We start from the raw sequence: 55,095 nt of genomic DNA on the forward strand, positions 1-55,095 counted from the left end.
ATTCAGGGTTGATTTCCTTGAGGATTGACTGGTTTGATCTCCTTGCAGTCCAAGGGACTCTCAAGAGTCTTCTCCAGCACCACACTTCGAAAGCATCAATTCCTTGTTGCTTAGCCTTCTTTATAGTCCAACTCACATCCATACATGACTACTGGAAGAACCATAGCTTTGACTATATGGACCTTTGTCAGCAGAGTGATGTCTCTGCCTTTTAACATGCCGTCTAGGTTTGTCATAGCTTTCCTTCCAAGGAGCAAGTGTCTTTTAATTTCATGGCTGTAGTCACTGTCCACAGTGATTTTGCAGCCCAAGAAAATAAAATCTGTCTCTGCTTCTACATTTTCCCCATCCATTTGCCATGAAGTGATGGGACCAGATACCATGATCTTAGTTCTCTGAGTGCTGAGTTTCAAGCCAGGTTTTTTACTCTCCTCTTTCACCCTTATCACAAGGGTGTTCATCTTTAGTTCCTCTTCCCTCCCTGCCATTAGCGTAGTATCACTTGCATATCTGAGGTTCTAGATATTTCTCCTGGCAATCTTGGTTCTAGCTTGTGATATTAATACTTACAGTTTAGAAAAGAGATTTCCAACTGACAATCCTTGGGCCAAATCCAGCCTTCAGGTTTTATTTGGCACTCACAGTTTTGTTTACTTGTTTTTGATTAGTTCCTGACCGTTTAAAAGGGCGAGGTTTCTCAGGAAAATCCAGATTTATAGTTTCTCTTGAAAAATGGGAAATGTTTGACAAAATAAGGTGACATCTGGCAGTCACCGTGTAAGCAGGACAGCTCAGTCCATGTAACACTTGTGCCTCTGAGGCCGAGCCTGTTAAATTTAAGGGGACCTCTGAGGCCCTGTGTGCACTGGTCTCTGCTTACCTCTATAGCTCACCTGCTCCTGCCCTCCCCTCTCAACCTCGTAGTTCTCAAAGGCACCATATTTAGGCTGACCAAATAGGACCCTTTTAAAAGTGAAGTGTGTTAGTTGCTCAGTCATGTCTGACTCTTTGCAACCCCATGGATTGTAGTCCAACAGGCTCCTCTGACCATGGAATTTTCCAAGCAAGAATACTGGAGTGGGTTGCCTTTCTCTTCTCCAGGGGATCTTCCCAAACCAGGGATCAAACCCAGGTCTCCTGCATTGCAGGCAGATTCTTTGCCATCTGAGTCACCAGGGAAGATTGAAAATGTAAGGGATTGTGATTAGTAATTACGTTGGGATTGAGGCCTCAACATGATCCACTGGGACAGATCAGCATATACCTGTGTTCCCCCATACTCTCTCTCACATTCCAGTCTTAGCCCACATGGCTCGCTCTGACCAGACTCACTTCCTCTCCTCCTTCACCTGACTCTTGTCTTAGCTTGAGCGCCACTTCCTCCAGGTCCTTCCAACTCCCTGGCTGAGAAAATCTGCACTTCTCACATGCTGTCACAGTAACCTGTGTTTCTTCCTCTGGACACCGTACCTTCCTGGAGGGCAGGAGTCCTTAGGACAAGATCTGGAACCTGGAACAAACAATTGCTTAATATATGTGTTAAGTAAATGAATGAATAGGCTTGGATCACCCAGCTTCCTGTTCTCAAGCTCTCTACCAGAAGACAGAGCTCTCAAAAAATCTGTTCCCCAGACTTGGCTGGTGGTCCAGTGGTTAAGTGGCCTGTCAATGCATGGGACATGGGTTCCACCCCTGCTGCAGGAAGATTCCACATGCTGCAGGGCAACTAAGCCTGTGTGCTACAACTGCTGAAGCCTGTGTGCCCCAGAGGTTGTGCTCTGCAACAAGAGAAGCCACAGAAATGAGAAGAGCACCACAGCTAGAGAGTAGCTCCGGCTCACCGCAACTAGAGGAAGTCTGTGTGCAGCAGGACACAAAGCAGCCAAAAATAAATAAAACCTGTTTTCCTGCATTCTAATACATTTCTTCAGGCTCATATAGTATCTGACTATATGCCCGTGCATGCATGCTTAGTCGCTCAGTCATGTCCGACTCTTTGCAACCCCATGGACTATAGCCCACCAGGCTCCCCTGTCCATGGGAATCTCCAGGCAAGAAAATTGGAGTGGGTTGCCATTCCCTTCTCCAGGGGATCTTCCCCAGCAAGGATCAAACTCGGGTGTCCTGCATTGCAGGCGGATTCTTGACCATCTGAGCCACCAGGGAAACCCTACTATATGTGACTTCTTCACATTTCCTAAACACTGAGAGCTGAATTCACAAATAGACAGTGGATAGACACAGAACTCTGACCCCCCAGTCTGTAGCAACCAGCTCGAAAAACTCATCCATCATCTAGAGGAACCAGTTCAGGAAGCCAGCCTGCTACCTGTACGTCAGACTAGACAGTCATGCCGTCTCACCTCTGTAGGCTGCAGCCATGGCTGGGAACTGAGGGCTGACCGTGGAGCCTCTAGATAAGAATTGAAATGGTCTCTTGAGAAATCCAGGAGATAAGGCTTATCACCAACACTTCAGACCCAACCCCTCTTACTCAGACCACCTCATTTCTGCTCTTTCTTGTTTCCCAATGACAGGTTTTCATTTCCCTTTTTCTTTTCACAGAATTCAGCTATAAATGAAATATGAAGATTTTGTTTTTATTCCAGCGAAATCTCTTGTCAGCTGTGAAAGTTTGAGCAAAGACAATCCTTTTGCTCTTTCTGTTTTTTTTTTTTTTTTTTTGCCAATGCATAAGTGCCCAGCTTCTTCCTCTTTCTTCACTCATCCTTATCTTCCTGGCACTTTCCTCCTCCACCAGGTGCATGTTTGCTGTGTCCCCTAACATCCTTCTATTCCTCCACTTAATTGCTGCAGCCTTAACTCAGCCTAAACATATCCCTGTTTCACCCCAAGTTTGCCCCCAAATTCAAGTCAGTCTGCTTCCTGGAAAGGCTGCTTCTGGCTTGTTCAGAGGCAGCTTTCTGATTTTTTCAATTACCGGACAGGCCTCAGGGGGATCTGGGCTGAGCACTCGGCCCATGAACTTCAAATCTGTGCAGATGCCCCTGGCATGCGCATACCCACCCACCCACCCACCCATCCATCCATGGGCAAATTACCTGCCCTTCCATTACCCATCCATCCACACACCCAACAGTAGGACCTCCTCCAGTTCTGATGCCCATCCTTGGCGAGACATGGAGAAAGAGCATCTTCTCTCAATTCCCAGCCAGAGGGCATCACCTTTGAGTCTCCACAAAGGAAGACAGACTGGGAACCCTCCCTTCCCCATCAGCTAATAGCAACTGCAGGGTCAGAGGGAGGCAGTGCTATTTTCCTCTGATATAACTGAGCTGCAGCAGTGACCAGGATGAGAGTGAGTGAGTGAGTGAAAGTTGCTCAGTCGTGTCTGACTCTTTGCGACCCCATGAAGTCTACAGTCCATGGAATTCTCCAGGCCAGAATACTGGAGTGGGTAGCCTTTTCCTTCTCCAGGGGATCTTCCCAACTCAGGGATTGAACTCAGGTCTCCTGCATTGCAGGCGGATTCTTTACCAGCTAAGCCACAAGGGAAGCCCAGAATGGAAACTACTACAAATTCTTTTCAAGGGAACTCATTCTCTTTTCCCTTGCCCAGAATCAGTGCTGCTGTTTCTTCTTTTTAATGATTTTTTGATGTGGACCATTTTTTTTTTTAAAAGTCTTTATTGAATTTGTTACAATATTGCTTCTGTTTTGGTTTTTTGGCTACCAAGTATGTGGGATCTTGGCTCCCTGGCCAGTGATTGGACCTGCACCCTCTGCACTGGAAGGTGAGGGCTTAACCACTGGAACGCTGGGCAAGGCCCAGCACTGCCTTTCTTTAACTTCGTGCATGCATCAGATATTGATGGGGTACTTCCTGGAAGAGCACAATCCCTACATTGAAAAGGTCTAAAGTTCCCATTTCAGTCCCTGGCCCATCAAATTATTCCTTTTTTTTTTTTTCTTTTTGGTCTAAGCTTCGCCTTCTGAGACTCACCAAAGCAGAACTAACCACTTTCTCTAGGTCACTCTGCTGTCTAGCAAAATTTCTATTTGAATGCATCAGACTATTGTCTCCCCTGTAGGGTATGATCTCCTTGAAGGCTGGCTCCCTTTCCTGTGTGTTTTGCTTCCCCAGCAGCAGGCCTGCAGCCTGAAGCACATGAGAAGCTCCGATGTATGGGATGAATAGTTCAGTGAAACAATGCTACCCAGGCTGGAGGTGGGGATGAGAGAGGGGAAGTGAGATTATAGCAACGTGGGAAAACCTTCAGCATCTTGAAACCTGTCTTCACCTTGTGCTAGCTGGGCAAATAGACGCAAATGACTCAGCTTCTCTCTGCCTCACTTCTGCATCTGTGAAATGGAATAAAGCAGCCCCGTTCCCCTAGGACTGCTATGAGGATTCAATGAACTAATAGATGGAAAGTGCTCAGTGGTATAAATAACCCAGTTGAAAACTTCACAGAAGACCTAAATAGACATGTTCCCAAAGAAGATATATAAATGGAATACTGGCATGTGGAAAGGTAGTCAACATCATTAATAATCAGAAAACACAAATCAAACGCACAGTGAGATTTCACTTTCCACTTGTCAGAATGGCTATTATTAAAAAGACAACAATTAAGTGGTGAGGAGGATGTGGAGAAAAAGGAAGCTTCATGCACTGTTTTTGCTATTATTGTGGGTGGTGGGAATGTATACTGATATATAGAAAACAGTATGGAGGTTCCTCAGAAAATTAAAAACCAAACTACTAGGTGATCCAGAAATTTCACTTTTGGGTATTTATCTCAAGAAAACAAAAACACTAATTCAAAAAAATATATGCATCCCTATGTTCATTGAAGAATTATCCATAATAGCCAAGATACGGAAACGATCTGTGGCCACCAACAGATATATGGATAAAGAAGTGGCATATATATATAATGCTAATGGAATATTTAGCCATAAAAATAATGAAATACTGTCATTTGTGAGAACACCAATGGACCTAGAAGGTATTATGTTAAGTGAAGTAAGTAAAAGACAAATACTTTGTGATTTCACTTGTATGTGGAATCTAAAAAACAAATGAACAAATGTAGCTAAACAGAAACAGAGTCCTAAATACAGAGGACAAACAGGTGGTTGGCAGAGGGGAAGGAAATGGGAGAGAGAGAAAAAAAGGTGAGAAAGATTAAGAGGTATGAGCTTCCAGTTGCAAACTAAATGAGTCTTGGGTATAAAATGTACAGTGTGGGCAATATAATCAATAACCTTGTAATACCTTCTTATGGTGACAGATGACAACTAGACTTATCATGGTGATTATTTTGATGTATAGAAATATCAAATCATTATGTTGTGTACCAGGCAGGATAGTATTATAGGTCAATTACACTTCCAAAAACAAACAGATAAACTCAGAAAAAGAGATCATATTTTTGGCTACTATAGGCAGGGAGTAGGGGCTGGGGAATCAGATGAAGGTAGTCAAAAGGTACAAACTTTCACATAAGTATTATGGGATTTTGCTTTTTGATCCTGCAGCAGGGCATGTGAGATCTTAGTTCCCCAACCAGGGATTGAACCCGTGACCCCTGCATTGGAACTGTGGAGTCTTAACCACTGGACCCAGTCTTAGGGATGTAATGTACAATGTGATGAATATAATTAACACTGCTGTATGTTATAAATGAAAATTGTTGACAGTAAATCCTAAGAGTTCTTATCACAAGGAAAAATTTTTTTTCTACATCTTTAATGATGTATGTACATGAGATGATAGATGTTCACTAAGCCTCTTATGGTCATCATTTCATGATGTACATTAGTCAAATCATTACACTGTATGTCTTAAACTCACACAGTACTATAGGTCAATTATATCTCAATAAAACTGAAAAAAACAAAGTTCACACTGATAAAATGTTAGGATTATCACAGTTCCTTTGCTCTGCCATCAAGACGTTATTACCCAGGACTTCCCTGGTGGTCCAGTGGTTAAGAATCCACCTGCCAATGCAGGGGACACTCTTTCTATCCCTGGTCCAGGAAGATTCTACTTGCCATGGAGCAACTAAGCTTATGTACCGCAACTACTGAGTCCACACTCTAGAGCCTGAGCTCTGCAACAAGAGAAGCCACACAATGAGAAGCCTGTGCACCACAAGGATGAGTAGACCCCATTCACCGCAACTAAAGAAAGCCTAAGCACAGCAACGAAGACCCAGTGCAACCAAACAAGCAAAAAAAAAAAAAAAGTTACTACCCCATGTCTGCTTCTCTCTTCCATGTCCCATGCTTTTCAGGCATTGGCTAATATCCTCCATTGATCCCAAATCATCCATCACACCAGAACTCCATGCCCAGGGATCCAGGAGTAGGGAGAACCAGAGGCTTTTGAAGAGAAGCATCTTCCTGAGGGGGCTTCCCAGTTGGCGCTAGTGGTGAATCTGCCTGCCAATGCAGGAGACGTGGGTTCTATCCCTGGGTTGGGAAGTCCCCTGGAGTAGGAAGTAGCAACCCACTCCAGTATTCTTGCCTGGAAAATTCCATGGACAGAGGAGCCTGGTGGGCTTATAGTCTATGGGGTCACAAAGAGTTGGACACGGCTGAGCAACGGAGCACATGCACACACAAACACACCTTCCTGAGTACCTACGTGCCCGTGTGTGTTTCTACACTACAAAATTCAAATAAGTTCTGTTTTTAAGAAAACCCGGGGGTGAGGTAGACAGGTGTTCCTTTGAAGACAGAGAAGTGAGATGGATTGTTCGCAGCAAGAGGAAGGGCTGAAATTATGGAAAATCCGGTTAAGCCCTGTGGGCGAGCATGGGGTAGAAACGCACGAGAAATCTGAGGGTTTCTGCCCACTACATTTCTGTTCTCTTATTTCCATGGGAAAAAAAACAACCTCACAAAACAGACTGCAGATTATTCAGTTCCACTTAGCTTGGGCAAACTAGACCTGAATTAAAACAGCTTTTGTCCTGGTTTCTCTAACCCACTCCCCACAACCACCTCCGTCCCCCGCCCATACATGGTAGATCAGATGCAGCCCCTCCTACCCTGCCGTCCTTCTGGAATCTTCTTCAGCACCTCTGAGCTCAGAGACAGAGCAGAAACTTATGGAGTCACAAATGTCAGCAGTGGGGAGGCTGGCTGTTCTTCAAACCTCCCCGGACCATCCCTCTGCCCTTGACTGCTTGCCCCAAGTTTGGCCAGGACTCTGAACACCCTAGGGGCCCCAGGTGGACAAAGCTGGATGTGACTGACTGCACTGAGGAGATGAGTAACTGGGATGTCCACCCCTTCCCTGCTTATATCATCCCCTTTACTGTCATCCTTTTTTCTGGAAATGTCAAAGTCATGAATCACTGAAATGGAGCTTTCAGTTTTAGACACCCTAAGGTCTTGGCTGGAGCCTCATTGCCCTCATCTGTAAAATGGGTGGGTTGAATTAAGGACACATTCTGTTCTACAGTTTTATGATCCAAGTCTTTCATGCCAGAGGCGAGGTACCTTATCTTGACTTTTCTCTGAAGCATAGTGGAAGTATGTGAGCAGAGTGAGAGAGGGGACGGAGACTCAGGTTCAGTCCCTAGGTAGGGAAGACCCCTTGGAGAAGGAAACAGCTACCCTCTCCAGTATTCTTGCCTGGGAAATCCTATGGACAGAGGAGCCTGTCGGGCTACAGTCCATGGGGTTGCAAGAGTCAGACACGACTGAGTGAATAAATGACACCAACCCTCACTCATTCACTCACTCTCAAATTTTCTTCATTGCCAAGAATTCCAGGGCCCTTCTCCAGCCATATTTTGTCCTAGCTCTCCTCAGGGCTGCTTCTCTCTCTGGGTGACATTGCTGCCCTGGGATCACCCACTCCAGGGTCACCAACAGCCTCCGTAGCCAGATTCAGAGACTTCTCATTTCTTACCTCACTTGACAGCAGCGTGTGATGTTCACACTCCTTCTCTCCAGGCTGCCTTTTCACTGTGTCCTTCTCTCTCTCTCTCTCTCTCTCTCTTTTTTTTTTCTGAAGATTTTGTTAACGTGGACCATTTTTAAAGTCTTCATTGAATTTGTCACAATATTATTTCTGCTTTATTTTGTAAGATTTGTTTATTTATTGGCTGTACTCGCTCTTCGCTGCTGAGCGGGCTTTTTCTCTAGCGCACTTCTAGGGGCGGTGGCTTCTCTTGTGGTGGATCATGGGCTCTGGAGCATGCACACTCAGTAGCTCAGTAGTTGTGGTACATGTGCTTCAGTAGCTGTGGCCCAAGAGGCTTAGGTGCCCTGTGGCATGTGGGATCTTCCTGGACCAGGGATCGAACCCGTTGTCCCCTACATTGGTAGGAGGATTCTTAGACCTGGACTATCAGGAAAGTCCTACTTCTGTTGTTCACATTCTGATCTTTTGGCTGCAAGGCATGTGGAATCTTAGCTCCCTGACCAGGGATTGAATCTGCACACCCTCCATTAAACACTGGATTTCCAGGGAAGTCCCTCTCATCCTTTTTGGACACTTTTCTTCCCAACCTTCTTGAGCCCCTTGTGGCCATCATGGGTGTTTTCCTGGGACCCAGGCCAGGCCCATTTTTCTCCTTCATTTTCACACTCCCATCAGGATCTCACCCAACACTTCTGCCGATGGTTCCAGAACTCGTTTCCAGACCAGGCTTTTCTCCCAGATCCAGCCCCACACACCCTTCATGATGAGGCGGCTTCTCTACTTGGGAAGTCCGCTTACCTAACACAGTAATCATCATAGCATAGTAAGCTAAGGCTTCCCTGGGGGCGCTAGTGGTAAAGAACGTGCCTGTCAATATAGAAGACATAAGAGACGCAGGTTTGATCCCTGGATTGGGAAGATCCCCTGGAGGAGGACATGGCGACCCACTCCAGTATTCTCACCTGGAGACTCCCCATGGACAGAGGAGCCTGGCAGGCTACAGTCCATTGGGTTGCAAAGAGTTGGACACGACTGAAGTGACTTATATCAAGTTCAGGCAGTTCAGTCGCTCAGTCCCCAACAGTATGTTAACCACCAATAATAAAAGTTCACAAGTACTCTGCTGAGCATTTTCACACACTAACTCAACTGCCCCAACAACAATAGGAAGTGTGTCTTTTTATTATCACCTCCTTTAGCAGAGGAGGAAATGGTCAGAGAGTGGTCAGAGAGCCTAAACATTTTTTTAACTTTAAAAAATTTTATTTTTTTTTAGTTTGTATTTTTTCAAAGTTATTCATAGGCACAGTCAAATTGTTTCACAAGCTTTGCTATGAAAAAGAGCTGTCCTTGATCCTTCCCCTCCACACCTTCCTCTCTGGGAGCAGTCATTTTCAATGAAAGAGGCCAAACTCTTATTTTTAAATTTTAATTTGTTTTTATTATTTTCAAAAATTTATTGGCATATAGTTGACTTACAATGTTGTGTTAGTTTCTGTTGTACAGCAAAGTGAATCGGTTATACAAATATCTACTCTTTTAAAAATTCTTTTCCCATATAGGTCATTAGAGAGTATTGAGAAGAGTTCCCTGTGCTAAACAGTAGCCCTTTATTAGTTATCTATTTTATACATGGTAGTGTGCATGTGTCCATCCCAGACTCCCAATTCATCCCTCCCTACCCCTCCCTTTGCCCTTGGTAACCCAAGTTTGCTTTCTACATCTGTGTAGAAGTTGTCCAAGTTGAAGCAGAAAGAGGACACTGGGGCTGGGAAGGAAGATGAGGACACAAACTTTGAGGAAGGGTCTCCCACTTTCTCCATCTTCCTGGCCCCCAGGCTACATCCCCCCACTATCCCCTCCAGGCATAATGCCCCAGCATCTCCTGGGCTTCTGAACCCCCAGACTCGGGCCTCTCTCAGCCCTGTTTGCCTCCTTCAGATGGTCCAGAGATAGCTGTTCCTCCGCAGAACAGAACAAGTCAACTGGGACACCTTTCAATTTGGTAACCCAAACTTGCCCTTGCCCAAGTTTGCTTTCTACATCTGCGACTCTATTTCTGTTTTGCAATTAAGTTCCTTGGTACCATTTTTTTTTAGATTCCACATAAGACTGATAGCACATGATATTGTTTTTCTCTGTTTGACTTATTTCATTCAGTCTGACAATCTCTAGGTCCATTCATGTTGCTGCAAATGACATTATTTCATTCTTTTTTATAAACCCGAACTCTGAGAATACCATATTTTGTTCCCTTAACACGGAAGTTGGCTGCACCCAGCACCCCTCCCCACTCCTATCCTGCAGCTCAGGGACTGTCATCAGTGTCCAAGCCTTAGGGACTGGTCAGCCTTCAGGTTGTCCCCATGGCCACCAGCTCACCCAGAAGCCCCCACCACCTCTCTCCTGACCAGCCCATCTTCAAACAGCTCCCCAGGAACCCATGTCCCACATAGCCCCTTTTTCTAGTTTTCTAAAGCTCAGATTTGAAGAGCTCAGTCTTTGTAATTTGCTTCTATGCCTCCCTCTGTCCTCAAGATAAAACTGACAGGCCTTAAGGGGGGTTTCCAGGCCTCAGCCCTGCTTTCGCTTCCCCCCACTCCCCAACTGACCACATCTTTTGCCACTTCCCACCTCCCACTCTCTGGTTTCTACCACTGACATCCTAAGAAGCCCTCTTATCTCGTGTCTCTTCAGCCACTGCTCCTGAAACATGCTCCCCATGCTCCCCTCGGGTCAGTTGCTTGCAAGACTCAGATCAAATGTCACCTCTTCCAGGAAATTTTCCTGAAACTTCACACCCTTCCAATCTGAGTATGATACCCTGTGACCAATGCGTATCTTCTCCTCTCATAGCAATGTCTTGCTGTTTACATGTTTGCCTTCTCCACGGACACCAAAGCTGGAGCCTTGTGGTTTGTGTTTTCCCAATCTGCTGAGAGATGGCTTGCACAATCAGCCTCAAATTAGATTTGTTGAATACGTGATAAACAAATGATGAACAAACACCCACTCTGCCTTCCTCCTAGGATCCAGAGGCTTGACTCCTGGGCCCAGAGGTTTCCAGGTCCAAAGTGGAGGATTCTTCCCAGAGCCTCTCTTAAGGGTCTGAAGACACCCTGGCATCTACCTTTTCCCATCCCCTGGTTCATTGACATTTCAAGGTCAAAGGGAAACTTTCTTCTGTACAATAAGGGAACATGGGAGAGGTGGTGTGGGGCAAGAGATTTGCACCCACTCCAGCCTAGATTGCAGAGACGAGAGAAGTGAATCATATCATCTCTGCTTAGAAAGACTCCTGGTCACAGTGTGTGTGGGCTGCCTGCCCCTTTCTCTGCTTATTTCAGTTGTATTCTCCACCCCCCACCTCTGAGTCATGCTGACGACTTCCCTCCCTGCGTCTGGCCTCCTGAGCCTCTCTCTGCTCACTGGCTTCCTTGGCATCTTGGTCCAACTCTTCTCTTTGGGGCTCAAGTGCTCTGATGCCCACATCTGACCTTCTTGTCATGACCGGGACCCAGGTTTTTCTCTTCCTGTTGATGGGTAGGTAAGCCAAGGGTCACGATGGGCAGGAGAGGATGGGGGTCGAGCTAGGGAGAGAGCCAAGAATGCACTTTTCTTTTTTTTTTTTTTTAAGAATGCACTTTTCGAACTCAGACTTTAGGGGAGGGATCTGGAGTGATAGCAGGTTGAGGATCTGGGGTTTGTGGAGGTCGAGAGGATACTGAATCAATTTTAGGGGTGTTTAAGAGAAAATGCCGGAAAAGAGGCCAGTGGCCTGGACAATGCAGAGCTGTCTCAAGTAGGCAGAACAAGTCAATCGTGTACTTTGTCCGATGCATCTGTTTGGCCCCAAGTCTTCCTGAATTCGCCTTCATGGGGAGCCCTGAGGGAGATATGGGGAAAGAGTTCTATTTGGGCATTGCTCTGTGGAAATGGAGAACTGAAACTTGCTAGCAGACTAGCAGAGGAACAGCTATCTCTGGACCATCTGAAGGAGGCAAACAGGGCTGAGAGAGGCCCGAGTCTGGGGGTTCAGAAGCCCAGGAGATGCTGGGGCATTATGCCTGGAGGGGATAGTGGGGGGATGTAGCCTGGGGGCCAGGAAGATGGAGAAGGTGGAAGACCCTTCCTCAAAGCTTGTGTCCTCATCTTCCTTCCCAGCCCCGTTGTCCTCTTTCTGCTTCAACTTGGACACGGAGCAACCGACAACCTTCCGTGTGGACAGCCCTGGGTTTGGACACAGTGTGGTCCAGTATGCCAAATGGTGAGGACAGTGTGATGTCTTTGGCTTTCATCAACTCCTTCCCTGCACAGGGTTGGTCTCTCCCCACATCCCTCCCTTTATTCACAAACTCTCCTCTGTCTACCATGGCAATTCCCCCTCAGGCTATGAAGAACCGGACTGAAGAAGGGCCATCTTGCATGTCAATGACCACAGCTAACTTTATTTTTTTATTGAGCGATCACTAAGTTCCAGGCACCTTTGGACGGGCACTGACTTCATCCTCACAGCAACCATATGATGTAGGAAGCCACCACTCAACAAATGTTTACTGAGCATCTATTACTATATGTCTCAGGAGCCAGACATATACTGGAGAATGAAAGAAACAAAAATCTGTCTCCGGTGGAATTTAAATTGTTATTAATCTCCACTTTACAGATGAGGAAATGGAGGCTTAGAGAGGGAAAGCAAACTGGCCAAGTGGCAGTCTGGCTCCAGCATCCATGATCTTAGCTGCCGTGTTCTCTTCTCCCCCCAGGCTGGTGGTTGGAGCCCCCCAGGAGGTAAAGGCTGCCAATCAAACAGGCGGCCTCTACCGGTGCGACTACAGCATGCGCAGGTGTGAGGCCATCCCCCTGCAGGGTGAGTGGCTGCCCACGCTGGCACCCAGGTTCAGGCTCCCGTGCTCTGTGGGTCTGTGGGGAACACAGGAAACTCACTCCCTGGCTTCAGCTCTGTCTGCAGACCCTGAGCCTCAGACAGGCCTCCTGACCCTCCCATATTCCCCCTCCCATCCCACCCCTGAGCCCCCATAGCTCCATCAAGACCTGAAAGCTCCCTTCACCTGTCAGACCGCCCCATCTCCCAGAGTTGAGGTGCCCCCGCCTCCTCTGACCTGAAGGTAACCGCGCACACATCTGTGCTCTCAGTGCCCCCAGAGGCTGTGAACATGTCCCTGGGCCTGTCCATGGCGGCCACCACCAACCCCTTTCAGCTGCTGGTGAGTTGCCCTGGGTCACGGGAGCGTCCTGAGAGAACGTGTGGGGACCTGGGGCTCTGGTGCTGGGGGTCTCGTGGAGGGTGGAGGTGCTGGGACCGGAGGGTGCGATGGTAGCAGGGACAACCCTTCCCACCAAGCCCCCTGCCCCCAGGCCTGTGGCCCCACCGTGCACCACGCATGCCGGGAGAACATGCACTTGACCGGGATCTGCTTTCTGCTGGCCTCCCCGTTCCAGCAGGTCCAGAGGATCCCGGCGGCCCTGCAGGGTGAGTGTTTGGGGTCACTGAGTCCTTTGAGGAGCCCACACACATCTGACAGGGGCTTGCCGTGGGGCCAGGAACACTCTTACCAGAGTGGATAAACCAGAGGGATCCAGAAAAAAAAAAAAATTTCGCTGGAGGGCACAGTGATTCCAAACATGCCTGGAGAGGTCACCACCTGCTTTTACACCTGCCTCATCACTGTCCCAGTGCAGGGTCTTTCTAGGACCTTTCTCTCTCTGAGCTTTGATGCCCTTGTCTGTTTGACGGGAATAATAGCACACCCGACACTGTGAATAACATAGATGGTCCACGGCCAGGGTTTAGCACAGCGCCTCAGTGGCGAGGCCTCAGTTTATGCTAGCTGCTACAATTTTTAGAGTGAAGGACATTTATTTTCACCCATTGTACCCTGTGGTATATAACCAATTGATTTGTGCAGCAGGCTGGGAAAAGGTGATGAGGATACAGGCAATCTGAGCAGTGTGCATGTATGTGTGTGTGTGTGTGTGTATATGTGTGTGTACATGTATGTGTATGAGAGTGATGTATATATATTTATGTATGTTTGTGTATGTTGTGCATATGTATGTGTTTGTATGTGTGTATGTGTATGTAATGTATGTATTGTGTGTATGTTTATTCATCTCTCTGTGTGTATGTGTACACGTGTGATGTTTACATGTATTTGTGTGTTTGTATGTGTGTATGTATGTATATGAGTGTGATGTATGTGTATATGTATTTGGGCATGTTGTATGTATGTTTGCATGTGTCTTTGTTGTGTGTATGAGTGTGATGTATGTATATATGTATTTGTGCATGTTTGTCGGAGAAGGCAATGGCACCCCACTCCAGTACTCTTGCCTGGAAAATCCCATGGAAGGAGGAGCCTGGTAGGCTGTGGTCCATGGGGTCTAAGAGTCGGACACGGCTGAGAGACTTCACTTTCACTTTTCACTTTCATGCACTGGAGAAGGAAACGGCAACCCACTCCAGTGTTCTTGCCTGGAGAATCCCGGGGACGGGGGACCCTCATGGGCTGCTGCCTATGGGGCCACACAGAGTCGGACACAACTGAAGCGACTTAGCAGCAGCAGCAGCAGCAGTGTATGTTTGTGTATGTTGACATGTATGTGCATGAGTGTGTATGTGTATATATGTATTTGTGTATGTTGTATGTATGTATGTGTTATGTGTATGTTTGTGTATGTGTGGTATATGTGTTATGTATACATGTGTGTGTGAGTACAGGTTGAGGACCCGGCTTCCCCTGTGCTGATGGGAATGGGGGATGAGGAGGTGAAACAGTAAGCTTCTCAGACCCCACCTGGGGCAGACCAAGGCCCCTTCCTGGTTTCACATTCACACCCAGGCCCTTGGGGAGACTGACATCTGGGGCCTTGACTGGGGTGCCCCTCCCAGCACCTCCTAGGCCCCTGGGCTTCCACCAGGACACCCCTCTTTCTGCTGGGAAGCCTCAGGGGCAGATAGGGGAAGCTAGGGGCTAGACAGGAATCTCCATCAGAGAGCCAAATCAAGCTGGACTTCCCCTTCTTTTTTTAAAAAAATTATTGATTTAGTATTTATGTTATTTTCGTCTGTCCTGGGTCTTCATTGCTGCTCAAGAACTTTCTCTAGTTGTGGGGGTGGGGGAGAGGCGGCGGCGGGGAGGGTGGGGGCGTGGCGGGGTGGGGCGGAGAGTTGTGCTACTCTTCGTAGTGTATAGACTTCTCAGTTTCAGGGGCTTCTCTTGTGGATCACGGGCTCTAGGATGCACCGGCTTCAGTAAGTGCGGTGTGCAGGCTTAGTTGCCCTACAGCATGTGGAATCTTCCAGGACCAGGGATCTAACCGTGTCTCTTGTATTGGCAGGCAGATTCTTAACCACTGGTCCACCAGGGAAGTCCCCGAGCTGTCTCTTCTGAGGGTGGATTTTGTTTAAATATTTAACAAAAGTAGTTTGGTGCTGACCCCGAACCAGGGGCTGGAGCCGTGTCCTTTTATTGCTGGACAGTGGGGACGGTGGGAGAGAAGGTGGAGAAAGGCCAGGGGGCGGGGCACGGACACTCGCGGTAGAAGGAGGAACCCCAGCCTCTCACCATCTGGACGGGACGAATTGTCACTTTTTAATCAACCAAGTGTGAGCAGCTGAATCACAGATGTCTTTAGAGACTTTGGGAGAGCGAAGGACCCTGTTCTAGGCAGGAGTCAGGGCAGCTCCTGGGAGGGAAACTCCTCGTCTTGTGGCCAGGAGACCCGGGCTTTGTGAGTGTCTCTCTGGGGACTGGTGCCATCTCCTTCCCCAGAGTGCCCAAAGCAGGATCAGGACATCGTCTTTCTGATCGACGGCTCAGGCAGCATCTCCTCCAGGGATTTTAACAAAATGTTGAACTTCGTGAAAGCCGTGATGAGCCAGTTCCAGCGTCCCAGCTCCCAGGTGGGCTCTCAAGGGAGCGAAGGCCGGGGTGTAGCCCCGCCCCGCCCCGCCCCGGGGGTGGCTTGTGGGAGGAGCCTCGAGGTGGCGTTGCCTCGGCCTGACCCCCAACGCTGCTTGGTTCTCCCAGTTCTCCCTGGTGCAGTTCTCCACCAAGACCACGCAACACTTCACTTTCAAAGACTTCGCTACCAGCTCAGACCCACTAAGCCTCCTGAATTCCGTCTGGCAGATGCAAGGGGGGACGTTCACGGCCTCAGCCATCCGATTTGTCACGTGAGTCCTGACTCTTCCCAGGTCCTCCCCCCAAAGCATCTGAGTCTTCCTTCAGGGCCCCGTCTGTCTCGGTGAGGAAGGGAGAGGTGGGCACTGAGATTCAGTCTGTGCTGTCCTGACCAAGCCAGGGGCCTCCAGAGGATCCCCTCGTTCTCACAAAGGCATTAGGGGCCAAGCGGCGGCTCTGTTCACTGGCCTCTGGACCCTCATCTTCTCTGACAGAGATCTACTGTTCAGTGCCGCATACGGGGCCCGAAAAGATGCCTCCAAAATCCTCATCGTCATCACCGATGGGGAGAAAACAGAAAACCTGGATTACAAGGATGTCATTCCCCGAGCGGAGGCCGCCGGCATCATCCGATATGCAGTTGGGGTAGGATGGGGGGATGCCCTTACTCTACCTCCTCCCCTCAAGTCCTCTTAAGGCACCTTCCCTTTCAAGGACAGAAGCCCCCAGTTCTCTTAGCTTCTCCTACCTTCAGGATGAAAACTTTGTCCCAGCCTGGGGGACCCTCATCCTTTTCCTCAAACTCCTCCATGCTGTCTGAGCCTCATTTTTCTTGCCTGTTCGCTGGCTGTAATTATATTAACCTTGCAGGGTTACTGGAGGAGCCCAGCATCCAGCAGGCATGTTATAGTTCGGATTATTTTCACTGAGTTGGTCTTTGCTGGGGACAGGTGGGATCAGCATTTCGATACACAAATACCTTGCAAGAATTAATCGACATTGCCTCCACACCCTCTAAAGAGCATATATTTCAAGTGGAGAACTTCGATGCTTTGCGAGACATTCAGAAACAACTGAAAGAGAAGATTTTTGCCATTGAGGGTAAGTCACAGATGGAACTACTCGCTTCAGAAGCCCTCACCTGTAAATCCTTTTTCTCCTAAAACCTGGACTCCTTTGTCGTGGGCCAGTTTTTGCCTTTGGGTATTTAGTCTCCAACATGAGATCCTCTTGGGCTTCCTCAGTGGCTCAGTGGTAAAGAATCCGCCTGCAATGCAGAAGCCACAGAAGACGTGGGTTTGATCCCTGGGTCAAGAAGATCCCCTGGGGGAGGGCATGGCAACCCGCTCCACTGTTCTTGTCTGGAGAATCCCATGCACAGAGGAGCCTGGCAGGCTACAGTCCATGGGGTCACATAGCGTCAGACATGGCTGAAACAATCTAGCACATAGCACACGCATGAGATCCTCTTAAAGCTGAGATTCTCCTTGAGCCTGGCAAAGCTTGTCTTTCCCCCATAGAACCTAGGTGTCATACCTTTCCCCAGGTACGCAGACAATAAGCAGTAGTTCCTTCGAATTGGAGATGTCTCAGGAGGGCTTCAGTGCTGTGTTCATGCCTGTGAGTGGGGCCCCTGTCAGCCCATTGATGTAGGGTTAGGCAGGGACGGAGAAGGGAAGGCGAGAGTGGGTATCTGATGAGTGGGCGGAGTCAGCGGCAGGCATTTCTTCCGAATAGGCTGTCTTCCCACCTGCTCACCCTGGAATCCTTTCCTTCCAGGATGGGCCAGTTCTGGGGGCTGTGGGGAGCTTCAGCTGGTCTGGAGGTGCCTTCTTGTACCCCCAAAATAGGAACCCCACCTTCATCAACATGTCCCAGGAGCACGTGGACATGAGGGACTCTTACCTGGGTGAGACAAGGCTGCGGCTGTGGGCTGGGCAGGAGACGGGCTGCCTGGGAAGGACAGGGGCCCAGGGGTGGGGGATGAGGGGACAGGGCTGGGGAAGCCTCGGTGCTGAGCCCTGGCCCCTTCAGGTTACTCCACAGAGCTGGCCCTTTGGAAGGGGCAACAGAACCTGATCCTGGGGGCCCCCCGCCATCAGCACACCGGGAAGGTGGTCCTCTTCACCCAGGAGTCCAGGCAATGGAGGCCGAAGGCTGAAGTCACAGGGAGCCAGGTTGAGTGTGGAGGGGGTCTCCAGGGGCAGAGGAGGAGGAGAGGAAGGGGGTGCAGGGCCTATGGGGGAGGTGTTGGTGTCTGGGAAGAGGTGGGACTTGACCCAGGGGTCATGCCCCTGGCAGAGGGCAGACAGGCTGACTCCAGACTCTGCCCTCCAGATCGGCTCCTACTTCGGGGCCTCCCTCTGCTCCGTGGACGTGAATGGAGATAGTAGCTCTGACCTGGTCCTCATCGGGGCCCCCCATTTCTACGAGCAGACCCAGGGGGGCCAGGTGTCTGTGTGCCCCTTTCCCCAGGGGGTGAGTAATGATGAGAGCCGGGCTGGGTGGGGTCTGGCTGTGGGATGGAGGGGTCGCCTGGGGTGGGACCTGACACTATTTTTGTTCTGCAGAGAGCTAAGTGGCAGTGTGATGCTGTCCTGCGAGGGGAGCCAGGCCACCCCTGGAGCCGCTTTGGGGCAGCCCTGACAGCGCTGGGGGATGTGAATGGGGACAGGCTGGTGGATGTGGCCATTGGGGCCCCGGGAGAGCAGGAGAACCAGGGTGCTGTCTACCTGTTCCACGGAACCTCAGAACTGGGCATCAGCCCCTCTCACAGCCAGGTGAGGCTTGATCACAGTCCCTGTTGCCACAAAACCTCCTCCTGGCACCTTCCTGTCTTTGACACTGCCACCTGGAAGATTCTTCTTTCCCTAATCTTGCCTCTTTTGCCTAGAACTGGGTACCTAGTAGGCATCAAGCAAAATCTGTGGAGCTTCGGAAATGGAAACATTGGTAATTCTTTAATTTGTATAGGCGGATTCTTGGTGGCTCAGATAGTAAAGAATCTTCCTGCAATGCAAGAGACCTGGGTTTGATCCCTGGGTCAGGAAGATCCCCTGGAGAAGGGAAAGGCAACCCACTCCAGTACTCTTGCCTGGAGAATTCCATGGACAGAGGAGCCTGATGGGCTACAGTCCACTGGGTCACAAAGAGTTGGACATGACTGAGTGACTAACATTACTTTGTATGGTGACTTGATACTTTCTCCACCCAAGTCTTTTCATCCCCTGGCAGTTTTACCCCGTACATTGGCCAGGCATTAGCAAAGACATTTTAAAGATGAAATCTGGGGCTTGGAGAAGAGAAGTGCCTTGACCTGTCCAAGGTTTATAGTGGATCAAGAGTCGTGGTGAGGGAGGTTCCAACCTCTTGTCTCTGACCGGGTGCTCCACCTCTATCTGGCTCGCTTTGCCAATCGGTTTAGTTCTGGGAGCCTCAGTCTGCCTGTCTACCTACCCCTTCATCTCCCTGGATGTCATGACTTTATTGTCTCCTGCCATCAGTAATCCTGCCAGATACCCATAGGCAGGAGCCCTTCACTGGGTGGGGCAGGCTGAGAAGGGAGGGAAAAAGTTAAGGAAGTCTCAATTAAAAAAATAAGCAAAAGATCTGAAAAGACTTTTCTTCAAAGGCGATATACAAAGGACCAATTCGCATGTAAGATGTTCAGCATCATTAGTTATCAGTCATCAGGAAGTCAAAACCACAATGAGACATTGCTTCACACCTACTAGGATGGCTGGAATCAGAAAGACAGATGATAACAAGTGTTGATGAGGATGTGAAAGTTTGTGGCATACTCAACCACTATAAGTGGGAATGTAGAATGATGCAGCTACTTTGGAAAACAGCTCTTCGAAAGGTTAAACTAGAGTTACTGGGTGACCTGGAAGTTCCACCCAAGAGAATTAGAAATATGTCCATACACAGAAAAATTACACATGATTGTTTGTATTAGTGTTATATGTAACAACCAAAAGGGGGAAATAATCAAAATGCCCATCCACTGATGAACAAATAAAGAAAATGTGGTATACCCACACAGTGGCATAGTATTCAGCCCTGAAAAGAATGAAAAACTGCCATGTGCTACAATATGGGTGAACCCTGAAAACATTCTGCTTAGTGAAAGAAGCTAGATCCATCCAAGGACCACATACTGTGTGATTCTGTTTACATGACATGTCCAGAATAGGTAAATCCACAAAGTCAGAAAGTGGATTATTGATTGTCAGGGGCAAGGGGTAGAGGAGAATGAGGGACGTGGGGGTGACTGCTGAGGGACCCTTCTAGCCCTGATACTCATCATGGTAAGTTACTGAGTAGTGACCATATGCCAGGTGCTGTTCTAAGAACTCCATGAATTAGCTCATTTAGTGCTCTGAGGTGTTATCATCCCAGATGAGGAATGAGGAAATTGAGGTAGAGAAAGACTGACTCCTGGCTTAAGATCTCATGGCTCATAAGTGAAGGAGCCAGAATAGGAACCTGAGATGAACTAGCCAAGTGAATGAATTAAAGTCAGGTCACCAAGCCAGTCTTTCTAGCTCCACTTCTTCATTTATGTCCTAGAAATCTTTTGTCTCTAGTCACTATTTCTCTACTCCCATTTCCTCTTTTTAGGTACTTCTTGGAGTTGTCTTTTTTTTTTTTACAGCTCAACCCTTCATTCTGTCTCCCTCATCCCCTCTTCCCTGTCCCTCTTGTTGCTTCTGTTCAACTTATTTTTCTCACCCTCAACCTGACTTGGGTTTCCCTGGTGGCTCAGTGGTGAAGAACTCAGCTGCTAATTCAGGAGAGGCGGGCTGGATCCCTGGGTCAGGAAGATCCCCTGGAGAAGGAAATGGCAACCCATTCCACTCTTCTTGCCTGGGAAATCCCATGGACAGAGGAGCCCGGTGGGCTGTAGCCCATGGGGTCGCAAAAGAGTCAGACACGACTGAGTGACTAAACAATAACAACAACCTGATTTGCCGCTCCCTCTCCCGCCAGCGGATCACAGGCGCCCAGCTCTCCCCCAGCCTCCAGTATTTTGGGCAGTCGCTGAGTGGGGGTCAGGACCTCACCCAGGATGGACTGGCAGACTTGGCCGTGGGGGCCCAGGGGCACGTGTTGCTGCTCAGGTGAGAACACATACCCCTTGGGTAGTCCCAGGCCTGCGAGGACACCAGCCTCCCTGGTTGTCCTCCCGGAACCAAGGGCTTGTCCTCAGCTCAGTGTTCTGCCCACAGGACCAGACCTGTGCTCAGGATGGGGGTGAACATTCACATCACACCCGCAGAGATCACCAGGTCTGTGTATGAGTGTCAGCAGCTGGGGACCTTTCCCCATGATCTGGGCGAGGCCACTGTCTGCCTCCATGTTTCCCAAAGTCCCAAGAACCAGCTGGGTGAGTCGTTTGCCCCCTGACCCAGGATGCCTTGACCCTGGGGAGGCCCAGGGCTCCTGTCTCCTCCCTTGCCCACCTGGGGAGTTCCTCCTTCTCTCAGCCTTTTCCATCCCCCACTTTCCCCTACAGTTAACCTCCAAAGCATTGTGACCTTTGACCTAACCCTTGACCCTGGCCGCCTGAGTCCTCGTGCCATCTTCCAAGAGACGAGGATTCGGAATCTGACCCGTGTTCGAGAGCTGGGGCTGAAGCAGCACTGCGAGGCTGTGAGGTTGCTCCTTCCGGTGAGGGGGGTGGCCTCAGGGTCCTGGGGAGGGAGGCAACTCTGAGACTGGTAGGGGGTGGTGGCTGGGCAGGGACTCAGGGATGTGTTCTGGTCCTCGCCTTGGCTCCACCCCCAACAGCAGGTGGAAAGCAGGAGGGGCTTAACACAGGTTAGCTGAATGACTGAGGGAGTAAAGGATGGATGAGGTTGGCTGCATCAGCCAGAGGCGACTCGGCTGGATTTCAGGTAGAAGCCTATGGCTGCTTCGGAGAGCCATGGGGCACTGGGCTGGGATTCTTTTATCCAGCCACTCCTCTGAGATAGGTCCTGTCCTCGACACCAGGGAGCCAGCAGTGAACAAAATGATCGTGACCAGGGGGAGCTATGGGGAAAGATCAGAAGCGAATCAAATTCCTAGATAATAGATGTCAATAATATTTGTAGATAATAGATAATAGATAATTTGTAGATAATAGATAATAGTGATGAAAGAGAGATAAAGCTGGAGCGAGAACAGAGCAGGTTCCAGCAGGCTATGGGGAACAGTCTGGGAAGACCCTGGGTAGAGTGAGGGAGCCCAAGGGAGGCTGGGGGAAGGATGCTCATGATGAAGGACAGACAACCACAGTAGCGATTCCACATGCAGATCCTAGCAATGAGCGTTTACGAGGGGCTATGGGTTGGTACCATTGTTACTCCATTTTATGAATGAGGAGATGGGACCCAGCTGGTGGCTGCAAGGATGCATTTCTTGCTTCCTCCTGTATCCATCCCCCAGGACTGTGTGGAGGACTCGGTGACCCCCATCATATTGCGTCTCAACTTCTCCCTGGTGGGCAAGCCCACCTCTAGCCTAAGAAACCTCCAGCCTATGCTGGCAGTGGATGCCCAGAGATACTTCACGACCTCTGTGAGTCCTGGGGTTGGCCTTTTCCAGAGGGGTTGGAGGGGGTGGACTGTAGATCTTGAGGGAAAACCCTGCTTTGCCTTCCCTCTCAGCTCCCCTTTGAGAAGAATTGTGGTGCGGATCATGTCTGCCAGGATGACCTCAGCATCTCCTTTGGGGTCTCAGAGTGAGCGTCCAGCCCCTTAGACCTATCCTGGTTCCCCAGGACCCCTCCTGGAACCCAGGGCTCCTGTCTCTGGCTCTTCCTAACGTCTCTACCCATGGCTCTGGACCCAGACACACTGTCCCTATCTCTCCCCCCACTTCCCCACTCTGCATTTCATCCCGACCCCATTTTCAGCCTCGGTCATAGAATCATCTTCTCTCCTCTGCCCCAGTGCTAGCTTGAAGACCCTGATCGTGGGGAGTAACCTGGAGCTGAACTTGAAAGTGAGAGTGTGGAATGATGGCGAGGACTCCTATGGAACCTCAGTCACCTTCTTCTACCCTCCAGGGCTGTCTTACCAACGTGTGACCGGGGGCCAGGTACTGTCCCCTCTGGGGAAGGAAAGGCTGATGGCAGGGGGCCAGCAGAGACTCCTGTGTTGGGTTCAGTGCTCAGGCAGGTCTTCCACTCTTTAGCATTCTTGAGAGCCAAGAGGCTGGACTGATCATGGTTAGATGGATGTGGTTGTGTTTGCTGCAGTGTGCCTCAACTCATTTTGTGTTCAGCTCTGAGCTTGGCATTTTGAGAATGATAGTCAGGAATGAGTTCCCAGGAAGATGCTAGTGTGAGGAGTGCAGGGACACTGCCTTCTATTTCTTTGTATTCCACATTGTATCACTGTTTCTCTTTTGAAGGAGAACATATCTCAGCCTTCAAATATTTTAAAACACTGTTTCAGGGAATTCCCTGGTGAATCTAGGGTGAAAACCCTAGAAAGCAGGGTTTTCACTGCAATGGTCCAAGTTCAATCCCTGGTTGGGAAATGGAACTAAGATCTCAAAAGCCTTGTGACTCAGAAAATAAAATAGAAAAGAAAAAAGTAAATAAAATACTGTCCTGTGAAAGAATGAGTTGGATTTATTGATTACTCTAGATCAGAGCTTGGCATACTTTATCCATAAAGGGCTAGAGAGTAGATATTTCAGTTTTGTGGACCACACATTGTCTCCATATTTGCTGATGTAAAGTGAAAGCAGCCATTGACAATATGTGTATGAATGAGCATGGCTGTGTTTCAATAAAACTTTATTTATACAAATTGGTGCTGGGCTGCCATATGGCAATCCGTGTTCTAGAAGACAGAACCTGGACCACAGGGAGTCAAAGAGAGATTTTTAACAAACATTTTATCATGAAAAATTGTGTTAAACATTTACAAAAGAAGAGTGGTTCAACAAACCTCCTAAATTATCTCCCAGATTCAACAATCATCAGCATTTTGCTACATTGTTTCATCTGATTTTACCCTCTCTTGGTTTAAATATTTTAAAACCAATCCCAGACACCCTGTCATCATACATCTTCCTGTTTCACTGCTCTGGATAGTAGAACTGTCTTACATGACCCCATAGCCATGATCACACCCAATGAAATAAATGATTTCTTGGTATTTAGACCATAATCAATTTCCTTAATTGTCTCAAATATATCCTTTTAAGTGGTTTATTTGAACCAGCATTTAAACTAGGTCCACATTTTATGTTTGGTTGTTCTCCCATGTGTCTCTTAAGCCAGTCTTCCCAAAGGAAGCTTATTTTGATCAATGAAGATCAAATACATGATCAATGTATTTCTAGGAATGTCTGTCTATGAGTTTGTCTAGGAATGACAAGCTCCAGCTTCCTTCTTAGGGTGAACACCCTATCATTGGAGGTACTTCTAGACACACCAACTAGATGCCACGTGTGGACCTTTTATGGATACGGCTTTTATTTACTTTTTGAAAAGATTTATTTATTTGGCTACACTGGGTCTTATTTTTGGCATGTGGGAACTCTTAGTTGACGCATGGGAAGTCTCAGTAGTGGCATATGGGATCTACTTCCTTGACCAGGGATTGAATCCAGGCCCTCTGTGTTGGGAATGTAGAGTCACAATCACTGGACCACCAGGGAAGTACCAGATATTGCTTCTAAAAACGAGCCATAACTTTCACATTTTTGGATACAATTTAGAATGACTTAACATGACTTGGATATCAGCTGATCTTAAGGAATTATTGTTAATTTTATTAAGTCTTGTGCTTATGTTAAAAAATACCCTTATCTATTGTTTATATACACTGAAGTCTTCCCAGATCGAAAGTATGTGATATTAGGCATGTGCTTTAAATAATTCAGGGGAGAAAAAGCAGAAAACAGGTGAACAAAACAAGAGTAGAAAAATGTTGGTAATTTAATCTGAGTGATGGGGATATGGGATGGATTTACCTTGTCTTTCCACTTTTGAGTAGATTTGAAATTTTCATAATACAAATCTTTTAAAAAGAACTGTGAATTTAAAAGAGGAGAAATGCTATTACTAATAAATCTGGGATTTCTACCTTAAGAAGAAGTTTGACCAGATAGTGTTTAAGGATTTAAAAAAATTTTTTAAGTCACACCAATTTCTTTATTTATTTTTGACTGTGCTGAGTCTTTGTTGCTGTGGGAGGGCTTTTCTCTTGTTGTGGTGATCGGGGGCTGCTCTCTAGTTGAGGTGCTTGGGCTTCTCATTGCAGTGGCATCTCTTGTTGTGGAGCATGGGATCTAGGGCCCCAGGGCCTCAGTAGTTGTGGCTCCTGGGCTCGGGAGCACAGACTCAGTATTACATGGACTTAGTTGCCCTGAGGCACATGGAATCTTCCAGGACCAGGGATCAAACCCGTGTCCCCTGCATTGCAAGGCAGATTCTCAACCACTGGACCACCAGGGAAGCCCAAAACTTTAAAACAAAACAAAACATAACCTTCAGGTAAATTGCAGGTAGCTGTCACTTCTGTAGAGTTTTGTCGGGACACTAACACGTTCTCACCTGCCTGGGCTCATCCATGCTTCCCCAGAACCATCTGCAGTCGCGTTCCCTGCGTCTGACCTGTGACAGCGCCCCCGCTGGGACCCAGGGCACCCGAAGCACCCGCTGTAGCATCAACCACTTCATCTTCCGTGAGGGCGCCCAGGTCAGCCTCACTTCTGCCCGCACCTCCTCCCCGGCCCCCACGCGGTCCCCCTCCTCGGTGACCGCCTCCCATTTCTGCCTCCTCCCCAGATCACCTTCACGGTCAGCTTTCACGTCGCCCCCACGGCCACCCTGGGAGACAAGCTGCTTCTTGCCGCCAATGTGAGCAGGTGAGCTGGGCCAGGCCCAGGACAGCGCCCCCTCCCTCTCAGTCTCCTCCCCTGGGGAACTTGCCAGCTAGGATCCTCCTCTTTTTTCCAGTGAGAATAACAGCCCCAAGTCAAGCAAGACTGCCTTCCAGCTGGAGCTGCCCGTGAAGTATGCCGTCTACACCGTGATCAGCAGGTGCCACACCATGACCTCCAAGGGGTCCTCGCCCATCACTCTATGGCGCAGGAGGAATTCTCTCTTTCTATAGGAGCTGAACCTATGCCAAGTTTAAGTTTGTTTGTTTGGGTTTTTTGTTTTGTTTTGTTTTGACCATGCTGGGTCTTCATTGCGGTGCTCAGGCTTTCTGTAGTTGCAGCTCACAGGCTTAGTGGCCCCATGACATGTGGGATCTTAGTTCCCTGGTCCCATGCATTGGAAGGTGGATTCTTATCCACCAGACCACCAGGGAAGCCTCTCAAATTTAAGTTTTATTGCTACCCTTTCAATCAGTAGATGACACTGCTGGCAGCACTTACTAATCAACTGAGTGCTTTTTGTGGCTATTGATAATAATAATTATGATATTCTTATCATTATAGGCCACATTTAATAGAGGCCCCAGGACAAGCTGGGATGTTTTGGAGGGGCCCTTCTTAGAGAAAGATGACACTTCAGAGTAGGAGTGGGGGTTCGAATTTCTGTGGTGCAGGTGAGGGGCAGGTATGCAAGGAGTGGAGTGGGGCAGGGGAGGGGGCAGGGAAGTGAGAACAGCCCCCCTGGTGAGGGGCCAGGCTGGGGACCGAGGGCAGCCTCGAGGTGTGGTTGCACTGATACCCAGCGGAGAGTCCGTGTTGGCGCCCCCCCCCACCTCCGAACCCCAGGCCCAGAAAAGCCGAGGAGGGAATTCTCTGGTGGTCCTGTGGCTAAGACTCTGAGGTTTCATTGCCAAGGCTGCAAGTTTGATCCCTGGTCAAGGACCTAAGAGCTCACAAGCAGAAAGGAAGAAAGAGAGAGGGAGAGGGAGGGAGGAAGAAAGGAAGGAAGGAAGGAAGAAAGAAAAACTGAGGAAACAAGAGAGAAGCGCCCCAGGGCAGACCCCAGGGAGCCAGAAGGGGTGAGTCCAGTAGACGTTCGTCAGCAGTGTCAGCCTGAGTCTCCCTACACCTTCGTCGTGTCCCACCTGCCCATCTGGCCTCCTCCAGTCCACAAAGGCCCAGAAGGGGGACCTGGGCACCAGAGGGCAGGCCCTGGCCCCCTCCCCCCGGGTCAGACAGAGCTCTCAGCAGTTCCTGTGACTCCAGCCCCTTGCCTGGCTGCCCCGGCGGTCTCCTCTCTGGACAGTCTCTACAGGAAGCCTGCACCCAGCCTGCAGCCCAGCCCGGCTCCCTGAACCCTCCCATTACCCCAAGTCAGCCACTCACTCCCGACCAGCCCAGGGGCCCTCTGACCACCCGTCCTGTCACGCTCTCACCATGAGTCTCCTCAGGAGGCCCTAACGGGACGTCTCCTCTGCCCCTGCCTCCTCTCCCCGCAGCCACGAACAATCCACCAAGTACCTCAACTTCTCGGCCTCACAGGAGGAAGGCAGCAGGGTGGCCCAGCACAGATACCAGGCACGTGTGGTGACTTGGGAACATGGCCCCGGGGCGGGGGGCCCAGGAGCCAGAGATCCGGGAGGGCGGGGGGCTCGGCGTGACCTTGGCCCTCACGGTCCTCCGTGCAGGTGAACAACCTGGGGCAGAGGGACCTGCCTGTCAGTATCCACATCTCAGTGCCCGCAGAGCTGAACCAGATGGCCGTGTGGAAGGACATAGTGGTCCTCAACCCCCAGGTACTCACAGGACTCTATGGGTCCGCCATTAATGCCTTCTCCCTGGACTCCTTGTGGTTTTTTGGTTGTTCTTTAGTGACTCAGTGGTGTCCAACTCTTTTGCGACCCCATAGACTGTAGCCCACCAGGCTCCCCTGTCCATGGGATTTTCCAGGCAAGAATACTGGAGTGGGTGGCCATTTCCTCCTCCAGGAAATCTTTCCCGACCCAGGGATCGAACCTGCATCTCCCTCATTGGCAGGCGGATCCTTTACCACTGAGCCACCAGGCAAGCCCTGCCTGGCCTCCTCGGTCTTTGTGAGTCGCATGCTTTCTCCCTGTGCCTTTTTCCTAGAACCCCTCCATTCAATGCTCTTCAGAGAGAACAGCGCCCACAGAGTCTGACTTCCTGACCCACTTGACGAAGAAGCCTGTCCTGGTAAGAGGGCCCTGGGTGGTCCCCCACTGGAAGCCACACTTCAGAGGGATTTGATTCAGGAATGTGTATTATATCAGATGGATGTCTGCTGAAGAGCCTGCTTGAGCTCCCGATGTGGCAGCTCCTCTCAAATCAGACAGTTGAACGCTGCCTTCTACGTTCAAAGCCATCTTTCCCTGGCCTGACGCCACTTCTGTGTCTCCAGGACTGCTCCATCGCTGACTGCCTGAGGTTCCGCTGTGACATCCCCTCCTTCGGCATCCAGGAGGAACTTGACTTCATCCTGAAGGGCAACCTCAGCTTCCGCTGGGTCAGCCAGGTGTGTAGTTCTAAGAGCAGAGTCCCTTCCCAGACTCAGGTGGAGTCTGATGTGTCTGTGCCTGCCTCAAGCCAACGCGTTTCTCTACCCCCGAGCCCTCCTGCCCGTCCAACCAGAGCTAGTTCCCAGCTCTCCCCTTCTCTTTTGCAGACACAGCAGAAGAAGGTGCTGGTTGTGAGCGTGGCTGAAATCACCTTCAACAGACTCGTGTATTCTCAGCTTCCAGGACAGGAGACATTTTTGAGAGCTCAGGTAGTGACCATGTGGCGGGCAGTGGCTGGGCTGGTCAGACAGTTCCTGATGCTAAATCCGTGATGCTGAATGGGGGGCTTGCAAGCCTAGAGAGAGGCAGGATGGATGGAGAGGCCCAGGCAGGACAATTGTTCCTAAGCCCATGAGTCCTTCTGTATCCCACCCCTTGGAGCAGAGCCTGATGAAGGAGGGGAGGGAATTCAAGGGGACCTGGGAGGAGTCTGGGACAGCAGGAGTCCTGAGCCTTTCTGATGGGGTCATCTCCACTCCAGACAGAGCTGGTGCTGGAGAAGTATGAGGTCTACAACCCCATCCCCCTCATGGTGGGTAGCTCTGTGGGAGGACTGCTGCTCCTGGCCCTCATCACAGCTTTACTGTACAAGGTGAGTGTTTTTATCCCACTCCAGACACCACCAGCATTTGATCCCACTCTTTCAATGGTGTAAGAAAGAGCTCACCGTCAAGTCAAGCCCACATTCTTCCTAAAGAGATCCCTTCCCACCTGTGACATCTGTTGTTTAGTCTCTTAAGTAGTATTTGACTCTTTGGTGACCCCACAGACTGCAGCCCACCAGGTTCCTCTGTCCACGGGATTTTCCAGGCAAGAATACTGTAGTGGGTTGCCATTTCTTTATCCCAGGGGATCTTCCCAACCCAGGGATCGAACCCATGTCTCCTGCATTGCTGGTAGATTCTTTCCTGCTGAGCCATCAGGGAAGCCACCTGTGACATCACCTGTCCCCAGTGGACTCCATGTCTTTCTGTCTGATTCTCAAGCCCCCTCTAATCTGTCTCCATTTCTTTTCCACTCTTCTTCATCTCCTTACATGTTTCCCTGGAAGGCAAATTAGAGTGTGAAAGCCCTGGATTTGATGTTGATGCCACCACTGATTCTTTCCTTGGCCATTGGCATGTGGTTGGTCCATGATGGATCTTGGTTTCTCTTTCTGAAGGTGGTTCTACCCAACTCACAGAAATGTGGCAGAGTCTAAATGACACTGTTTATTTAAAGTTCCTAGTATAGTGCTGGAACACAGGGTTCCAGAAATGGTGATCACTGATCCTCTCCATCATCTCTTTTCTTCTCGTCCACTGGACTTCCTGATTTTTTTTCTCCTTCCTCCCTAACAGGTTGGTTTCTTCAAACGTCAGTACAAGGAAATGATGGAAGGAGCAAACAATCAGACTGTCCCAGAAAATGAGACAGGAGACCCCCAAGTTGCCCAATAAGATACTACGTCCTATTGTCCTATTGTCTCATCTGAGAGGTTCCCTGGCCTTCTCACTTTTGCCCGATAAGAAACTACCTCCTGTTCTCCTTTGAACCTGCTCTCCCCTGAGAGATTCCCTAGCCTTGTTACTCTCACCCCAGTCAGGCCTGATGGGGAAGAAGTATTCCAAGCGAGGGGAGCTGGGATCAGCTGCTTTCTGTCTTTGGGAGGATGCAATGTGTTTGCACAAATCACGTTGCCTGGAGGAGGCATTGATCTTGTCAAGGCTCCAACTGGAAATCCCAGGACAGGATCCCTGCTGTGCCCCCGAGGACCTGACTTGGTATTTCTACCTAGAAATCCATGGACAAGAGCCTCAGGCTCCAGTCTCTGTTCCTCCACTAACCACCGATGATCTTCCTAAAATACAGTACTAAACCTGGCACACATCCTCATCCATCCTCAGTGGTTCCCCCTTACTCGCAGTATAACTTCTGAACCCCGCAGCTTATGAAGCAGTACACAGATGCGTCTTACAAACCCTGGGATGTATTGAAGATGACATTGTTTGCATATGGTTGGTGACTGGAGAGCACTTTGAGGTCCTCTCTCGGGCACCTGCTGCCCCCAAATAAGGTCATTCTTATTATAATGCCACCTATCTCAGCATAATGGTCAATGTGGTGCCTGGTGCTGAGCTGGGAGTCAACACACAGCAGGCCATTCACTGTCTGGACAGATCCTACTGCTGTCTCCAATAAGGTGCTCGGGCCACATGGATGTTTTAATTAGAAAAACAGAAGGGGAGGCAGTTGACCATGTGATTTGAAGGGAAGTGTTTCCTTCAGCTCCACCCCAAATTATCACCCCATCCACCATAGGGTCCCAAACCCTTTTGAATTTGGAAGTTTTGGGATCTCCAGAAGGACCCATTATGATGAAATTCATTAAGCTGGGCCCCAATTTAGACCTTATAAGAATTGGGGTTTAGAGTGTTGTTTTTCAAAATGTGCTCCACAAACCTCCAAAGGTTTCCTAAATGCTGTTTTAGAGGGGGGAAAAAAAAGACAAGAAACAATTTTAAACCCATGCATCTCACACATTTAATCCCAGTGACTTTCACAGAAATCCTGCCATATCCTTATAATTGTGCTCCTAAAGCTTGTCTCTGGGCTCCACGGATGGTAGTTTAACATTCAGGCAATGGTGCTATTTTCATATAATTTTCCTGTGTGTGTTATTGTTTCCCTTCATTATATGTGCAATTTTCATGGTTTCTATTGTGTTGTATTATATCCCCAAATCACAAAAATGGATCGATGGCTCAAAAAATATTCATTGAGGGATAAATATTGTGATTAAAAAATAAAAGAGAATTGCTGCAACTAGAACAATGTCATCAAAATCAGTACTGAGCAAGATTGCACTTCACATTACTATATACATGTATGAATACTGGGTTGAGTGATTGTGAGCTGAGAAATTAAAATGTGTCTAGGAAATATACCATCTGAAAATTGGATTTTATTGAATCAGGTATCTATTTGTTCCTAGGTTGTTGTCCACTAAGAAACTCTATCCAGTGATACCATAATTTTTAAAGGATTTTTTTAAGCAACCAAGAATTAGTTTTATTTATTTACTAATTTTATTTTTTGCCTGAGTGGCATGTGGGATCTTAGTTCCCTGATCAGGGATCGAACCTGCATCCCTTGAATTGGAAGCTCCGAGTCTTGACTACTGGACAGCCAGGGGGGTCCCCTAGTACCATAATTTTATCAAAGCTGTTGTGTCATTTTAAAACAAAGGATAATGGCCTCTCACATAAAGCCACAGAGATTTCTTTGAATGACTGCAACATATGACTGTCCCATCTAAGATCAATTAATTTCATCTGAAGATAGAGAAAACAGAAAAACCCCAGATGCATAAATCAAAGTTGCTGATGTAACAAAAGCATGTGCAAGTCACATAATTTCCAAGAAGCTTATAAAACCAACCGTAAGGTTAACATCTGTATCAGAAGGTTGCTTTTGGCTGCAAGTAACAGGAGCCCACAAAGTGCATAAAGGCATATACTGATAAAAGGCCTTCACATAAGAGGTCCAGTAGACCCCTGGCCACTGAGTCTCAAAATCAATTTGATTTCACATGGGAGGGGCAACAGTGCACCTTTCAAGTGCTCCTCAAGGCTGCCTGCACAGCCTCTGTATGTCTTTGGTAGCCCAAGATCTGTTCCTGTTCTCCTTCCCTACATTAGTAAAATGGGCTCATTACATTGATGATAGACTATCTTTTTATTATTTAGTTTTAAAATTTTTGATTGCTCTAGGTCTTTATTGCTGCATATAGGCTTTCTTTAATTGCATCTCAAGGGCTCAGTAGTTGTGGTACATGGGCTTAGTTGCCCCAAGGCATGTGGGATCTTCCCAGACTAGGGATCAAACCCATGTCCCCTGCATTGGCAGGCAGATTCTTATCCACTGGACCACTAGGGAAGTCCCGATGATAGAGTATTAAGAGAGGAAGACTTGTCTCTGCTCAGGACACTCTGCAGACTGCAGGAACATGTTTGAGGGAGAGGATGGGTGGTGAATCCACAGAAAAGGCAAGGCCAAGCATCACCATGTAGTTTTGGGGAGTCCTATGGTCAGGTAAGCTTCCCTTGTGGCTCAGCTGGTAAAGAATCCCCCTGCAGTAAACCTGGGTTTGATCCTTGGGTTGGGAAGATCCCCTGGAGGAGGGAAAGGTTACCTACTTCAGCATTCTGGCCTGGAGAATTCCATGGATTTTATAGTCCATGGGGTGGCGAAGAGTAGGACACAAATGAGCTACTTTCACTTTCAGTAAGGTGCGTACTGTCCCAGAAGCTGTGATGGATGGGGAGCAAGCCTTTCCAACCCCTAAGAATATGAAGAAGGTGCAAGACTTTGTGGGGGTTTGAGGTTTGGAGGACTAATATTCCCCACCTGGCACAGTGCCTCCATCTCTTATACCACCTGCTAAAGGAAGGATTGAAGACAGGAGGAGAAGGGGACGACAGAGGACGAGATGGTTGGATGGCATCACCAACTCAAAGGACGTGAATTTGAGCAAGCTCCAGGAATTGGTGATAGACAGGGAAGAGTGGCGTGCTGCAGTTCACGGGGTCACAAAGATTTGGACACAACTGAGTGATTGAACTGAAAGTAAGGGCATGTATGGGACCGGGGATCAGAGTAACGAGCCACCTTTGAGAAGGCAAGACGCTAGTGAAGCAGATTAAAGCTCTGGGCATCCCCCAAGCAAGGCTTCCTGGGAGGTAGATGCCTCTGTGACTCTGGAAGGTATGAGGTGGGGACAGTCTCAGATAGCAAAAGGGAGTACCCCTAGGATTTTGGTCCCAGTTCTGAAAGGAGGCACAAACCCCATAAACCCGCAGAGAGCAGCAGTTCCTAGCACTGCGCGCAGCGTTCCTCCAGGTGAAGTCTCTCACAAAGATCAGCAATCATGGTAGGACCCTCCCTTCCTATTAAGGGGCAGGTTGATAACTATGTGTCACCCACCCACGTCTGCTGTAGCACTAACTCCCACTTTGACTAAGGGGCTTACCCCTCTGCAGCAGAGGGGACCCTGCCCTCCAAAATCCCCTGCCCCTAATTCTGTCCCTGTGGTCTATAGGGAGGGAGTGGGGGAGATTCCCTCTGATGCCCCGTGTACTGGTTGGGGTGACCGGTCTACAGTCACTGTTCAGCTCAACACTGACACCATCTGGAGGGAAACAGGCATGAACCACAGCTACCAGGGGGCTGAACTCAGAGAGCTCGTGAGCTCTGGCCGTTAACACTTTGCACTGACAGTTGGACTGTTCTAACCCTACGGCTTAGAAAATGGGAAGCTGGGGGGTGGATGATCATGAATAAGCACTGATGGGGTCAGGATATGTGGAAAGACATCTGGGTTTCCCTGCAAGAGCCTGAGTCAGTTCTCACTGTCCTCCATGTCCCGGCTCAGAGGATGTTGACGCCCCTGGCAACCAGGAAGCTGATGCTGTAGCCCGGATATGAGCCCTAGCAATGCACACTTCAGTTGTGGTGTCCGCGTGGGATGGTGTGTTGTCAATGATGCTGGATTGCCCTTGAAACACACTGACTTGGTTCATGCAGATACAGCATGTCTTGTATGTCCTAAACAACCAAAGGATTCTGGGGCCATCCACTGGGAGGGAGCCCCCAGTAGGTGAGGAATTGGCAAATTGATTATATTGGCCCCTCCCTCTGAGTGAGGACTCTAAACATGCCTTGGTTTGTGTGGACACTGCATCTGGCCTGACCCAAGTTTTCCCCGGTGGCTGCGTAAAACCAGGCATTTAGGGAATTAGAGAGGCTGAGTACCAGGGACAGATACCCTCACTGAGTAGGCAGGGATGGGGGGTCACATTTCAAAGGTCATGAAATGCAAGACTGGGCGAAGGAACATGACATTGAATGAGGGTTCTGTCTCCTTTACAAACTTCAGGCAGAAGTGTTGGTAGAAATGGAAGAATGAAATATTAAAATAGCAGATTAAATTACTAACAGGTAAAACCACCTTGGTCAGGTGGATTAAAGGACTCTCCCAGCCTTCAATACACTTGAATGACAACCAGTAGGACCTGTCGCCCCATCTGCCAGAACGGGGAACCCTGCTGAGACACCCAATGCCTTAAATGTATGGGAGTCATGAGAGATGGACATCACCCTGATTCTCACCATGGACCATGGGGCGCTGCTGGGTATGTGGGCAGCTGCCCCTCTCAGCTTGGTCAAGAGTGGCATGGTGGGTATCACCACTCCAGGGAGGGGATTGGAAGGCCCTAAAGCAGTACATTAAGGAAGGACAAGCCAGGACTAGTACTCTTTTATTTTCCTTTTTGTGGAAGTATATTTGATATATAACATTGCGTTAGTTTCTGATGTACAGCAAAGTGATTCAGTTTTGTATGTAAGTGTATATATTGTTAGATTCTTTTCCATACAGATTATTACAAGATATTGAATATAGTTCCTTGAGTTGTACAGTACATTCTTGTTTTTTTAAATCTATTTTATAAATAGTGGTGCTTGCATGCATACTCGGTTGTGTCCAACTCTTCGTGACCCCATGGACTGTAGCCCACCAGTAACTCTGTCCATGGAATTTTCCAAACAAGGATACTGGAGTGGGTTGCCATTTCCTACTCCCGGGAATCTTCCTGACTCAGGGATTGAACCCAAGTCTCTTGAATCTCCTGCATTGGCAGGAGGGTTCTTTACCACTTGCCCCACGTGGGAAGCTTGTACAGTGAGGTAGCGATGACTAACTCGTGTGTGACCTAGGAACCATATCACTTTATACTTGGATGAAGTCACTGGTGTGGAAAGTCTGAATCAGCCCTGGGCTTTTCTGCAGTGCATTTATGGGGCAGATGTGCTTGCTAAATTTTTACCACTGAAAACCTGAGTCACTGAGAATGAGATTCGGTTGTTTGTAACTAATGTTCATCCTGTGAATTAATGTTTTCTTTGAGTGGCCGGAAAAGGGTGCTGATGGAGTGCTGGCCTGAAGAAGTTGGTCTACGTACCCTTGGTTGGCAGAGAATCGGGGGGAGGCTGGGGAGGGGGTGCAGTTAACAAGACACCTTTTGACCTTGATTTGGTGCTGAAGGAAAGAGAGAGAATTGTGAATCTGATCAAGTCATGGCCACTGTGTTCATCTTTGCAGTGCTGTGAGGAGGGATGGGTATTTCATATTAAAGGGATGTCAGGGAGAAATATAGTCATTTGAGATTTTATTTTTATTTTTGGCTGCCCTGGGTCTTCATTGCTACGAGTGGACTTTATTGCAGTGAGCTGGGGCAACTGTCTAGTCGCAATGCACGGGCTTCTCATTGCTGTGGCTTCTTTCATCGTGGAGCACAGGCTCTAGGCACGCAGGCTTCAGAGTTGTGGCACACGGACTTAGTTGCTCCTTGAGCAGCAGAATCTTCCCAGAGCAGGGGCTAAACCTGTGTCCCCTACAGCGGCAGACAGATTCTTAACCACTGGACCACCAGGGAAGTCTTGTTTTTATTTTAAATTGTAGTAAAATGCACAGAAGGTAAATTTTACCCTCTAGCTATTTTTAAGTGTAAATTTCAGCAGTGTCAAGTGCTCTCTCTTTGTTGGGCAACTGTCACCACCATCTGTCTTGAGAACTCTTTTCATCTTGTAAAATCAAACCTCAATACCCATTTAACCACAACTCCTCATAACTCCCCTCTCCCCAGCCCCTGGCAACCAACATTCTGCCTTCTGTATCTGTGACTCTGACTACTCTAGGTATCTCCCATAAGTGGAGTTACAGCAGTGTTTGTCTTTTTTGTGACTGGGCTTATTTCACTTAGGATAATGTCCTTGAGCTTCACCCACGTTGTAGCAACCATCAGAATTTCCTTCCTTTTAAAGGCTGAATAATACTCCATCATATATATCACATTTTAGGGACTTCCATAGTGGTCCAGTGGTTAAGACTCTGTGGTCCCAATGCAGGGGGCCTGGGTTCACTCCCTGATCTGGGAACTAGGTCCCACATACCCCAATTAAAAGACCCCACATGCCGCAACTAAGACCTGCTCCGACCAAATAAATAAATATTAAAAATCAACAACAACAGTAAAACAATAGTTCAGGGGTAAAACAGAGTCCTTGTCTCTCCTCAAGGAATATACCTAATGATCTGACACATATCTTTGAGTTGTTCTGCAGAAACTAAGACACCCACTCAGGCAGAGGACGGTGACCACATGCTGACTACAAGCACGTAGATTCCAGCTGGTTGTAACCAGAAGGTTGATGATTAAGATTTCTGAAACATCACCCTGCTATCTCACAGCCAACCAATTGGAGGAAAGTTCAGGAGCTACACCCCTCACCCCAAGTGTTACCTTTAAAACCCTTCCCTGAACGTCATTAGGGAGTTCACGTCTTTTGAGCACAAGCTGTCCATTCTCCTTGCTTGGTGCCCTGCAATAAATGCTGTACTTTCCCTCCACCACAACCCAGTGTCAGCAGACTGGCTGTGCTGTGTGGTGGATGAGCAGAGAAATCTACCCAGTGGGGACACAACTTTAGCCCCACTCATTTTTTTTTTCTATTAAAACTTTTTTTTTAATTTATTTCTTTTATTAGTTGGAGGCTAATTACTTCACAACATTTCAGTGGGTTTTGTCATACATTGATATGAATCAGCCATAGAGTTACACGTATTCCCCATCCCGATCCCCCCTCCCACCTTCCTCTCCACCCAATTCCTCTGGGTCTTCCCAGTGCACCAGGCCCGAGCACTTGTCTCATGCATCCCGTCTAGGCTGGTGATCTGTTTCACCATAGACAGTATAGATGCTGTTCTTTTGTTTTTGTTTTTTTTTTTGCCGAGCAAAGGTTTAATGAGCCCTGCCCAGGCCCATCAATGGGAAGCCTTCTTCTTCCCTTCTTCCTTCTTTTTCTTCTCTTTTTTCACCTTGGGCTTCTTGACCTTGCCCGGGGTGCTCTTGTGCGGCTCCGAGCCGGGCTTCACCTCATTTTCCGAATCACTGGAGCTGCTGCTGGAATCTGAGGTGCTCCCTTGGCCGTGGCCATGGCCGTGGTGATGCTTTAGGTTATCAGCGGACCCGCCCTGAACTTTGGGGGGGCTGTGCTTGGGGTCTCCCACCTTGCCTGCCCCCTGGGGCTTCTTGGAGGTGGACTCCACGGCTGCCGACAGGTCGAACTCCATGGTAGTGATGCTGTTCTTTTGAAACATCCCACCCTCACCTTCTCCCACAGAGTTCAAAAGTCTGTTCTGTATTTCTGTGTCTCTTTTTCTGTTTTGCATATAGGGTTATCGTTACCATCTTTCTAAATTCCATATATATGTGTTAGTATGCTGTAAAGTTCTTTATCTTTCTGTTTAGCCCCACTCATAATCGTGTTGAATGTGAGTACACACTGGTGAAGGCATGTTAGCTAGCTTTTCATGCCTTTATCCCCACCCTCCACTCTGCTTTGTTGTTGTTCAGTTGCTAAGTTGTGTCTGACCCTCTGTGACCCCGTGAACTACAGCATGCCAGGTTTCCCTGTCCTTCACGATCTCCCAGAGTTTCGCTCATGTCCATTGAGTCGGTGACACCATCCAAACATCTCGTCCTCTGTCGTTCCCTTCTCCTCCTGCTCTCAGTCTTTCCCAGCATCAGATCTTTTCCAACGAGTCAGTTCTTCACATCAGGTAGTCAAAGTACTGGAGCTTCAGCATCAATCCTTCCAATGAATATCCAGGGTTGATCTCCTTCAGGACTGACTGGTTTTATCTCCTTGCTATCCAAAGGACTCTCAGGAGTCTGTTCCAGCACCACAATTTGAAAGCATCAGTTCTTTGGCACTCAGCCTTCCTTATGATCCAGCTGTCACATCTGTACATGACTACTGGGAAAAGCCATAGCTTTGACTATACAGACCTTCATTGGCAAAGTGATGTCTCTGCTTTTTAATACTGTTTAGGTTTGTCATAGCTTTTCTCCCAAGGAGCAGGTGTCTTTTAATTTCATGGCTGCAATCATTGTCCACAATGAATTTGGAGCCCAAGAAGAGAAAAATCTGTCACTGCATCCACTTTTTCCCTTCTGTGTGCCATGAAGTGATGAGACCAGGTGTTTTTAGACAACCAACTTTTTTTTAAAGATTTTTTTTGGATGCGGGCCATTTTAAAAGTCTTTATTGAATTTGTTACAATATTACTTCTGTTTTATATTTTGGTTTTCTGGTTGCAAGACATGTGGGATCTCAGCTCCCTGACCAGGGATTAAACCCATGCCCCCTGCATTGGAAGGCGAATTTTTAACCACTGGTCCACCAGGAAAGTTCTGATAACCAATGTTTTAATTGCCAGCTCCAATTCTCTGTCAAACTAGCACTCCAAGGTGGGCATCTCTGCTCATTGTTGGACATCATAGGAGTTCCTTGGTCTGGGGAAATGACAATTAGCCATCCATATTGATGCAATATTTTCTCTTCCAGTTCTTTCATAATGCTGTAAGCATTTTCATCTACCACCGAGTTAGCAAAGCCCAATCCAGAATCAATCTATTCTTGTCAGGACACATCTGCTGCCCCCAGGGTTACCAGCATCCATCTGATTTACCAGCTATGTTTAGCACCTTCCCACCAGGGAAGCTGTCACAACACTATCTGCGGTCTCTGTCCCTCTTGCTGGCAGACAGAACAATCCTTTTGACATTTTATGCCTTAGAAGGTATGATACAAAGGAGTCCCCAAATGAGTCATCTTTGTTAGGTTCCCACATCAGCAAATCAAGACTTAAAACATAACTAATTACAGTTTCAATCTTCCCCAGGAATTCAACCTTTAACCAGTCAAACTGGAATTTCCTAATCAGCGTTAGGAATAAATCTGCTGATAAACTCCTTCTGTTTCCCCTTAGAAGGATGACCTTGCCTAAAACAAGTCTTTCTTTGATGATAATTTCCTTTTTTCTGTTCCCTCTCTGATTTTGAAACCTTTTCTTATCTGCAGCTTGACGAAGAAGCTCCTTTCTATTGCTAGATGAGATGCTGACTGATTCAAGAATTTTTTTCCCATTTTAACAGTTTTTAATGAAAGCTATAGACAAGATGACTTTATTCCTGCGTCTTCTCAGTTGTTTCTTCCTTATATTTACGCTTTTCCTTTGCTACTTGGCAAGATTTGGCTTTATGTTCAAGGATCTTTGTGCGGTCTTTGCCAGTTTTAGACTGGTGATAACCACCTTGCTGGGCTGAATGCCCACATGGACAGTGCTGCCATTAGCCTTCTCCCACTGCACTTGTTCAGTGTAGATGATGTATTTCTTCCTGTAAGCCTGGACTACTTTGCCAATTTGCTGCCCTTTGTTGTGCCCTTATGTAGCCTGAACTTCATCATCCTTTCAGATAGGTATGGATCGAACGTTGTACTTCTGTCTCAGCTCTTAGAAAGAGAAGACATCATCTCCCTGAGAATGTGGGAAGATGCACTGAAATGCCTTTTTCAGTTCTTACTTCTGTAAGAAGTCACGAAGGGATTGAACTTCATTTTGGCCATTTTGGTGAGGCCTTAGAAGGGAAAAGAATCATTTTATAAAGTCATTTAGATCTTTAGAATTTACTTGTTTGAATTTTTGTTATTGAACAGGTACAAAAACAGGTCTAGATTCAGCCCATCTCTGCATTGATACAGTGCCCTCACGTCCCCTCATTTCTGGACCCAATGGCCATCTCAAGAGGTCACATGGGGATATCTGCTTGTCAATTACAGTCACTTTCCAAACTTGGAAAGTAGTTCTTCCAGGGCATAGACATATCCTGATTTAATGCATTCCTCCAATTTTCATAGGATCACACCCCTTATGAGCATCCCCTTAACAGGCCAGGTTTCCTTTAACCTACCACCTGACCAAATGGACAGGCCATTGACCACTGCCTATGAGGCATTAAAAACCCAAATGATGGTCCAGTGACTGAGACTCTGTGCTCCCAGTGCAGGGGACCTGGGTTCAATCCCTGGTCAGGGAACTAGATCTCATATGCCACAACGAAGGCCTGGCATAGCCAAATAAACAAATAAATAAATATTTAAGAAAACAAAACAAAAACCCAACCATAGAGACTTTTTAACATGGGTCAACTCCTCCATCACTGCCTGGAAAACAGCATGCAATTCAACATACCAGGCTGTTCTCTTACCTTCTTCAATCAGACCGGTAGCCTTCCAACAAGAATCTCGTCCATTTATCTTGGAACGGCCATCCACAAACCAAAGTGCTCTTTGTCTGTCGGTGGAGAGCTGTGTATGGGGCACTGAGCAAGAGACAGTAGAATCCGTCAGCTCCTCACACGGTTCCAGAGTCAATCCTGGAAAGTCTCCCTGCTGGTGAATTTATTTCTTCCTTGCATTCTCCCCCAAACTGAGACCCTAGATAAGCAATATCCATTTCACTATGAAACTATTCCAAATTGGGAAAGGAGTACATCAAGGCTGTATATTGTCACCCTGCTTATTTAAATTATATGCAGAGTACATCATGTGAAATGCCAGGCTGGATGAAGCACAAGCTGGAATCAAGATTGCCAGAAAAAATATCAATAACCTCAGATATGTAGAGACACCACCCTTATGGCAGAAAGCAGAGAGGAACTAAAGAGCCTCTTGACGAAAGTGAAAGAGAAAAGGGAAAAAGCTGGCTTAAAACTCAACATTCTAAAAACTAAGATCATGGCATCCGGTCCCATCACTTCATGGCAAATAGATGGGGAAACAGTGGAAACAGTGACAGACTTTATATTCTTAGGCTCCAAAATCACTGCAGATAGTGACTGAAGCCATGAAATTAAAAGATGCTTGCTCCTTGGATGAAAAGCTATAACCAACCTAGACAGCATATGAAAAAGCAGAGACATTACTTTGCCAACAAAGGTCTGTACAGTCAAAGCTATGGTTTTTCCAGTAGTCATGTATGGATGTGAGAGTTGGACATAAAGAAAGCTGAGTGCTGAAGAATTGATGCTTTTGAACTGTGGTGTTGGGGAAGACTCTTGAGAGTCCCTTGTACTGCGAGGAGATCAAACCAGTCCATCCTAAAGGACACCGGTCCTGAATATTCATTGGAAGGACTGAAGCTATAATACTTTGGTCACCTGATGTGAAGAACTGACTCACTGGAAAAGACCCTGATGCTGGGAAAGATTGAAGGTGGGAGGAGAAGGAACGACAGAGGACGAGATGGTTGGATGGTATCACTGGCTCAGTGGACATGGTCCACTCAAACATGAGTTTGAGCAAGCTCTGGAAGTTGGTGATGGACAGGGAAGCCTGGCGTGCTGCAGTCCATGGGGTCACAGAGAGTCAGACATGACTGAGTGACTGAACTGAACAGAGGAAGCTATCCTGGGCATGGCCATGTTCATTAGATTATTTTAACTCTCCAGGCCTAAGTCCCAGTAGGCATTGCTCATAGGGTTTTTCCATAAGCCCCAGCTAGGTTCCATGTAGGGTTATCTCACACAGGGCTATCATAGGGAGAATCTGCCCCCACCAACACCCTGGCTTCTATTGTACAATGTGTGGGCTCAGGGAATCTTCCTGGTTTCCATTTAGCATGTCCAATTAGCATTACTTGAAGGGAAGATTTATATGTCTTCTATTTTACACAATACTAGTTGGGGAAATATTCCTATGAGATTCAACATGGGAATACAACCCTGGAGGTCCAGTGGTTAAGGATCCACCTTCCAATTTGGGGGATGCTAGTTCAATCCCAGGTAGAGGAACTAAGATCCTACATGTGGGTCAACTAAACCTGCAAGCCGAAACTACAGAGCCTGTACACTCTGGAGGCGATATGCCACAACCAGAGAAGCCTGCACACTGCAATAAAGATCTCGTTTGTTGCAACTAAGACCTGATACAGCCAAATACATACTTTTGTTTTTTTTTTTAAACAAGACTTCCCTGGTGGCCCAGTGGTTAAGAATCCACCTGCTAAGGCCGGGAACATGGGTTTGATCCCTGCTCTGGGAGGATCCCACATGCTGTGGAGCAACTAAGTCCATGAGTCACAACTACGGAGCCCATGCTCTAGAGCCTGTGAGCTGCAACTAGAGAGTGGCCACCCCTCACTGAAACTAGAAAAAGGCGGGGAGCAGCAACTAAGACCCATCACAGCCAAAAATGAAAAAAAAAAAAAATCACTATAAAGACTTCAAACCCACCAGTTCTCCTACAAACTTTTACCTTACATTCCTTTTTTAAAAAATTGTACTTCACTGTGCATTGCAAATATTGAAAGGTTTTTTGTTTGTTTGTTTGTTAGCAAATTGAAGGTTTGTGGTACCCCTGTGTGTTATATATTTATCGGCACTATTTTCCCAACAGCATTTGCTCTCCTAACTGCAGCCTCCATTAGGACTTCATCCACAATTCTAGATAGAAGTGTTCTACTGCCAAAGGTAATATCCAGTCCCATAGAGGGAGACACAACTTCTTTATGTAAAGCCTGTTTCAGCATTCCAACTTTCATAATCCTATCAATCATTACAAGTTTACATTCTCGTCATCTAATTGCTGCCTGTGTAGGGGCTTCACCAATTGATGTGGTTTCCGTCTCAAGGAGTCCTGGAACCTTCTCCACCCTCTGACCACTTGGCCCACTCTTGTGCCAAAGGCTTTTGGTCATCAGTGAGGGATTGAAGCAAGGCCCTTTTGTCAATCTTTAACCTGATAAACCCATCTAACCACTGTACCAAGCAATGACTGGTCAGGCTTCTCATCATTTCTGCAATCTGACTTTTTCCTTTTTCCCTCTTTTCTCTTTTTTCATTATTTAGAGAATACTTTGTTACTTTCTGTAATCAAATCCATGTAGATAAGACCTTGCATATTTAATACAGATTGAAAAATTTATGCTTAATGTTTCTAGGCCAGATGGTTGCCAACTTTTTCAATTTCTCCAAAATCATCTTAGGATTTCCTTCTGCTGGGATGAGTCTCATGACTCTCCCCTTTCTGTTTCCTCTTCATTTGTTTCCTATCAATATTTGCTTATTCACCTTAATTCTTAGTAACTGCTTAAATTTTTTTCACTCTGTTGGGAAGTCCCTTGAATCTCCCCTCAGCCTCTTCTTATTTTCTTGTTAATTAATTTAATATTTTTATTACCATCTGTGAAACTGAGTCTTCCAAATTCCCTTACTGATTAATCTCTTAATGCAAAACTTAATTTCCCATTTCGTGCCCTCTAGGATTTAGTGACTAAAGAGAGAGAACCTCAATTCTGTGCTAACCGAACATGAATCAGCCAGAGTCACATGACTAAAATTTGGCTTCTGCCGATAACATTATTAATGTACTTAAATTGTTATTATAGACAAAACCATCAATGTACAAACTCAGGTTGTTTCTCCAGGGCAAGATAAGCTAACAGACTCCTGAGTCATATGGACCTCCTGACCAGAGAATCCAACACCAGAGACATTCCAGCTTCCAAAACTATGATTAAGAAATGTCACAAGGGCTCAGTGGTAAGAAACCCACCAGTGCAGGAGACACGGGTTCGATCCCTGGTCTGGGAAGATCCCACATGCCACGGGGCAATCAGGCCAGGGCTCCACAGCTACTGAGCCTGTGCTCTAGAGCCTGAGAGCTGAAACTACGGAGCCCGTGTGCCTCAACTCTTGAAACCCGCACGCTCTAGAGCACCTGCTCCACAACAAGAGAATCCACCAAAATGAGAAGGCTGCACACACAACTAGAGAAAGTGACTGTGCAGCAGCCAAGACCCAGCACAGCCAAAAATAAAAACATTTTTAAAATTATTTTTTTTAAAAGAAATGTCAGAAGAAATGATTAATCCCAGCTTCTTTGTTCGTCACCTTAGGGAAACAACAACAACAAAACCAAACCCTTTAATTCAAAGACCAGGTTGGAATGGATCTGAGGCTTGTCTGCCATTCCCTCGCTTGGTGCCCTGCAATAAATCCTTACCTTGCTGCAAACGCCTGTTGTCACAGCTTGGCTTTCTGCGCCGTGGGTACCTGAGCCTTTTACTTGGTTGCATCTGTAAGACCTATTTAGGAAAGCTGGGACAGGAAACTCAATAAAGCTTCCTGCACTGTATTTTGGTTTTGCAACAATTGCATTATATGGGGTGCCCGTGTGAAAGGGTCTCTTCTAACCACAGCATTTACCATGACTTGGGTAATGGGCATGTTCATCAGGTAAATATCTTGGTCATCACAAAGCCCACCTCACATGGTTTACATTCATATATATCAGCTGCTTCATGTGGGATGTTCATTTGGCGTCCATGGGCTTCCCAAGTGGCCCTGTGGTAAAGAATCTGCCTGCCAATACAGGAGATGCGGGTTCGATCCCGCCACAACTACTGAGCCTGTGCTCTAGATCCTGGGAGCCACCACTACAGAGCCTACATGCCCTAGAGCTTGTGCTCCATAATAAGAGAAGCCATCACAGTGAGAAGCCCGAGTACCACAACTAGAGAAAGCCCGGGTGCAGCGACGAAGACCCAACACAGCCAAAAATGAATAAATAAAAAACAGTAGTCATTGATCATGTAAGTTTAAGACTGCTTTGCTGGAACTTTTTATAAGGAACCTCAAATGGACTTTAAAAAACTCTCGAGGCCAGGAAAGTCAAGCCAAAGTCCAAGCAGTCCTTCAAGCTATCGGGTCACAGCTGAGTCTGTATCGGGCCATAGCTGAGTCTATGCATCTCTCTCTCAAGTTTATTTATTTATTAGCTAAGTCTTTGGGTATCTCAGAGCCACACCAGTACCTAAAAGGATATGTCACTTGGTTGGAGATCACGCAGTAATGAACAGTTTGCCTCACTGCATAAAAATTTTCTGGACGTTTTGGCAGGTGAACTACTGTCAACCTAACTCGTTCTGTGACCAACTTATCCTGCCATATGTGACACTGGGATCTTTGAGTTAGGTGGCAGGAAACTGCTTGATCCGTTCCCACCATTTTTTGCAACTTTTTGGCTTCTGAGATTCCCGGCAGTCTTTATCTCTTGTGCTCACTAACAGAAACCGACAGTAAGTGAGGACCTAGAACTGTGGACACCACCAGTAGTCAAAAGACTAGGGACTGGTGGAGGGGACTTTCCTGGTGGTCCAGTGGTTAAGAATCTACCTTCCAATGCAGGGAACACGGGTTCAATCCCTGATCAGGGAACTAAGATCCTACCTCCCAAGGGGCCACTAAGCCTCCTTGCTGCAACTAGAAGACCCAGTACAGCCTTTTTTTTTTTTTTAAACAGGCATTCTTTAAAAAAAAAAAAAAAAAAGCTAGGGACTGGGGAAAGGGTTGAACCAGCAGTCTTCAAAGAATGCGGACTGCAAACAGATTCCAAACAAATGGGGAACTAAAGACTAAACTGCCAGCATTTCCCAGCGTGGAGTCTGAGGTCAGAATGAAGGGCTGAGTTTAGAAGGTACTGCAGGCTGGCCAATCTTGAGCCTCTTTTAATCTCCGGGAGACTCTGGAGCTATCTGAGCCCAAGTGGCATCAAGGCCATGCCCCTTCTTGGGGGCAGGGGCACTCATCCCTCCAACACTGACCAGTCCGTGTTCACGAGTTCCAACATGCAGACATTTCATTCCCAACTCAATTCCGGAAATCTGGACTCAGATTCTCAGCTGAACTGCTTCGTTTCATCTGTAGAAATGAGGGTGAGGAAAGGCAAGATCAGCTTATGCTGTGTGCTCCAAAGCCAGACGTTTAGAAAGGGAATTGGATTCCTAACATCAAGTTGGCGAGTTCAGAAGTTACACTTCAAGTGATGGGGAGCCACCAAAGATGGATGAAGATGAGCTCCTGGCTCGGAACTGTATTTTAGAGAGGTCATCAGTGGTTAGCAGACAAACGGAGACTGGAACCTGAGGCTCTTGTCCATGGATTTCTAGGTAGAAATTCCAAGTCAGGTCCTCAGAGGGCACAACAGGGATCCTGTCCTGGGATTACCAGTTGGAGCCTTGATAAGACCAATGCCCCCTCCCTGGCAAGGTGATTTGTGCAAACACACTGCATCCTCCCAAAGGCAGAAAGCTGTTGATCCCAGCTCCCCTCGCTTGGGATGCTTCTTCCCCATCAGGCCTGACTGGGGTGACAGTAAGAAGGCCAGGGAACCTCTCAGCGCAGATCCAAAGGACAACAAGAGGTAGTATCTTATTGAACAACTTGGGGGTCTCCTGTTCCATTTTCTAGGACAGTCTGTCCGTTTGCTCCCTTCATTATTTCCTTGTGCTGACGTTTGAAGAAACCAAACTGCTGATGGAGGAAAGGGAAAGAAAATCACTGGGGGTCAGTGTAGGCACCCCACCTGAGGCTGCCCAGGCCCATCTGGAGACCCGGTGACCAGCCTGGCCCCTCCCTGGCTGGCTGGTCTCACTTCTGCTCCACTCACTCCCTTGCCAGCATTATCCAAATTCTAGACCCTCAGAAGGGCTCCCCCAGACACCTCAGCTTGTCCCCTGAGTGTCTCTACCCAGAAAGTCACAACCGAACAATCCCACTGAGCGGTAGACTCACAGGCGTGGTGTGTCCCGCTTGTGGGTCCCCTGCAAGCAAGTGTGACAACCCCAGCATACACGCCAGCAAGCAGGCTCCCAGCTTGCACTTGCCTGGGCTGAGGGGTGTGCAGGACTGAAGGAGAGTGTGAAACCCTGGGCAGGAGGATGTCACCCAGGAGGCCTGTGGGTGGGACCAGCGGTGGGGGTGGGGTGACCTGGGTTAAGCCACCTGGGCCTGTTTCATGTCACAAGTGCATAGATCTCTCAAAAGCAGGGGTTTGCATCTGGTGTTGATGACACACAATAGGGGCCCAATATCTCTTTGTTGAATGACAAGTGAATTTATAGAAAGTCATCACAGCACCTTGCCTGGAACACAGCAGCTGCTAGGAAGGTACTTGTTGAAGGAAGGTGTCTGCTCAAGCCCCTGACTTGACCCCTTAGCGTCACACACCATGTGCGCCCCTCCCTGGGCAGCACGGAAGCCCTTTTCCTTTCACCCAACTTTTCTCTGATCCCCAGCCTCTGCAACCAGCAGGTCATCTCCTTCTGTCCTTCCCAAAGGAGCCTGGGAAAGGAAGGAGGGATGGTTATAAATGCCCTGCCGGGTGTCAATCTGTTCTTGGGATGAGGAATCATCCTGCCCCGATGCCAAGGGTTAAGCCCAAAGCCATAGACCTGTCAGTGTTTAGCTGAAGCTTGGGTATCTCAGAGCCACACCAGTACCTAAAAGGATATGTCACTTGGTTGGAGATCACGCAGTAATGAACAGTTTGCCTCACTGCATAAAAATTTTCTGGACGTTTTGGCAGGTGAACTACTGTCAACCTAACTCTTCCATGACAGGAGGCCCAGGGGCCCCCTCCCCACCTCCTCAGAAACTCACACAGCCTCAGGACACAGAACCTCGGGGAGGCCCCTGATGAGATTCTGCCTTGCATCAGGGTAACACTGCTCCCCCATAAGGCAGTAAGAACCTTGAAAACAAGGTCACATCTCAGGCATCTTAGGGGACCTGGGACAATCTTGAGGCTTTTTAAAAAATACTGATTTATTAATTTGGCTGAAACAGATCTAAGTTGCAGAAGGTGAACTTTTTAGTTGTGGCATGTGGGATCTAGTTTCCTGACCAGGGATCCAACCTGGGTTCCCTGCACTGGGACACAGTGTCTTAGCCACTGGACCACCAGGGAAGTCTAATCTTGAGGCTTTTAAGAAAGGCTTCTGAGAACTTTAGCCTCTAATAGATGTAGGATGTATTGATAATAATTTCACAATTATTATTATCATCAATAGCCCACAATAAGCACTTGATTGATTAGTAAGTGCTGCTAGTAGTGACATCTACCAATTGAGAGGGTGGCAATAAAACTTAAACTTGGCCACTGTTCAGCTCCTACAGAAAGAGAATTCCTCCCGCCCCCACAGCGTGATGGGCGAGGACCCCTTGAAGGTCATGATGTGGCACCTGCTGATCACAGTGTAGACGGCATACTTCACGGGCAGCTCCAGCTGGAAGGCGACTTGGGGCTGTTATTCTCACTGGGAAAAGAGGAGAATCCCAGCTGGCAAGTTCCCCAGGGGAGGAGACTGAGAGGGAGGGGGCACTGTCCTGGGCCTGGCCCAGCTCACCTGCTCACATTGGCGGCAAGAAGCAGCTTGTCTCCCAGGGTGGCCGTGGGGGCGATGTGAAAGCTGACCGTGAAGGTGATCTGGGGAGGAGGCAGAAATGGGAGGCGGTCACCGAGGAGGGGGACCGCGTGGGGGCCGGGGAGGAGGTTCGGGCAGAAGTGAGGCTGACTTGGGTCACATTTACTTTATTTCATTACAATCTTAGCCAGTCCTGACCACACATAAAATCCCTTTCCAAAGATTTCTTTTTCATAAATCTTTTTTTTTTTTACTCAAAACACACATCCTACTTTTCTTGCATACAGAGATGTTTTCTCTATTACTTCTTTTGGCTTTAATCACATATATTAAAATTTCTAACCTTTACAAATCTTTAATTTTTACTGAAAATTAAAAAGTAAGCAATCATGAACTGTCTTCTCCATTAGCATTTTGGGGATTGGCAGACTTATAAGTACTTTTTATAATTTCTAGAAATAGGTGCTTTCTCATAGAAAAGTTCTCAGCACAGCACCCAAATATTGTAAGTTTTCATGTAAAAGGAAGCCAAAAGTATATAAACCTGCATTCCCTAATCAATGTTTCAGTATTTTATCTTGAGAATGATCTAGATAGTCAGTGACTAGCCATCACTTAGAGTTTCCCAGGTGGCACTAGTGTTAAGAACCCACCTGCCAATGCAGGAGACATAAGAACATCTTTGAACCGGGAAGATCCTTTTGAGGAAGGCAAGGCAACCCACTCCAGTAGTCTTGCCTGGAGAATCCCATAGACAGAAGAGCCTGGTGGGCTACAGTCCATAGGGTCACAAAGAGTCAGATATGACTGAAGCGATTTTGCATGCATCCATCATTTGATTTAACTTAGCATATCTTTAAGGTTTCAGGTTACCAAAAAGATTTGGAGAAACTATTTTAAAAGTTCACCCAGAAACTTTTTGTCTCACTTACAACCATTTAGTTCATTTGTTTAGTTTATCTATGTAAATATTGTCATACCAAGTTATTTTTCTTGCTGACAAATTTTGTGACAAAGAAACATGAACTTTTTTGATTAATAAACCCAGTTGGATGGAATAAAAGTTGTATGTCTACATGATACATGTTGATCACTGTTGATCATTCTAAAGACATGCTTGTTTTAATTTAACCACAAACCATAAACTAGCTTTTGTTTAGTCAAGATTAATCTCACATCAAGTAAACGTGAAAGTCATTTGGGCAAGTTTCTGTTAAATTTAAACTCATGTTAGTGCTTTTTATTTTTAAACCAATTAAATAGAGCTCTTTTTACAAATTAATTTTAGTAATACCAACTGCAGGTGAAAAATAGCACATATCTACAACACATATATATAGATACTTATGAACACACAGACATGCAAGAAGAGACCTTGCAGTTTCAGTTTAATATTTTAGTCATGAAACAGGCATAAGAATGTAAAATGTACTAGTTATAAAACAAGTTAGATCTAAGTCATTTTTCTATCAGATAGAGTAAGTTAAGATTACCAGCTCAGATGGCTAAAGCCTTTCACTAATATTTGTGGAGAAACACTTAAAAGATTTTTTTATTACCTCTTTTTCATTCTGTTCTCTTTCTGATAAGAAGTTTCTCCCCACAGTTTTCATTTCAAAGAATTGACTATCTGGTCCTAGAGAAAATGGGGCCAAAAATTTATATTACAAAGGCATAGAAAAAAGTCCAAATTTTCTTCAAGAAATTTTGGGATTTATTTCCCTGTTATCAAAGTCCTAGAGTAATTATTATTTAAACTTTCCTTCTTTTCTTAGGTGTAGGACACATTCTGTCTCCAGTGTCCCAATCTCTTACAGTATTTGTAAGCATTTAAAGATGACAGACTTCCCTGAGGGTCCAATGATTCAGACTCCACGATTCCACTGCAAGGGGTTCACGTTCAATCCCTGGTCAGCGAATTAAAATCCCATGGACCACTCAGTACTGCCAAAAGGTTTAAAAAATTAAAAATAAATAAATAAAAATGAAAAAGAAGACTTTGAGGGGTGGTAAAGTTTTCTAGAGTTGCATTCACAGTTTTATAAAGATGTGTAAGATAAAGACAGCTTCTTTCACTTTATGCAGGATTTAGCTCAGGCAGTAAAGAGTCTGCCTGCAATGCAGGAGATCAGGGTTCGATGCCTGGGTTGGGAAGATCCCTTGGAGAAGGAAATGGTAACCCACTCCAGTATTCTTGGCTGGAGAATTCCATGCACAGAGGAGCCTGGCGGGCTATAGTCCATGGGGTTGCAAAGAGTCAGATACGACTGAGTGACAAACCCTTCACTTCACTTAAATGATATCATAGCTTGATAAGCCCACCCAACTACATTATCCCCAACTTGTCTACTCCCTCTGGGTATATAGCTTTATTTTAGTTTAGGGGAGAAGGCCTAAAAAAAATTCCTATCAGCCTCTGAATATCAGCTTCTAATCTCTGGCAACTTTAAAAACTTACTACTTTTAATTTTAGTTCCCACTTGGCTGTTTAACAGAATAATGTAGTAGTTTACCAGAAAATCTCTCAGGGTCTCATCAGCTCTGGATGGGAGCCCTCCTTCAACACTATTAGCTTGGTAGATTTTTGTTTATGGCCTTGTAGTCTCTTCAGAGTGGAAAGACAATTCAGATAGAGGATTAGAATAAGATATCAAATTAAAGGAGGAAAGGGACTCCCCTGGATGGTCCAGTGGTTAAGACTCCATGCTTCCACTGCAGGGGGCACGGGTTAAATCACTGGCCAGGGAACTAAGATCCCACATGCAACTTGGCCAAAAAAAAATAAAAAAAAAATTAAATGAGGGGAAAAGGGAGCAGTAGGATCCATCTCATAGTCTTTTAAGTACATCTTATTTCTTCAATATTTTATTAGTTTCTTGCAATGAAACTTTCAAGGAAGCTATTTGAGGATTTCAAAGTATTCTTCTGGGAATACCAATTAAAATGGGTATCATATTCTGTTTGATTTAAGAACTATTACTTTTTTTAACACAATTTTTAAAGGTTGCACTCCTTTTACAGCTATTACAAAATTTGACTCTATTCCCTCTGTTTTAAAATACATGCTTGCAGCCTTATAGCTGGTAGTTTATACCTTCCACTCTGCCACCCTTATATTGCCATTCCCCCGTCCCCCACACTGGTAACCACTAGTTTGCTCTCTGTATCTGGAGTTTTACCCTCATTTGCAGCTAGTCTTGTTTGAGCAGAAGGCTAGTGTGGTCAGCTGACTTGTGTGGTCAGTTGCTCAGTCATGTCTGATTCTTTGCAATCCCATGGACTGTAGCCCACCAGGCTCCTCTGTCCATGGGACTGTCTAGGCAAGAATATTGGAGTACATTGCTGTTTTCTCCTCCAGGGGATCTTTCCCACCCAGGGATCGAACTCATGTCTCTCAAGTCTCCTGCATTGGCAGGTGGATTCTTTACCACTGAGCCACCATCTCATTACATAGACATGATGGATTAAACCATTAGTCATTGGTGATTGAACTCAATCTCCAGCTCTTCTCCCCTCTTGAAGCTGAGGGATGGGGCTGGAAGTTCCAAACCCATAATCATGTGTTGTCTCCACTGGCTACCAGCCCCCATATTTAGTTGCTTTCCAAAAGTTGCCTCATTAACATAACTATCTTTATCTCTCACTATCTTGGCACCCACAGCATCAGGCCTGGCAGAAAGTACTTCCATGGCAACGTGTGGGTGGCAACTCAAACAAATATTTGAGTATCTTTTTGCCAGTTGCCCTAATTGTTGTTTAAAAATGAGTGAAAAACAAAAGACTTCTGCTGAGACAAGTAAGAATACAATTGAAGCAAAATTGGAAATTTTACAGTCGCTGGAGCAATTAACCTCAAGCCTTGCTTGTGAAAAGAAGTCTGAAATTAAAGGTGACATATAAAATGTGATACATTCAAGAATGTTTCTAAAACATGAGGTGTGATGAAGATGGAGGAAATGAAGAGAACTTTAGATTTTTTGGATTGAGGAGGATTGTCAAAAAATCATCCCTGGACTTCCCTGGTGGTGTAGTGGTTAGGAATCTGCCTGCCCTTGCAGAGGACGCAGGTTCGATCCTTGGTCCCAGAAGACTTCACATGCTGTGCAGGGCAACTAAACTACAGCGCCTGCACATGCTCTGCAGCAAGAGAAGTCACTGCAATGAAAAGCCTGCCCAGGGCAACTAGAGAAACACTTGAGCAGCCATGAAGACTCAGCACAGGCAAAATTAAATAAATAAATTCATTTGAAAAACTAAAAAAAAATTTTTTTTAAATTATTTTTGTGGTTCCAAACACAGAGAGAAGTTCCCAGGTCCGCAGAAGTGATGACGGGGAGCTGTTTGTTACTGACCCCTCAGCACAAGAGGGAGAAGGCTATTGCTCAACTTGGCCTTGACCATCTTTGCAGGAAGTACAAAGTCAGCACTCATGATCTTCAGCCCCATTCCCTACAAGGGCATCAGCAATGTCCTTCTTAGCATCTAATTAATTTCTTCCCACTGTTAAATGTCACCTTAAGTAAATAAAGCTAGAATTTTTGTTTAGAAAACTATTTGATATTGTCTCTACAGGATTCCTCATATCCCTGGGGGTTCTGTTCCAAGACCCTCCGTGGCTACCTGCAACCTTGTAGAGTTCTGAGCTCTCTGTATTATATGTTTTTCCTATACTTACATACTCGTTGGGCTTCCCTGGTAGCTCAGATGATAAAGAATCTGCCTGCAATGCAGGAGACCTGGGTTCTGTCCCTGGGTTGGGAAGATTCCCTGGAGAAGGAAACGACTACCCACTCCAGTATTCTTGCCTGGAGAATCCAATGGACAGAGGAGCCTGGCAGACTATAGTCCATGGGGTCGCAAAGAGTCAGACACTGAGAGACTTTCACTTTCACTTTACATACCTGTGATAGAGTTTAATTTATAAATTAGGCCCAGTAAGAGATTAACGATATTTCCCCCACTATATAGACAGGACCTCATTAATCTTGTGCCCCAGTGTTTATGGGGGTCTGTCCAAACAGTAGATTTTTAATCTTTGATAGTATGATATTACAACAAAATTGCTTTCCTTCTGTTATTGTTCAGCTCAGGCATCTTCACATAGGCTTAAACCTCACTAGTCATTTGTGTTATTTCATTTTCTTCTGTTTTTTTTTTTTTTTTCATTTCTCTCAGAATAGCAATGTCTTTGTTACTGGTTTCTAAGAACATATTTATTTAATTATTTTTAGATTTTTTTTATGTGGATCATTTTTTAAGTCTTTATTGCATTTGTTACAATATTACTTCTGTTTTATGCTTTGGTTTTTTGGCAGCGAGGCATGTGAGATCTTAGCTCCCCGACTGGGGATCGAACCTTCATCCCTTTCATTAGCTTAACCACTGGACCACCAGAGAAGTTCCATAAGTCCCATTTATGACTGAGGATGTTAACCATTTGTCATGCAATGCAAATGAAATACTGTATTTTATTGCCATCCAGAGATTAACAACAGTAACTAATAATAAAATAGAACAATTTTAACAGTTTACTGTAATAAAAGTTAGGTGAATATGGTCTCTCTCCCTCTCAAAATACCTTATTATTAAGATTCAATGCCTTATATCCCCAGTGATAATGTTTACTGCAATGTCATTTATCCTGCAAAAGTGAGTGTAATTTCTTTACTGTGGCTTATACTTTTCATCTTCATGATTACTTTTGTCCCATTTTAAAGCTTTGTTTTGGAACTTCCCTACAGCTCACATGGTAAGGAATCTGCTTGCAATGCAGGAGACCTGGGTTCGATCCCTGGGTCAGGAAGATCCTCTGGAGAAGGGAATGGCAACCCACTCCAGTATTCTTGCTTGGAGAATCCCAGGGACAGAGAAGCCTGGTGGGCTACAGTCCTTGGGCTCACAAAGAGTTGGACACGACTGAGGGGCCAAGAACACAATGCTTTCTCTTAGGGTAACAGAACTTAAATTTTTGTTTGTCTGCACTTACCAATTTCTTTCCTATAAGTCTGTTGGAGTCATTTTATTTGAAACATAGCTTTCATAAAGAAAACACAATGGTAAAACAAATTTTTAAAATTCTTTTTATTTATTTAATTAATTTATTTGGCTGCACCAGGTCTTTAGTTGTGGCATGTGGGATCCAGTTCCTTGACCAGGGATTGAACCTGGGCCACCTGCATTGGGGGCATTGGCGTCTTAGCCACCAGACCACCAGGGAAGCCCCTAATTGCAGAGATTTTCAAAAGCCTTGTCCATCTTAACTAGGGGCTTACCATGCACCATGGCCGTAATTTTTGCAGTTGGAGGTGCAACAACAAAACTAACACAAATTTTTTTTTCCTTTTTCACAATTTCACAGGTAGAAGAGGTGTACTTGTTGTAGGTTTTAGCAGCCTCAGCATATGATTTTTTTAATTCCTTTGCTTAGTCAAGAATGTTCACCTTTTCACTTAAAAAAGTACTTTACAGCTTCTCTTTGGCACATCTGAATTGACAGGGTCACTCCTCTTGCACAATGGGGCCATTTTTAGTAAAAAAAAAAAAAAAAAAAATCACTTGAACCCAAGCACTGGGATACCTCATCAATCTGATAACTGAGCCGGCTACTATTAATAAGTGACTAATGGGCAAGATATGCTGGACCAG

The 55,095-nt window shown here is 46.8% G+C and overlaps 2 protein-coding genes, 1 long non-coding RNA gene and 1 pseudogene across 4 annotated transcripts; 1 reads left to right on the forward strand and 3 right to left on the reverse strand.

The window, feature by feature from the left end:
• Positions 1-11,290: 11,290 nt before the first annotated feature.
• Positions 11,291-30,164, forward strand: LOC133063658 (integrin alpha-X-like). Of its 2 annotated transcripts, none has more exons than XM_061153301.1 (30): positions 11,291-11,452; positions 12,074-12,176; positions 12,676-12,779; positions 13,067-13,137; positions 13,289-13,403; positions 15,706-15,836; positions 15,964-16,109; positions 16,332-16,482; positions 16,788-16,938; positions 17,384-17,457; positions 17,617-17,746; positions 17,872-18,014; positions 18,175-18,315; positions 18,408-18,617; positions 20,830-20,960; positions 21,069-21,226; positions 21,356-21,510; positions 22,270-22,401; positions 22,491-22,564; positions 22,776-22,923; positions 25,425-25,541; positions 25,631-25,710; positions 25,802-25,885; positions 27,225-27,303; positions 27,414-27,521; positions 27,856-27,939; positions 28,145-28,258; positions 28,409-28,510; positions 28,783-28,893; positions 29,642-30,164. In XM_061153301.1, the coding sequence occupies exons 1-30, from the start codon at positions 11,392-11,394 to the stop codon at positions 29,738-29,740; spliced, it is 3,507 nt and encodes a 1,168-aa protein (XP_061009284.1). In that variant the 5' UTR covers positions 11,291-11,391; the 3' UTR covers positions 29,741-30,164. The 2 variants fall into 2 exon arrangements, with proteins under 2 accessions (XP_061009284.1, XP_061009285.1); XM_061153302.1 differs by having other exon boundaries at positions 11,292-11,456.
• Positions 30,165-34,596: 4,432 nt separating this feature from the next.
• Positions 34,597-44,859, reverse strand: LOC133063661 (uncharacterized). The gene is made up of 3 exons (XR_009694457.1): positions 44,250-44,859; positions 40,454-40,567; positions 34,597-35,734 (listed from the first exon to the last, which is right to left on the reverse strand). It is a non-coding gene; the product is annotated as an uncharacterized LOC133063661 (long non-coding RNA).
• Positions 37,026-37,505, reverse strand: LOC133063660 (immortalization up-regulated protein-like). Its single transcript, XM_061153303.1, has one exon. The coding sequence runs from the start codon at positions 37,498-37,500 to the stop codon at positions 37,165-37,167; it is 336 nt and encodes a 111-aa protein (XP_061009286.1). The 5' UTR covers positions 37,501-37,505; the 3' UTR covers positions 37,026-37,164.
• On the reverse strand, positions 37,613-39,803 carry LOC133063659 (large ribosomal subunit protein uL24-like; annotated as a pseudogene).
• Positions 44,860-55,095: the final 10,236 nt, after the last annotated feature.

The sequence above is a fragment of the Dama dama genome, chromosome 10 (genome assembly GCF_033118175.1).
Source record: "Dama dama isolate Ldn47 chromosome 10, ASM3311817v1, whole genome shotgun sequence".
Lineage (NCBI taxonomy): Eukaryota > Metazoa > Chordata > Mammalia > Artiodactyla > Cervidae > Dama > Dama dama.

What these genes read in the sequence shown, in the direction of transcription:
- LOC133063660 (XM_061153303.1), bottom strand. Translation starts at nt 37,500, where the DNA reads ATGTTTCAAAAGAACAGCATCACTACCATGGAGTTCGACCTGTCGGCA.
- LOC133063658 (XM_061153301.1), top strand. Translation starts at nt 11,392, where the DNA reads ATGCCCACATCTGACCTTCTTGTCATGACCGGGACCCAGGTTTTTCTC. An exon ending in TGAGGCCATCCCCCTGCAGG is followed by an intron (nt 12,780 to 13,066) that starts GTGAGTGGCTGC and finishes CTGTGCTCTCAG; the next exon opens with TGCCCCCAGAGGCTGTGAAC. An exon ending in CCAACCCCTTTCAGCTGCTG is followed by an intron (nt 13,138 to 13,288) that starts GTGAGTTGCCCT and finishes CCCTGCCCCCAG; the next exon opens with GCCTGTGGCCCCACCGTGCA.